The sequence below is a fragment of the Osmia bicornis genome, chromosome 7 (assembly GCF_907164935.1).
Source record: "Osmia bicornis bicornis chromosome 7, iOsmBic2.1, whole genome shotgun sequence".
Taxonomy (NCBI): Eukaryota; Metazoa; Arthropoda; class Insecta; order Hymenoptera; family Megachilidae; genus Osmia; species Osmia bicornis.
This window is the reverse complement of record NC_060222.1, coordinates 3,310,351-3,378,505: the sequence shown is the minus strand read 5'-3', so window position 1 is coordinate 3,378,505 and position 68,155 is coordinate 3,310,351. Positions and strand designations below refer to the sequence as shown.

General features: G+C 36.8%; 11 protein-coding genes and 2 long non-coding RNA genes across 30 annotated transcripts in view; 9 read left to right on the top strand and 4 right to left on the bottom strand.

The window, feature by feature from the left end:
- LOC114872947 (glycogen synthase kinase-3 beta-like) overlaps positions 1-19,678 on the top strand; it is a 37,206-nt gene extending 17,528 nt beyond the window's left edge. For 5 of the 10 annotated variants that reach the window (XM_029180768.2, XM_029180759.2, XM_029180777.2 and 2 more), the window contains exons 2-8: positions 10,291-10,481; positions 10,668-10,751; positions 11,001-11,039; positions 12,653-12,763; positions 13,158-13,395; positions 13,857-14,050; positions 15,649-19,678. In XM_029180768.2, coding sequence (XP_029036601.1) covers positions 10,291-10,481; positions 10,668-10,751; positions 11,001-11,039; positions 12,653-12,763; positions 13,158-13,395; positions 13,857-14,050; positions 15,649-16,017 — 1,226 coding nt within the window. In that variant the 3' untranslated portion in view covers positions 16,018-19,678. Of the gene's footprint in view, positions 1-4,669; positions 6,144-10,269; positions 10,482-10,667; positions 10,752-11,000; positions 11,040-12,652; positions 12,764-13,157; positions 13,396-13,856; positions 14,051-15,648 lie in introns of those variants that run through there. The other 5 variants (XM_029180735.2, XM_029180716.2, XM_029180751.2 and 2 more) reach the window with 5 other exon arrangements.
- Positions 19,679-24,340: 4,662 nt separating this feature from the next.
- Positions 24,341-28,316, bottom strand: LOC114872989 (leucine-rich repeat-containing protein 58). 2 transcript variants are annotated; one of them, XM_029180808.2, is made up of 6 exons: positions 28,042-28,316; positions 26,388-26,494; positions 25,777-26,258; positions 25,484-25,700; positions 25,161-25,350; positions 24,341-24,864 (listed from the first exon to the last, which is right to left on the bottom strand). In XM_029180808.2, exons 3-6 carry the CDS (start codon positions 26,247-26,249, stop codon positions 24,701-24,703), a joined length of 1,044 nt encoding a protein of 347 aa, XP_029036641.1. In that variant the 5' UTR covers positions 26,250-26,258; positions 26,388-26,494; positions 28,042-28,316; the 3' UTR covers positions 24,341-24,700. The 2 variants fall into 2 exon arrangements, with proteins under 2 accessions (XP_029036641.1, XP_029036632.1); XM_029180799.2 differs by lacking the exon at positions 26,388-26,494.
- On the top strand, positions 26,197-26,792 carry LOC114873024. The gene is made up of 2 exons (XR_003788847.2): positions 26,197-26,289; positions 26,420-26,792. It is a non-coding gene; the product is annotated as an uncharacterized LOC114873024 (long non-coding RNA).
- LOC114873029 lies at positions 27,523-28,040 on the top strand. The gene is made up of 2 exons (XR_003788848.2): positions 27,523-27,676; positions 27,828-28,040. It is a non-coding gene; the product is annotated as an uncharacterized LOC114873029 (long non-coding RNA).
- Positions 28,317-28,455: 139 nt separating the features above from the next.
- LOC114872935 (mitochondrial ribonuclease P catalytic subunit) lies at positions 28,456-30,768 on the top strand. Of its 2 annotated transcripts, none has more exons than XM_029180704.2 (4): positions 28,456-28,587; positions 29,795-30,023; positions 30,099-30,229; positions 30,306-30,768. In XM_029180704.2, the coding sequence occupies exons 1-4, from the start codon at positions 28,568-28,570 to the stop codon at positions 30,625-30,627; spliced, it is 702 nt and encodes a 233-aa protein (XP_029036537.1). In that variant the 5' UTR covers positions 28,456-28,567; the 3' UTR covers positions 30,628-30,768. The 2 variants fall into 2 exon arrangements, with proteins under 2 accessions (XP_029036537.1, XP_029036535.2); XM_029180702.2 differs by having other exon boundaries at positions 28,551-29,716.
- A 252-nt stretch (positions 30,769-31,020) lies between these two features.
- LOC114872905 (protein transport protein Sec23A) lies at positions 31,021-34,978 on the top strand. 3 transcript variants are annotated; one of them, XM_029180654.2, is made up of 11 exons: positions 31,021-31,202; positions 31,323-31,605; positions 31,688-31,774; positions 31,833-32,329; positions 32,400-33,050; positions 33,123-33,276; positions 33,344-33,495; positions 33,557-33,731; positions 33,797-34,018; positions 34,214-34,234; positions 34,732-34,978. In XM_029180654.2, the coding sequence occupies exons 2-11, from the start codon at positions 31,327-31,329 to the stop codon at positions 34,819-34,821; spliced, it is 2,328 nt and encodes a 775-aa protein (XP_029036487.1). In that variant the 5' UTR covers positions 31,021-31,202; positions 31,323-31,326; the 3' UTR covers positions 34,822-34,978. The 3 variants fall into 3 exon arrangements, with proteins under 3 accessions (XP_029036487.1, XP_029036494.1, XP_029036501.1); XM_029180661.2 differs by having other exon boundaries at positions 31,021-31,206; XM_029180668.2 differs by lacking the exon at positions 34,214-34,234.
- An 8-nt stretch (positions 34,979-34,986) lies between these two features.
- Positions 34,987-36,673, bottom strand: LOC114873002 (calcineurin B homologous protein 1-like). Of its 4 annotated transcripts, XR_003788844.1 has the most exons (6): positions 36,312-36,672; positions 35,902-36,165; positions 35,727-35,820; positions 35,519-35,650; positions 35,340-35,399; positions 34,987-35,219 (listed from the first exon to the last, which is right to left on the bottom strand). XR_003788844.1 is itself a non-coding variant. In XM_029180840.2 (5 exons), the coding sequence occupies exons 1-5, from the start codon at positions 36,376-36,378 to the stop codon at positions 35,396-35,398; spliced, it is 561 nt and encodes a 186-aa protein (XP_029036673.1). In that variant the 5' UTR covers positions 36,379-36,672; the 3' UTR covers positions 34,987-35,395. The 4 variants fall into 4 exon arrangements, 2 of the variants coding, with proteins under 2 accessions (XP_029036673.1, XP_029036655.1); XR_003788843.2 differs by having other exon boundaries at positions 35,340-35,650; positions 36,312-36,673; XM_029180840.2 differs by having other exon boundaries at positions 34,987-35,399.
- Positions 36,674-37,090: 417 nt separating this feature from the next.
- LOC114873015 (protein transport protein Sec61 subunit gamma) lies at positions 37,091-38,058 on the top strand. Its single transcript, XM_029180852.2, has 4 exons — positions 37,091-37,202; positions 37,529-37,635; positions 37,704-37,806; positions 37,883-38,058. The coding sequence occupies exons 2-4, from the start codon at positions 37,542-37,544 to the stop codon at positions 37,890-37,892; spliced, it is 207 nt and encodes a 68-aa protein (XP_029036685.1). The 5' UTR covers positions 37,091-37,202; positions 37,529-37,541; the 3' UTR covers positions 37,893-38,058.
- A 271-nt stretch (positions 38,059-38,329) lies between these two features.
- LOC114872898 (activating transcription factor 3) lies at positions 38,330-57,768 on the bottom strand. 2 transcript variants are annotated; one of them, XM_029180633.2, is made up of 4 exons: positions 57,672-57,768; positions 42,061-42,319; positions 41,255-41,391; positions 38,330-41,068 (listed from the first exon to the last, which is right to left on the bottom strand). In XM_029180633.2, exons 2-4 carry the CDS (start codon positions 42,296-42,298, stop codon positions 40,637-40,639), a joined length of 807 nt encoding a protein of 268 aa, XP_029036466.1. In that variant the 5' UTR covers positions 42,299-42,319; positions 57,672-57,768; the 3' UTR covers positions 38,330-40,636. The 2 variants fall into 2 exon arrangements, with proteins under 2 accessions (XP_029036466.1, XP_029036475.1); XM_029180642.2 differs by having other exon boundaries at positions 42,115-42,319.
- Positions 57,769-58,635: 867 nt separating this feature from the next.
- LOC114874262 (nucleic acid dioxygenase ALKBH1) lies at positions 58,636-60,093 on the top strand. Its single transcript, XM_029183394.2, has 3 exons — positions 58,636-59,076; positions 59,139-59,395; positions 59,463-60,093. Exons 1-3 carry the CDS (start codon positions 58,981-58,983, stop codon positions 60,037-60,039), a joined length of 930 nt encoding a protein of 309 aa, XP_029039227.2. The 5' UTR covers positions 58,636-58,980; the 3' UTR covers positions 60,040-60,093.
- A 1,007-nt stretch (positions 60,094-61,100) lies between these two features.
- LOC114874265 (V-type proton ATPase subunit D) lies at positions 61,101-62,809 on the top strand. Its single transcript, XM_029183410.2, has 4 exons — positions 61,101-61,212; positions 61,480-61,597; positions 61,687-62,172; positions 62,249-62,809. Exons 1-4 carry the CDS (start codon positions 61,172-61,174, stop codon positions 62,339-62,341), a joined length of 738 nt encoding a protein of 245 aa, XP_029039243.1. The 5' UTR covers positions 61,101-61,171; the 3' UTR covers positions 62,342-62,809.
- A 100-nt stretch (positions 62,810-62,909) lies between these two features.
- Positions 62,910-65,581, top strand: LOC114874267 (arylalkylamine N-acetyltransferase 1-like). The gene is made up of 3 exons (XM_029183425.2): positions 62,910-63,419; positions 63,578-63,847; positions 64,332-65,581. Exons 1-3 carry the CDS (start codon positions 63,207-63,209, stop codon positions 64,488-64,490), a joined length of 642 nt encoding a protein of 213 aa, XP_029039258.2. The 5' UTR covers positions 62,910-63,206; the 3' UTR covers positions 64,491-65,581.
- A 17-nt stretch (positions 65,582-65,598) lies between these two features.
- LOC114874247 (zinc finger protein 622-like) lies at positions 65,599-67,944 on the bottom strand. The gene is made up of 2 exons (XM_029183375.2): positions 66,249-67,944; positions 65,599-66,176 (listed from the first exon to the last, which is right to left on the bottom strand). The coding sequence occupies exons 1-2, from the start codon at positions 66,919-66,921 to the stop codon at positions 65,698-65,700; spliced, it is 1,152 nt and encodes a 383-aa protein (XP_029039208.1). The 5' UTR covers positions 66,922-67,944; the 3' UTR covers positions 65,599-65,697.
- Positions 67,945-68,155: the final 211 nt, after the last annotated feature.

The following is a 68,155-nucleotide window of genomic DNA, read 5'->3' as shown; positions in this document are numbered from 1 at the left end:
CTATTCCAAGTATACGAATGAGAGTTAAAGAAAGTCACGTAGACTGAATATCAGTCAGCTCGTGTTAGGTGCATCTTGCGTCAATGGTGACTTCCGTTGACGCGGGTTTCCTGCCGCGGTGCATCCGAAAACGTCGACGAATTTTAATGTGAAACGTTCCCTCGTCCCTGCGCAACAATGGACGCCCGATGTTTCTCCACTTTGTCCCCTTGTTGGACGGAAAGAATGCGGCAGAGATTGCATAAAACGGGGCCAAGAACGAGTCAGAGGCAGGGTACTCTTTCGTTTTCTATCCTCGTTCCTGCTCGATGACTTAGAATCTCGTTGACGTCAGAATGGTCATCGCGGTTGATCGAGACGAACTGTCGATTCCACCGAATATCGATCAAAGTATCACGCGATACCGCGTGATCGGATGTTTTCAACATCCGCTTAAAGCCACGTGTTGAAAGATCAACGAGACAGATCGGTCATAAAGCGAATTAAGACGTGCACTCGTGTAACCAGCTGAAAGATTCAATCTGTGCCTCGATCGCGAGGATCGGCTGTTCCCAAGATGGCTCGCAGATGCGTGTTTAATAATAGGTTATTACGGGTAAGAGTTAAGCGAAATTACGGTGTTTCCATGTAATCAATAACTCGGACTTGCTCAGGGTCATCGGCGAGCGTGTGCGATGCCACAACCACGGGCACCATTCGCTCCTCTCCTCTCGGTGTTGAAAGCAGATTGATATGACGTCGACGCGACTATGCAACCGGACTGATTGAAAAATATGAATAAATTATCTGTCGAGATTCGAAGCCAGAAACGTTCAACAGAATTATCGTTCGAATTTCGATTTCAATGGTAGCGATATTTCTGACGTTGACTATACCCATTAATTTATCACCCTACGTACGGCTCGATATCCCAGGTAAACTTTTACTAATCACCCACGCTAGCATCGTTCAGGCAGCCATTTCATAGAATTTACAAGCCGGTGCAAACAAATAATTCTCCCAGCGAGTGAAGAACAATTGCAACGATCGGTCGTAGATCAAAATGCAACAGTTAACGAACGATCCATAGAGTTCTACCGAATGATATACTGTAACGACGCGTAATATTTTCTGAAAGCATCGCGATTATGCTCGAGCTGGCTGGGAAATGGAGGGAAAAATATACAATAGATAAACGGGCGATCGTTAGACGGGGGTTTTGCGTCAAATCGGTTTTACGCGTTCGGTTCGGTCGAAGTGTATCACTCGTCAACGAGAATAACCCGTTCGATGTGCGGTAGTTTCTATTTATAATATGCAGTCGATCAGCTGCGATGCTTGCTCGTTATTCAACTGTGAGAGACTTGTACAGTTTGCTCGGTGGGTGTTTCACGTTTCTACCGACGGGGTGGTACAGTCTTGGTTGGAATATACCCTGCTTCTAAATGTCAACGATCTGCAAGCTTATACGCGTTTTGTAACACTGAAACACGTGTAGTTTACGTATTATGAAATTTACGAGCGTGCTATATTTCCGCCGAGGATGTACATTCCAATATCGAGGATGGCGAGGCCGGCAGTCGTTAATGCATAGAGTCATTAATTTTATGAAAATATGAAATTTTTCTTCTGAATTTTTTGAGAAACGGACCGGATTGAAATTTTTAAAAACACGAGGGCCAGACAGAAAATATTCTTATTGAAATCCTATTAGAATATTAATTTTCTAAATATAGTTCATATTGAAATTCATAATATCTATTAAAATTGTACCAAATCACAATAGAACAATAGAATAATCGTTGTGTGTTTGCAAATAAATTTTTGAAGATCCGGATTCTGTGTTAGAGTGTGCTCGTTTATTTCCAAGATTGTCTTAATTAAAAAAAGTAAAAAAATAAGTAATTAAAAAAAATTAGTGCCAAGTGTGTAAGACGATATCGCACACGTGATGACTCTGATATCTCGCTTATCATTATCACCTCTCAGCTTTCTTTCCGTAGTTAAAATAATGTGTTTCGAGTGTTTTCAATTAATTTTGCGCGATTCGTAACGAGCTCTTCTGTAATTATGTTCTTAGACTTTGAAACGGTTCGATGGGTGGCACTTAATAAATTAAACCCGATAAGAGGGTCCGACGTTATCAACATTGCCGCGTCTCTACCTTTGCAATTCTTTACCTCGAATATGATAAACTCTCGTCGTTAAATTATTAACGTGTTATTCCAGTTTCTTAGCTTGTTTCATCAAGCATCGTCATCGGTGTTTACCGAAACACAAGGTATGCACAGGTCTCGAGGCTGTTATCACCTCGTTACGGCTAAATATAGCGAGTGCTCTAACCACCGTTCAAACATCAGCGACATATCGATACTCTCGCGAGTTCTCGCAACCAAGATCTTTCGAAACGTTCCGAAATTATCGCGAGCCCGATTTCCACGGAACTCTTGTTTACGGGAAAATGACGCGACTACCACTTTGAATTTTGTCGAACACCGGTTTGTTTTTCCTTCGAGGAAATCTGCTCGAAGGTGGATCTTCTGAAATACGCTGGTAATCGTGGCTCAATGACTCGAGGTTAATTTTAGAGCTTTAATCCTTTCAATTTCAACGTTTAATTTCATAGATCTTAAACGAGTCTTCATAGATTTCAAAAATATCGACTAATTTAACTTGGATGATTCGGCGGACCAGGGAGAAAGACCCGATTTTTACTCAATTCTATATTACTTTCATTTTCCAAATTTTACAATGATTAATCGTTGAAAATTTATCATTTTTCTACTTGCCCGTGTAAAAATAATATTTACAAGATAATGCTACTTACGTTGAAAGGTGCAAGGTCAATTTTGACCCTGCATCATCGACGAATATCGAAGCATGCACGAGTCGGACGTAATCAGCGAGAGGTCGAGGAGCTATCATTATTTTGGAGCGTGCTGATCAACATTATCCGCGGTTTCACCTCGAGGAATCTTTTAATTCCTTGATCGTTCTATTAATAGAGATCACTGCTCCATTTAAATCCGTTTCGTATCGCGATCGGTGCAGCGAAAGTTCGTGTTTCCGCGCGGATGTTGCAAAACGCTTTTACGGAACGTATCTAACGCCTTGCATTTGCAACGATCATCCGGACACCGTGAAATGTGTCATTTATCAAATATAATGAATCAGAGATTTTATGTTGAAATTGTAAGTCGTAGTTTGCAGAGATGTTTGAGGCTGGTTCGGCGCGAAATTCTACTTGGCAAAAGTAGCACGTTCTACTTAATCCAACGTAACGTCCGTCATTGACGACACGATCTACTATAAATAGATTTTATCATGAATAATCCTCTCGTGTCGCGCAGGCTCGTGTCGTGTTTGTTACTGCATGCAAATGAAATATATACTCTTCCACCGTTCACCGGCAAATGCCTTTCAACGATCGAGTCCATTGCTTTCGATGATTCTAATGCTAACAGTCTTCTCAAATCAAATGTGCTTAAATAAATTATAAGAGATCCTAACGAGATCCTGATAAATTTAAACGACTCAGTCGATGGAAAATTAATAATTCTCTTCGAAGCGTGAATGAACACGAACCGATTTTCATTGATCCTTTTAGCAACTACGAAAGGTTTCTCCCAGTAATCGCGTCTGGCTTTGCAATTTCTCAACGAAATATGGGTCACGGTAGAATCCATGTAATTGAGATGTAAATAACGTTAATGAGAGGTTGTGGAGCTTTAATTGCAGCCAGATGGAGTAATCTCTGGTAATTAACAGCAATTCCGGTTACATGGAAACGTTTTGAACCGAGTAATCTCTAATCATCAAACTTTGATTACACGTCATCGTCGTCGGTTTTCGACCCATTACAGATTACAATTTTAATTGAGTGGTTCATTTGAACGCCTTAATGAACATTTCGTACGAAGTTGTTTATTTTACCATTTAAAGAAAAAAAATTAAGTTTATGTAAATTTTTAAAGGAAGATCGATTCTTATTTTATATTTCGAGATGTTATTCGAAAAACAAACACTTTACGAGATATTTCGATTTAGCAACACCAGTGTTGCGCATACAAAGTTGATTATTGCCACGAGTTCGCGAGGATGGACGAACTAAAGCTAAAAAAAAAAACTTCCAATGATAAGACCACTTCTTTGTAGTAGTGATAATAAAAACTGAACGATCAGAATTGTTGAATTTTCGCAACGCGTGTTAATTCCTCCTGTTCATTGAAGAGGTGTCTATGAATGGTTCCTCTTCGTCATTTAATTACATCGATAGGGGTTGTACACGAAGTGTTTGCAAATTGTACACATCAATATTTCAAAAAATATTTTTCTTTTCATGAACAATTGTCCAATGTAAAAGGGTGAAGACAACCCTTAAAGCTTTTTCTAAATATCTGGGAAACTATTTGTTATACAGAAAAAATTTTTATACACAATTCCTTTTATTTTAAATAAAAAATTCATCCATGTAAAGAGATTTTGAAAAAAATCATTTGTTTAAGAAATATTTGAATAAATTTTACAAATTTTTGCGGTTCTTCAAGTTCAACAAAGATCGATCTCAGCGTTCGTTGCTCGCTTTCGCGACTAAAAGTATCCGCGATAGATCCTCCTCCCTACTTCCACGCTCGCTTGCTCCCCTCTTGCGAGTGATTCTTCCGCGAGGATTGGCGGCGCGTTCAGTTTAGTCGCGTGCCGAGACGCCGTGGAACGAGAACGTTTCTGGCTAGGTGGCTGTGCTCCGTTCAACAGGAGGACACAATCGACCGAGATCTCGAAACGTGAACGGTTTCGTTCGCATCCTCCCACGAAACCATCAACCGTCCCTCACGGAACACTTTGTGTCATAATATTAAAAAAAGAAAACGGTGAAGTTGATAAACGTTGAAATCTTCAAAGTGCCAGAACAGAGTCTTCTGAATCTCTTATGGAACTTGAAAAAGTTTTGTGCCTTGTTTTTGTGATACTGGATGTGTACAAAGTTCTTTGATTATTATTATTATTATCGACTATAGTAACCTCGAGCAGGCAATAATAATTAGTACGATCCTGACGGTATTCAGTACTGTTTGCATTTCTTAGATTCTTAAGTGATTATTAAATCTTGTGATATTTTCTAATCAAGAAAATCGAGTGTACACCGGGGCTGTTTTATATGCGAGACATCTTAATCGAGAAGAGCTCCTCCCCTAGAGTGACTCTAAATCGTGCTTAAGCTCGTCGATCGAACAGGGAAACCTGGTTCGACCTTTCAAATAAAAACTCCACACCTCTAGATTGAAATTTCTTAATCGACCAGAAGAGCCTCTCTACTCCATTACCGTTCGCTCGAAATTCAACGAACTTGAACTTTTCAATCGACCAGGGACCATCCGATCGAAACTATTCTGCATTTCAGCCTCTGAACAGTGGACAGCAGCTCCGAAACATTCCTCGGTTGAAATTGATCATTTTTCTGTAAAAATCCTGGCACCTCCATAATACCAAATTGAAAGTGTATCGATCGGGTGATCTTGAATCATGTCACCAGGAATTCGACAGTGTTCCAGGGCGAGGGGTATCGAGAATGAGAGAGGAACAACGATCGCGTGATCGTCGAACGCAGCACGTAAGCTGCGGGATTCGCGGCGTGTCCGATGGCGGCAAAAGGTGATTAACGATTCGTGACACGTGGGAATTCGTGTACGACCGATGTTTGTCGGCCCGTGCGTCTCGACGAACGTGTCGTTTATGGAAAACGATCGTCCGGCACCATCTTGGGAGTTGTCGAAAAACTGACCGACCGAGCAGCGATTCTAAAGTAAACATTTCTCGTACAAGATCCTTGACACGGTGTTAATATTAGTTAGTTGGTGACCTTCCAAATAGCGACCGGGGTATTTGTAAACTGGCTAGGAAGATCGACTTCACGAACGATACACCGAGCCGATAGTTACCGGTAATTATCGAGTGATTTCGAACGATTTTAATCGTTGTCATGGCACCTGCCGTTACTCTGGACTGGTCAGAGCCACGCCAACACTGGCGTTACCCGAAATTCTGCCCGTCCGGGCAACAGAAACACGAGAGGGCCAAGAGCGCGATGGAATTGAGCAGCAAAGAGGCGAACACGGCGTACAAAAAATTTTGCAAGTTCCTGAGACGACTGAGCAGCAAGAAACGTAAGTTGCCACGGTTTCCAGCGACGAAAGATCATTTAGGGGAGATTTTGGATGAAACGCTTGTACAGCGTGTTGAGATGGTTCAGGAATAAAAATTAATTAAGAAAATCTCGAAGATCTCGTTTGGAAATGAATTATTAAGCTCAAAACCGATGACGCACCATATACGTCATACACTATTTCTTTAATTGATATGGATTTTTTAATTTTCTAAGTTTCTGATCATATGCTTCGTTCAGAAAAAGAAAATTCTAATTTAAATGCATTTGACAATGATTTATTAAATTTAAATCCAGCGACGCACCTTGTGCATCTTATGCTACTTTTCTGTTTCAAGTAAATTTCTCCGTTTATCAAATTTCTATTTTTTTAATACAGTTATGTACCCTGTGATTTATATTATAAAATTTAAATTTGTTTGTTTTTCGAGACTGGATCTCTGCGCGTTTTAATGAAACATTTATATGTTATGAGTTATCTGATGATCGAAAACAGCGATTCTGCTCGTTCTCCTTGAATCTCCCATTCATCATACACTACATTGATACTCGGTTTCAGGATGTTTTCGAGGCGAGCGCGAATAATGTATGCGACGTTTCCGTGCGAACTTTTAATAACTTTTAATTTCGTCCCGTGCGACAGGAATATTTTAAAGTCTAATGAACTCGGATGCTATCGACGAATTATTCAGTGGCGACGGTTTATTTTCAGTCTTGTTATCCAATATCTGAGCATACTTTTTGTCGCTTTTTCCGTTCGAATCAGCCGGCAAAAACAGGCTGTTTCTTTTTCTTTTTTTAGACAAGTTAAAAAAAAAAACATTCGAGCCAGCAATTTTTTACAAACCTACGATATTAACCCCTTACCCAAAATTTTACGTAACGCGAAATGAAAAATAAAATTTCGCGGAACGAAACGTTATATATTTTTGTAAGACGTAGAAATTTTACAAGAAAGACGCGTCGTTATAATTTCTCTAAAAATCGTAATAGATTCTGACATTTGGATTCAGAGAGGTACGATTGTTCCAAGAAAAACACCGTCCCGGTCTTGTGATTCGGAGATCCGTTAATTCGAATCGCGTCAATTTATGTACACGCCAATTTTCTCTATGTTTATCGAATGCTCCATTTTCTGCAAGATGCGCCATTTAACCGAGAAAGGTTAGAAACGCGAAACACACAAGAAAGAAGAATTGTTCAGCGAGAAGTAATACACCGACCCACTGACATTTATCCGTTGTTATTCATATTTATTTTTGTTATGTACATCTGCCCACGTGAATTTATTTTTTCATTCGTCAAGAACGAGCTACGTCAACTCCGACACGTAAAAAAGAAAGAAAGAAAGGGTAAAAACAGTGAAGAAGTTTAAATTCGCCCTCTTAGGTGTTCTCGATCAATCTTTATCCTCTTGGCACGTGTGCAGGGATTCTCAGTCTTTCTGACACGAATGTTTTTATCGTATGACATAGTTTCATTATCTCGAGTGAATCATCAAGGTGTTCTTCACTGATTAATTGTTCCCTAATGATACGTAATTCTTTTATTTTTTTCTTCTCTTTAGTTACACAGTTACTTTATCGATAAGAATAATCAGTTAGATTACTCAACTCTTCTCCAAAAAAGAGAAAAAAAAAGAAAAAATAATGTTTCGATGGAAAATTTGAATTTTCTTTCTACAAGGTTTACTCACATCCGGTGTTCCGATCACGCAGAACTTTCCGCGAAGATTACGCCATCGAAGTTCCTTGCAACTGTTCAAATATGCATGCCCGTTCGAAAGAGCGAGTTCTTCATGGTGCATACTCGACCCGTATAGCCACCGTAGCACGAGAACACCGGTTATTGCGAAAGTATTCTCGTAATGTCATTTAAATATTATACGGCTGCTAAGACGAAGAATGGAATTGGATGTGCCGAGGACGAAGATCAAGAATCGATGGAGCTCGTTTTTTACACGGATCGGGGTTAATCCGCGAAACGATTTGAAATACGTCAATGACACCTTTTCAAACTTTCCGCGATCAAGGCTGCCGAAAAGAGGCACTTGCATAACTAAAAATTAATTAATTTGGGTGGGAAATTTCAGAAAAATCAAAGACGACCCATAATGTTAATTTATAAAATTAATTTTCCTCAAGAAAATGTAAAAATATTCCACGCTTTTCTCATTTATTACGAGTTACATAATCCATACACTTTTTACAATTAACAGTAAATCGATGCTCATCGACGTGTATGTACGCCCATGTTATAGAGGCCATTATAAAAGCCGCGCGTCATCCAGTTGGCCGCAAAATGTCACACGGTTAACACGTCGTGTTGTGCAGGTAGAAAAAAGGTCGGGAATCCTCTGATGCGCGTGTAACGCGGCAAAAGGTAGCCGGTTAACGTGCATCCGGATCCTCGGTTCACCGCTGCGCTTTTTGTTGCACGCTGGATTTAGCCGGCGCCGATCCAAGCGAACTCGACGCTCTTGCCAGAGATCGCCGTCGTTTGACCCACTTCTCAACACTCGCGTACCTAAGGGCCTCCTATTAGACGTACGGCTAAATACAATCTTTATGTACCCTTTCTGGTCACGTACAGTCTCGTGCAATTAAGGTTTCTTCAGTTAAAAAGAAATTTAGGTGAACGATTATTCCATCAAATATTGTATTTTGCTGTATTTTTTAATTGTTGAGATATAGGAAGTTATGTATTGAGAAATTGAAGCTTTTTTGTAAAGGAAAAATACAGAGTAGAGAGTCTTTCATTATTTGGGAGATATGCCTTTGGTCTTGGGAGAATACTAGGGGAACTTAAAAAGAGCCTAGGGGAACTTAACTTAAGACCACCTGTCTAAAGAAGGTAGGAGGTAGTTAGGCAATTAGGATACAATGTAAGCTATTCGTTTTGGGAAGGGAAAATGTAGTATAAGGAATCTTCCATTATTTGGGAGATATGCCTTTGGTCTTGGGAGAATTCTAGGGGAACTTAACATAGGACCGCCTGTCTAAAGAAGGTAGGAGGTAGTTAGGCAATTAGGATACAATGTAAGCTATTCGTTTTGGGAAGGGAAAATGCAGAATAAGGAGTCTTCCATTATTTGGGAGATATGCCTTTGGTCTTGGGAGAATTCTAGGGGAACTTAAAAAGAGCCTAGGGGAACTTAACTTAGGACCTCTTACATAAAGAACATAATGAAACCCAGGAAAGCCTACATTGCATTTGGGTGTCTACTAATTATATAATTCTATAATTTTTGAAATTATAATCAACTATTTAAATTATTTTAACAAAAATCAACTATAGTATAGAATTATGGTGCTAACCGTATCGTACAAGACTCTAATTCTCTCGCGCTTCTCTCGTAAGAAAATTTGTTAAAATGAAACGCTATTAGACTATTGCTAGCCAACGTGCAAGGATAACCTTGATAAGATGCAACGTCGGATTAACAGGAGGTCCGTGTTTACACGGACCGGTTTTCTTCTCGTTGAACCGTGGCTGAAAATAGCCAGCCATCCTGAAGCATTTCGCAGCTTCGACTCGCGAGATCCATCGAGAACGAAAATTCGATGGATGACGTGTTAGGTTGGCGCGGAAAACAGGAAACTTGGTTCTCCATTTCTTCGATCATCTTTCAAACTCTCCTTAAGTTTTGAGCAATTCCAGATCATTGATAGCAACAAACTAATTAAGAGTTTCCGGAAAAGCTAGTGGATCTTCCATTTATAACAATTTTTCTTCCTAAAACCTTAATCCTTCTTAACAGTATTTTTTTTTTTTAAATATACAAGCTTCTTAGAATCTAAATTAATTAATTCTATCTTACTAATTTTACAATGTTTATAATATTATTAGGTGTAGAAATGAATTCGGTGCTTCTTCTTTATTTTAATTGAAGAAAAATATTGAAATGTAAAATAGTGATTAAAATGGAGTAATGCTAAAAGCACCGAATTAATTTCTACACCTAATATTATCTCTGGTTCCTAAGCATGATAGATATTCTTTTAAATTGATTGCTTCCAATAAAATTGAATAGCTGCATTTTTTTTTAAATCTTCTCTTTATTAGTACTCTTTATACTTCTTACTTTCATCGTACTTTACCATGATGGTTTTCGATTGTTTCTATGGGCGGTGTGATGTATAATGCAGATAGAGATGGCAACAAAGTCACGACAGTGGTGGCTACACCAGGTGGTGGTCCAGACCGCCCCCAGGAAATCTCCTACACAGACACTAAAGTGATCGGTAATGGAAGTTTTGGTGTCGTGTACCTAGCGAAACTTTGTGACGCGGAGGAACTGGTCGCCATCAAGAAGGTTCTCCAAGACAAACGATTTAAGGTACGAAAAAATAATCAATGAATTTTCTCAGACGGTTCGTTCGATAAATTTTATTATATCAATCCTATTTAATTTTTATCTTAAAAGATTATTGTATTTGACGAACGATGACCCAGAAACCTGAACCAAATACTAATCTCTTCGGACGATAATTTTTCAAACGGTGTCTTCGTTTTCTGTTTACAGAATAGAGAATTACAAATAATGCGACGTATCGAACACTGCAACATCGTGAAACTGAAATACTTCTTTTATTCCAGCGGTGATAAGGTAAATATTACAATTCCACCTGCAATGTTTGAAACTCGGCTCGAAATTTTTTCGCATACGACTATTCGTGCAACGTAATTGGTCGATGAAAACGTTTCACAATTAATTCAGGATTTATTTTCCTGTATACAAACGTTTACGAGTAGCAACAATCAGATGTTCCTTGATCAATGGTTGTTACACGTGTAAACGGACCAACTTTATTCGTTGTCAGTTTAATGCATGCTACGTTGTTGTGTTATTTTGTAGAACATCTTAAACGCGACTAATCCAGTTTTTCACGTGGACGTAAGTGAACAAGAAGCGAACCCAGTAGTTTGACGGAGAGTCCTTTTACCCTAAATACAAATTAGGCATTATCGCTTGCACATGGGACCGATGAACGACAAGAGACGTGTGATCTCTCGTTTTAACGTCCGAATCGTCGATGTACACGACCTGTAGAACACTATATCCGAGTCTACAAATTATAGACGTGGCCGAAGATTTTGATCGTTCGATGTCGCATTTCTCCCGGCAACTCTACCTTCCATCGTTACGACCGTGCTCACGTATCCTCTTAGTGCGTCAACCCTTTCGCGAACGAATTAATTCTGTTTTTTCTTAAGACTTTGTAGTTGATCTACTGGTCGTCAACTTTTCCCATATGTGCGGTAACTACGCAGCCTCCAACATTTATGGAAAGCATTGAAAAATACTACATGGAACCTGTTCAATAATGGATGACGAAAGAAAAATGTCCATCGACGTTTCTTGAAATCAAAAAAAAAAAAAAAAAAAAAAAAATATGGCTTCCTTTTATTCGGATGCGGATATCTTGACATTTTTCCCCCAAAAACGCATCGACGAGATATAATCTAAGTCACACACGTGCAAGTTTGAACATTACTGGACTTTAATTCATGCTTTAGGTGTTTATCGATGATCTTTGCGTTTATAGTCGTTCAGTCCGTTTCAGTTTTCAAGTTTAGATTGTTTGTAATTTTTATTTCTAGCGAATTATTCTCTTCGATTGACACGTTCAATGCCGGATGGATCGCTGGGTGGATTCTATGTTTTCAATTGAGGTGGTAGAATTTTCTCCATTCGTTCCATATGGCACTCAACGTGTCGATTAACCATAAATCCATTTAAAAGTGACATAAATATATTAATTTGAAAAGGCCCATAATGTTACTACTAAGTAATTAAGTACGAGAAATTGTACCCGACGTATGTGTCTTAATTACATTCTGGATGTTGTGAATGAGAGTAGCAGGTTTGGAACAAAACAAATTGTTGCATGAAATATTTTTATTAATTCCTGTAAATTGTATTGACAATTGGAGTTTGAAAAAGCAAAAAAAAAAAAATTGCACTATTACTATGACTTAAAGAAGTTGAACGTTCTATCAGAAAATAAAAGAATTGAATTTTCGTTGTTTCCATTGGTTGCCACGAAAGGGTTAATCAAAGGGATGAACAGCAGGATAATTTCTCAAAGGAAACAATTATCCAAATGATAAAGCGTTAAATTTCTGCGATTCAAATGATAGTGAGAAGCTGAAAGTAGTATAAGAAATATATGCAATTTGATTCTAAATTTTCTCTAGCCTGATTATAAAGTCAAAGTACTTGCTAAGTTCTAATATTGAGCCAAAATCTTCGGCCTCGACTATACTAGCTAAACGCAGCTTCGCTAGTTAATAGAAGATAATCCTGTGAAGTTGTGTGTTTGCGTTTCAAAGGTACCTCACACGTAAACTTATTGCATACGTAATTCGCGCTAAATCCACCGTACGCGTTAAACTAGAGGCATAATTTGCTTGTGGATCGTGCGCCTTTGAGGAACGCACACTTTGCACGAGGATCGAGCTGAACGCAACCTTTTATTAACGATCGTAATTGCAAATTTCTTTTAGAAGGACGAGGTTTATCTGAACCTAGTGTTGGAGTACATACCCGAGACCGTGTATAAAGTCGCTCGGCATTATAACAAAAGCAAGCAGACCATACCGATCAATTTCATCAAGGTGAGTCGAAAGATAATTTATTTCTTAAGCTGCTAAAAATAATGATTCTTGATCCTAAGATGACACATAACCGTCTGATCCGCAGAAGTGATTTTATCAAATTCTCACGTGTTAGACACACACGTTTTTCTTTATTGAACTCGTTGATACTGTTATTTAACTTTGTTTCGTACCATCTGCTGTTTGATTCGTTACGTAAGTTCTGGGTACACTGAAACTGGTTAAATTGCTTTTATAAACAGTAAAAAGTATTTGTTGCGTGAAAAAGTAAACGGTACCAATGTGCGAAGTCATCGAAACGTCTCTGTCATAGTGTTCTTTCATCAGAATCGTTACTTTTCATGATATTATTGTTCGAACTTGATGTTAATACGTTTCTTTTATTTTCCTCCAGTTGTACATGTACCAACTGTTCCGTTCTCTGGCGTACATCCACTCGTTGGGTATCTGCCACAGGGACATCAAGCCACAGAACCTACTGTTGGACCCAGAATCCGGTGTCCTGAAGCTCTGTGATTTCGGTTCGGCCAAACACCTGGTCAAAGGCGAGCCCAATGTGTCTTACATTTGCAGTCGTTACTATCGCGCGCCTGAGCTCATCTTTGGTGCCATCGATTACACCACAAAAATTGGTAAGGCTTCGGATAAGTGGTGAGACCACTGACGGACTCGACACAAAGTTATCCTGCTATTCTTCCTCTTTTCCACTTCCCTAAATTCTAATATATTGGATGAGAGAATGTAAGTGGATAGAGTTACTTGATCGCATTGCTAACTCATTCTAATTCTACCTTTAAGTCTAAGTTACATGGATAGAACATTCTAGTGTTAATACCTTGAAGAAGGCAAGTAGTAGAATTACTCTACTCACTCTAACTCAACAGCTAGCTGTAAGGTTAACTTAACATTGATAGAGCAACTGATAGAGTACACTAGTAGTAGATCAGAGTGGTAGAAGGCCAGGGATGATGTTACTCTATCACAGTGCTGTCCCACTCTGCTCTACCAACGATTAGTTTCAATACTCTACCCAACCACTTACTCTATCAATGTAAACTAGGTTTAACGAAGAGATACTACTTTGTGTTCGCAGACGTATGGAGCGCAGGTTGCGTGGTGGCAGAGCTACTGCTCGGTCAACCGATTTTCCCTGGTGACAGCGGAGTCGATCAACTGGTGGAGATCATCAAGGTCCTCGGCACACCGACCCGCGACCAGATACGCGAGATGAACCCCAACTACACGGAATTCAAGTTCCCACAAATCAAGGCACATCCGTGGCAAAAGGTAGCCGATAGTACTCTGTGTACACAAAGTTAGACTATATGAACTTCTAATCTGTAACTACGTACACGTCCTTCGTGGTATATATTCCGTCGTTTTCGTGACTAACGGAGGGAGGCTAACGCGTGGGGCAATGCGCGTTGATCTGAATTTCTACATCGCAGATGGATTTTAGTGAAAAAAAAGATATTAATAAATTTGCGAATGACGGTCAGATCAGAGCGCATACCCTTGTAAAAAACAAGGACCTAAGAATGCAAAGAGAAATGATAAGGCAACTGGTAACGGTATCACGGGGAAATAGAAGGAAATCTATGAGTGGTAAGGTTCTGTGCAATCTCGTTCCTTCAAACTGAACGGATTTGCTACACCAATCGACTATGGTCACATTCATCAACACATGTACTCGTGGTTACAGTTTATGCTTCAGCGAATGAGTGGACTAAAGTGTCCCACGGTGCACCAAAAGATTAGAGTAAGTGGTCCCTGTTGAAACACAATGTTTACTACATCACTTCCTTTTCTTCTTCTTTTTTTTTTCATTTTCTTTCTCTTTGTCCCATGATGATCACTAACCAATGTAACCAAAGTTTCAGCATCTGAACAGGATTATAACGTGCAATTATGGCTAAGAAGAACGACAATCTCTGAACAAAAAGGAAACTTCGTCAAGCGTATTCCTGGTTCCATAAATCCATTCTGTCTCTAGCATCAACCACCATCATCTTCATTCCTCATCCTAATTTTTATTAACCAACACGCAAAATCTGTTGTGATTACTCAAACTCTCAATGTATCACTTACTCTAATGTTCTGGCGATGATTCATTTGTTGATTCAATGTTTTTTTTTTTTTATACAAAAGGGGTTAGAAACTGTGACTATCTCTGTTAGACCTAAGTTTATTTTTCCTTAGTCGTTTATGTTTTTTATCTGAACACCAAGTATCCCAGTTACTCTTTTTATTGATGGTGTTATGTCAAAGATGAACTCCTCATCTGGGATTCTATTCTCTAAGTAAGATATGATTATTATTAAAGGAAAGCGTCAGACACGATCGATGATCAACTATGCACCGGAATAAGTTTCAGAACCGAGCATCTCATATTACTAATACTACAGTAATACATCTAATGCATTTCTCTTGTATGAACTAGAACGATACTATGCGGAACGTGTTGCTGTCACTTTATCGCTTTCTCATAGGATTTCACACAGTCTCTGTGTCGCAGTGCGAGTTCCTGTAGCCGCGACAAAGGATTTTGACTACCCAAGGTCGTTTCATCGCAAATCGATCATAGTCTAACACAGTGATGGGCAAACTTTTTTAGGAATGGGCCAAAGGACAAAAGAAAAAGTTTTATCTGGCCAATATAATTTATTAAAAACCGTAATAAGCGCAATAATTTTAAAATCTGCGATGGGCCGTAGTTTGTCCATCACTGATTTAACACATAAGATTCATCTTCTCAATAGCCAAAATCGGTTGTCCCTGCTATAATCTTTTTGTACGAGAAGAACATCAATCTTGAGACACAAATCTAAACTAAGGATGGTTGTTTTGCGAGGAATATGACTAAAGTAGGATCGTGATGATTTCAGGTGTTCAGGGCACGCACGCCACCAGAAGCGATGGAACTAGTCGCTGGCCTGTTGGAGTACACACCGTCCGGACGGATCACACCGTTGGAAGCGTGTGCCCATCCATTCTTCGACGAGTTACGAGAACAGGGCACCCGGTTGCCGAACGGCCGAGAGCTTCCTCCGTTATTTAACTTTACAGAGTACGAGCTGCGAATTCAGCCGTCGTTGAACTCGATCCTAAAGCCGAAGTACATGCAGACTTCGGAGAATCCTGGAGGCCAGTCGGAACCGGTCGCGGGGTGTAGCGGTAACACTAGTGATAACGTGAGCACCAACACGCTACCGACCTCAAAGAACACAGACCCTAGCCAGTCGAACATGGCTTAAGCTGCTTTCTATTTTTACCATTATTCAGAAAATACACACACACAAGAGAGAGAGAGAGAAAAAATAAGAAAACCGAGAATTCACGTGTTAGATACTAGCCTTAAAAAGTACGGTAGAGAGCGAGAACCAAGAAGAGGGAAACTGATCTTCTGAGGAGGATGTCCCCGCGTACACACTTATATACATACATACATTCACACAGAAATACACACATTTAACAAATATTACAGACATACAAGTAATCCCAGATTGTAAATTGAACTCGATGCAAATGGCGATACCGTGTGGTCTTTCAGCTTTCTTCGCTTGATACACGAATGACGAATGGTGGTCCCCTTTTGTAACGGGTTCGCCGTGGAAACACGACTCTCACAGTGGCGTACGAACGCTTGATTGCCACCTTATTGCCAAAAAAAAAAAAAAATTCAATTCAGTGTGTATATAATATTATAGGAACTGGCCCGTAACTTCTTTAAACGATAATTGCTATATATAAATATATATATATATAAAGAAACAAACAAAAAAAATTATATGCGAAGTTTTTTCTAGTTGAGAAGATGTGTAATCTGCACTGTGTATATAGTATACGGTGTAGACCGCGTCAACGCCGCTTGCGTCGTCATTCTCATCAATTGAATACCACACACCGCGCGAGATCGAAAGAGATGAAGCCAGCTTGACACGGGTGACTAAACCGAGAATTAATCAGAGTACAGAAATCGGCTCGCAGGAACGTTTCGTTTGGCCAGTTAGAGAAACTCGTTTTCTAATGGGGTGTACGAAAAGAATTCGTGCAGGTGTTTCGTTTCGAGGGGTGCTCGAAAACACTGCAGACAGATATTTTATATTGTGTTCAAGATTCTACCGTGCAGAGAAGGAGAGGGTTGAAATAGGCACGCACGTTACGTTTCACGCGGAGAATCTCAATCGAACGGTACATAAACGCGCGTACACAGCGAGAAACACACATTAGTATTTGCGTGCACAATCTCTATTTATCGTAAGGCGAATTATCGCGGCTGTTGTACGGACATACACACACACACACACACACATATACACCAACTGTCGAGCGAAAGAGACCCGTGGAAAAAGGGAGAACCACGCGGACACGCGTTCTTCGTGCCTGGATCAGTCATGCCTGGACGATTCGGATCCGCTATCCTCTGTACCTACCGATACTATTGCTGCTAGTAATACTCTATTCGTACGGATACCGTTACACGATCAATTCTCTGTATCTGAAACTTGCCACACGTATACACGAAACCACCTCCGTCGAGGAGGACAGGGATTTATTTTCGAATATCGTCGATCGTTCCGCTGGAAGAGCACGTTTCCAACGTCGCGTCAGCGTGAACGACGACGAGCAGGGGGGAAAATTGATTTGCAAACGGACAGGATAAATATTGTATGCCAGGGAGAGAAAACGGTCGTACAGAGTACCTCAGATATTTGACTGGCAAATGTTGGTAGAAAAAGGGAAACGATTTTTGTCCTTGGGAAATGTTGTGTAACTGAACGATATGTATAATGTACGAGGAGATTTGTACATTTGTAAACTGACGAAACAGTCTCTAAAACCTGTGCAGCTGGACCTTCGATGCATGTCGCGTGAATTAGCCGCCATTTTACCATTTCTACATATCATTGCGTCGCAAGAAAGTATAAGAAAGAGAGGCAGCCTGCCGATGGAACACGAGAGTCTGAACACGATTTGTTTCGGTTCCATTCTTTTCTTCTCTTCTTCTGTTTTTTTTTTTTTTTTTTTTTTTTAACGAAAGGACGAACGTTGACAGGGAAAGAAACAAGAAAAGAGAAATGATAGACCAGAAAGAGAGAATGGTGAAGAGAGTGCGAGTGTGGAAGAGAGTGAGTGAAAGAAGTAAGTTAAAAAGCCTTGACATTCGTTTCAGAATTTTATGAATGTTGATAACGATGTAAATTAAGTTTTTAATCGATTAACTAATACCATTTAATTTTTTTTTTTCTGGTAAATGTACTTCGTTACTAGACGAAAGTTAGATAAATTCTTGATTTCCTTTTTTCCCTCTAGTCCGTCGAAGAACACTGAAAGAAAACGCGTTTCGTATTTGATATAAAGAGGATAATCGTGCTCTGAAGACAAGAGAACTTGTCCTCTTCTTCTTTTTTTATATATACATAAGTTATATTTTAATTGAAAGACAAACTGAAATTATTGTTAATCGTGGAATTATTTTTTTTTTTTTTCGGACGGTGTTAATTTTCTCGCCTGAGAATCTGAAGAAATTGTTTGTTACGTTCTTACAGGAAATAATGGTCGTTCCTTTGAAACTTCTAATTTACTTTAGAGATAAATTTCAATTTTCTTAAAAAACGATCAGTCGACAGGCCATTATTGAACCTGCTTAAACGTACAATTTTCCACTTGCGAAAATAATTATTTAACGTAATCGTCGATCGACAGGGGAACACGGGTGATCGAACAGAGATCGAAAAAACTTGCGTGGCGCTGCTTTTTCGATATTTCAGACCGACGGAAACGATGAATTCAATGGTAGTGAACCGGATGTTCCCGATCTAGCCGTCGAAGAGAACGAGCTTTCGAGCGCATGAACGATAAACGTGAAGCGATAATGCACGGCTTGAAATATAGATTGTTGGTTATTTGTCGTAATTATTCTATTAATAAAGAAATTCATCGATTTGATTTGATTCTAAATGTTTCTCATCTTATCTCGCGGCAATTGTGTGTCGCTTGTGCTGGTTACCCGTGTGCTTTTTCAGCTGATCGAGACGCAGCTGAGATAAAGAAAGTGATCGAAAGAAGAAAGATAAATGATGCGTTATTGAAGTGAAGATGATCAATGATCGAGCAAGTCGCCGATGCATTGATTTCATTATTAGTTTCGCTTTTAAGGCTTCGTCGAGCACGATACAACAGGGTGTTTCATAATATGTGGGATCCATTTTAATGTTAATGACAAAATCATTTTAACACTTTGACAATTTCATGTTTCGTTTAAATTTTGACCTCCATGATTTTATGTATCTTTTCTTTTATAAAATCTTCGATCTTCAACTTAAACTTCTGCTAGGCAAATTGAGAATCTTTGTTCAAGTGTCTACTCTATGTAGGCTCTCCCAAAGCTCTCACTGGGTTCTCCTGAAACCAAAGACAAGTGGAGAGAGATTCCTTCCTTTGCACTCACCCTTAGCTAAGAAACACCTATGTTGCACCCTCGTGTGCATAATACAGCAAAACATATTTTGAAACACCCTGGATAATTGAAGGAGAAACGATGGTGGCGAGGCCGTGTAAAATACTGAAAATTTATATATATATGTATAAATAATTTCGTGTGTATGTGTATATATATATACCAATAGATATATACATACATATAATAAAATTGCGTACGTATAAATATATATATAAATGTGCAGATGAATTTTTATCGTGATTGTAAAGAAAGAGGAGGGATAAGGAAAAATGATTGTCTTGAACTATAAACTCGTCATCGTTTCGCTATTACCACTGCAAGAACCATCTCATCATCTTTTTTTTTTTTTTTTATTTCTTCTTAACCGCGTCATGTCGCGCCGTTTCGAATCATCTAGTAAATAAATTGTAATAATTGTGTAAAGAAAGATTAATAAAGTAATTTAATATGTATATATATGCATATATGTATGCGTGTGTGGTGTGCATATGTATATATAACGTGAAACTCGGGCGGAAGAGCGACGTTGCAACCGATCCGGAAGGGTTCCGACACCACGGATCGGTTTTAAATGAAAATCGCGAATATTTCTTATTCGAGGATCTTTCCTTTTTTTCTTTTTTTTTGGAAGTCGATTTTGAATAACTGCTTCTCGAACATGGAGTACAGAGCACGACGCTCTGATAGATAAATACTTGTTCTTAGCAAAAGAAAAATGCTACTTCTATGATGGACCACTAACTGTTTGTACTATTTACGAGATAAACTCGACAATTCTTCCGTTCAGATTGCACGTTGAACGATTGTGACAGAATAAAGTAAGCAAACAAAGGGAAAAGAAGAAATAGTATAAGCGATGTATGTTCGTTGTTGTATGCTTGAGAAAGAAACAGCTCGAATCCACGATAATTATATAGTTTATCGTTACGACAATTTTTCATTTTGTATATCATGTTTGGTTCTTCGTATCGTAGAACTGTTAGCGGCGAATAATTTAGGTGATAAATAATAATAATAATAAGAATAATAATATACGTTCGTATGTATACATCATTTTTTTTCTTTGCGGAACATTTTGCGATCATTTCTGTGGCGCATAATTTAAATGATAAGAGTGATTCATTTAATACGAAATTTGTCGATGAAGGGAAAAAGAATATGAATAAAAGTTGCTTGATTCGTTCGAGCAATCGTAGAGAAGAAAATGTGTTTGTTTCATTTTTGTATCTTTTTTTTTTGCTTATCTTGTAAATCGTTCCAATGAATATTTTAAAGAAAGTATGTAAAGAAAGAAAGCGGACGATGCAATAAAATTTCGTATTAAACTTCACGGTGTTGCACAGGCTCAATGTATTAATGTCGTTTGTACTCTTCAACAATTGATCTCGTTTTGTAACATCCCCTGTGTTCGTCTTTTCGTTGTAATTAATTCAAGATCGTAACGATGTAAACTTTAATCCTCGAACGACGGATATTTAAGTCCATATTGTTTTCATATTCTGTGTCTTAAATTATTTTTAAGACTTCGAAAAAATTTGATCCTTTACCATGTTCGTTTAGTTAATTAGAGGTGAAAATTGACCCAACTCCGTCGTTCGAGGGTTAATTAACGATCTCGCCAATAGGTGCGACACTCGTACGATCGAGGACCTTTTACCGATTTGTAAATAAGGAAATCAGTATCGAACGGTTTCCAGAACGAGGAAAAGAACTTGCCGGACGTGTTTTCCAATTCTTTTTCCTCGTTTACCGATACGGGTCAATTCAAAGTGTCGCTTTTTTGATACGTACGCGGTTAATCTAAAAATCGGTTAAAAAAGAGCTCCTCGATCTTTGTTACACCTGACTTCTTTCCATCTTGAATCGTTCGACAACCATTTTGAAAAAGCTGCACCCTTCTTCTGGTCCATCTTTCAAGGCTCGATCCTTTGCGCTCTATAATTTATTTCAAATTTAATTGAAAAAATTCCATTGAGAAATTGTTTTGAAATTGGAGCGCAAAGGGTTGAGACACCCCCTTTCACGATCTTCACGAAATAGTACATGTATAAATGTATGTATATGAGGAAGAAAAATGAAGAAAGGATGAAGAGATAGTCTGTTTCTATGCCGTTTAACGTTTCTTCGATCACAATCGAGCGAATTTAAGGGAAACTGTCGGGGATTTTTAGAAATGAATTTTAGCGACAGATATCACGACACACGGTCGAATTTTGATAAGCTTTTTACTTTTGCACCACTAGCTATTCTGTCCGTAACCGTTTCCTCACGTTTACACGTAATTTACCTCCGCATAAAGGTAAGAAATCGTAAGCGACGACAGGTCGATGGGTAACGAGCGATAATTAAGAGAATTTTACTGTTCCCTCGCGGTTTAGACCAGCTCGATTTCGACAAAAAATAATAAAATAGGTAAGGAAATAGGCACGTAATGTTTCTTGCGAACGAAATATAGTGGCAATACAAGCGGTTCGGCCAATAAAAATGATGGCAAGCCCTGAAAGATATAAACAAAAGCGATCTGTAACCGGTGAAAATTTATTTTTTATCAACGGCGATAACTGTACACGGTCGTCTATTCGCTTCGCTGTAGAAACTGAAAATTCTAGAGTGAACTATTAGTGAAATTTTCATATATTACAATCGAGTATAGTGATTTTGTACAGGTCTTCGTTTCACCTCTGTATTAGACCCTAGAAAGACAAAGATTCAAATTTGTTCCGGATGCTTTTCTTTCGATCCCGAGGACACGAATAATCATTTCGAAAATCTTCAAAGAATCCTCGTCTTTCTAGGGTTTATTTAACGAAGTTACTAGTAGAACAACCAAACTCGGGACATCCTCTTCAAAAGCGTTCTTCGCCAACTTGTCCGACAGAGTCATTACTTTTTCATATTTCATAAAAGAGAATAAAACACGCTGTTCACGTTGATACTCACGTTGTCCCTGGGGGAGGGACATCCGTTATTCGATTTTACGAATAGAGTGTAAAAAATGTCGCGTGCTGTTCAGACGGGTAAACGAATTTCATCAGGAGATCTATGCTCTCTGTTAGACAATTTCCTGTTCTCGAACTGTGACGTAACGAAGAGAAGGATGAAGAGGACGAAAAGGGACAAGTGAATGCTTAAGAGAGACTATACACAGCCACTTAAGCGCGATAATTAAATAGCAATTTAATAAAACATCGATTTCTCGTTACATCGAGAAACGGCACTATCATCTTATAGAACGAGTGTTTGTTCCTTCCGGTATGGCCATGGACTATAGTCGTTTGCTTGGCTCTACGAACCGAGTATAGTCGAATCGAAGTGACAGATCGGCTAGAATTAACGCTTGGCAGAGACTACACCGCGTGTCGGCTATAGTCATTTAGATAAGACTATAGTTAACGGGTCAACCAACTTTGTAACTGACTATAATTCACCGTAAATCGTTGCAAGTTCCAATTACAAAGAGTGGATTGATTATAGTCACTCGATAGTCACTTATTACTGACTATAACTTCCTACACTAACTGGATGACTATACTCTGGACGTTATTGCGGTCATTCGTGTCCAATTATAGTCACTCATCTGTGACTATAATCAGTTACCTCTATGAAGAATATAATTAAGAACTCCTTCAGTTTATCTGTTAACTATAGTCATCGTCGTTGGACTGTTTTCAGGGACTGTAACTCGACTATAGTCGATCACTACTATCCGCTTAGTTAAGCCAGCAGTTGAGGATAGTCAACGATAAATACATATAGAGAAGGACTCGTTGACTATAATCAATCGTGTCTCTATGCTTTACTTAAGCTCGCGTGCCGACTATAATTAGCAAAGCAGCGCACTTTGTCCGCTTACCGGCTATAGTCGATGGCTTCAATCCGATCACCATCGACGCGTACACCTGTTTAGTGAGTTGATGATATAAAAATTAAAAAAAAAAGCAAAAACAAAATAATGAAACTATCGGTAATTCTAATGAGTTGTAACAGCCTCTCGTTTTTACTTGTACATGTTATTTAATGTAAAGTAAAGTGAAGAATGAAAACGTCCATAATCCACGATTTAATCATCGTCAGTACTATACACCATGAAAAAAAAATTAAAAAAAAAAAATAATTAAAAAACTGTACGCCATACCGTGACAGGGCTACCGTTACTCACAACTATATTATATTAGGGAAAAAGAAATTGTGTTTATATATACATATTACTTATATACATAGGTACTATCGCGGATAAGCAGTTGGACAATGACTTAAAATCGAACACGAACGAGGATTAGCGTAATTGAAGACGACACGGTGAATCGAGGTGAAAGGAAGAAATAAAAAAAAAAAAATGAAAAGAAAGGATTAATTCCGTGTGGCTGTGCGAGAGATAAAATGGAGTGCCTGATGCGTGCGAGATTAAAAAAAAAGACAGTACTTGTACGTGATTGCCGGGTAATGAAAAGACGAAGAGTTTTAGTGGTTGGTAGGTATTAAGGGTGGGGTTTAAGAGAATCCGAAGCATGTACATACATATATATGTATGTAATGTATATATACAGAGCGCATATATATGGATATGCATATGTATGTATAGGTAATTAACGCGGCGACACTATATGCGTTATGCAACAAAGTAAAGAAAACAACAAAAAAAAAAATTAATAATAATAACAAAAAATAGCTCTTGCTACGATTGCTATATTCACGAGATTGTCACCTGACCTCTTCGAGTTATTAAAAAAAATAAATAAATAAATAAATAAAACGATGTTCTATGCAATCTTAAAATGACAACCGACGAACAAGACGAGCAACATCGTTCGCTTCGCTATCGTTCAATTGTCGGATGTGTTTTCAGTTTTACACGGTTCGCATTGAGAACCAGCCAGATATCGGTAACTGTAGAAATATCAATGGATGTGTTTTATGCGAGGATCGAATACCTCCGTTTGTACGGGGGTCCTTTATGATATTATTATTATTATTATGATTCTTATTATTATTATTAATTATTATTATTATTGTAGATTTTGTGGTTTATTTAAGAAATAAAACGATAACGTTAACAGACTAAGATTTCATTAGAAGAGAATTGGAGGGAAGGAAAGTGTCGAGCAACACACGAATCAACTCAACAACAAGTTTATTTTTGTAAAATACAAATGGTAAATATTGGAGATAAATGGAGAGATTTCTTTCAGATGGAGGCAATCCTTGGGAAAAGTTCAAGTTCCAAACGCGACGTCTGGATGATTGAATCCAACAAGAATAGTCGTTGGGATTCAGGAAACGATTGTCTAATTCCATTAGTATAACTGGTGTAATTAGTTTCCGATGCGACTGTCGACGACGGCGTTTGTCAAATGTCGAATTTGAAGAAAAGAGAATTGAGACCTAACTCGAACATCCAACACTGATCCTTTCCCATCGTTTTTCAAACGCATGATCATATCTTTAAGATGAAAGGAACTATAGCGACTTATTCGTCAACCGAGGAGAACTTTCCTTATCATGGCGCCGCTGACCACTTCGTCGCCATCACGCGACTCCACGCACTTCCTGCTGCAAAGGTACTGCAACAATGGCAGACGATATTTGCCACAGAAATCGACGAATTTCACGTGTTCCACTCTGTTATAGAAGAATACACCTAGAACAGAAAGATCAACAGATTGAAATCATCAAACGACATACCCTGTACGAATGATAACTATTAACGCAGCTCCACAGTGATTCAGAAAACAACAATCAACGTGACAGTCTTCGAGTATTATCGCATGATTTGTGAACTTCTTTTTTATCATCGTCTCGCATACTTAAAAGAATCGGGTTCGATACAATGGTGGTGGTCGAACGATGATGCACGCGATGGTAATAGAGTAGAATCACTGTCGCTGCGATTGTTACCGATAGACCTTTGAACTTTGAACACAACTAGCCGCTGACCTTTACACTTCGGATTGACGCAACGATGACCGCTGTTTAGATACTCCACTAGGTTTTTCGGTAAACTCTCCTCGTCGTACCGAATGTCGGCAGTCTTGATCACTCTGGCAGCCAGTTCCAGAAGGGATGGAGGATTGTGCGTCATGTCCGATACGAATCTTACTACCAGTGGATTATCTCTCAACGATAACTAGATGAACACAAGATAAACGAATCGTTAGTTTAATATTCGAGTTCCTTCAGTAATGACGCACCGGGTGTGTCATACGCTGTTCATACAACAGAACGCACCAGGTGCGTCCTATGTCTAAATAAAGTGCTACCTCGGTTAAACACTTCAAAGTAATAATTTCAGTCGGCAGTGTTCTAAGTCTGTTTTTATGAAGCAACAACGATTTCAGGTTCGTCAGCTTCGCTATGGAGCTAGGTAAATTCTCCAGCATGTTATCGCATAGTACCAACGCCTGGAGACACTTGAGCTCGCCTAACGTGGATGGAACCTCCGTTAGCCTGTTGCCTCCCATCGATAACACTTGCAATCTGAAAAAATACCACGAACCCTTTGTCCCGGGAATACCGAGTCGGCTATTCAACGTTAAGTAAGATCGTTTCGAACCTTTGCAATTTCCAAACATCCTTGCTAACGTCACTGATGTAATTTCCACCCAGGTAGAGGTACTTCAGCTCGGCGATTTCGAGAATTTGATCCGGGAATTCCGTCAGTCTATTCCCACTGAGATTCAACTCCCTGAGACCCGACAGATTCTCGAAGCATTTCGGCAGAGAATCGTTTGTCAGGTTGTTGTGTTTCGCTACCAGACAGGACAACGGGCAGTCCCCAAGGAAATCCGGCAGCTCGTTCAAGCCGCAGTTCGATATGTCCAAGGAATTTAAGTTCGTGAATCTGACGATGTTCTGCGGAATGTTGGCCAGCCGGTTCTGGTGGAGCAACAGCGTGTCCACTTGCTGAGGACACTTGGCGTTCACGAAATGGTCGTTCAACACCTGGGTGTCCAGCATCAAGTAGGACAGATCCAGCGTCTTCGCGCTGGAATCCGAATCGCTCGAGTCTGACGTGTAATTCTCCATGAATGGCGGCTGGAAATTTGTGAAAACAATGTTAGAAAAGGTATTTCTTTATAACACTGTTTCAAACCTCCAGGTGTAACTTATATCCGTTACACTTTATTATTTTAATAATTTATTAACGATGCTCAAATGGTTTACCTATACTACTGAAATTTATTTAATTTTCTCAGCGAAGTAAAATTTGTACTCTTCCCCTTGCCACGGACAGAAGCACAAGGAAGTCGAACGTTCCAGGAAGAAGAAGTCTAAAGAAGTGAACTCGGTTGAAAAAGCAAGTAACCGTACGATATTTGCTCGATTAAACAAAGAATTTTTGTTCAATTCAATTTCTTCGTTCGTCGGCTTATCACTTGTACACGCAAACACTGTGTGTGCAAACAGTAATCACGACGAATTTTTATATAGAATCCGATGCCAGTTCCCCACCGATATTTAAGTCACATTTTACCGATCTATCAATCGGATATCTTCTCTCGTGTGCATTGCATTGGAGATAAGTGAAATTGGAAACGTTCGAAATGATAAAAAAAAATGATATTTCAACGATGCTTATTTATTATTCATTGATTTTTAAACGGCACCGTTCGATAGATATATTTAGATAAATTATCACTGCTAGCAAAGCATGACTAAACAAATAGGCAGGCAACAACTTTCATTAACTTATTTATCAACGAAGACGCTTTGCATTTCGTTAGAAATAAAAAAAAGAAAAATAAATGATAAGCATATTTATCGGCAATGACTGGCGTTATGTCGATAAATATGATAGATCCTTCAATTCCAAGAAATCATTATCATAGTCGTTTGATATTCTAAAAAATTTTATTGGTCAGGTAGCATCATTTTCCTTGTATTGTTTCATGATATACAAAATTTGTTTATCTTTATTGCTTTTATATCTAATGTTACATAAATGCATGTATCTTAACGATGCCGATAACAACGATGAAATTAATACTAATTTCATGATCGTCAATCGAAGTTGATTCGCAAAAATGGCACACAGTTCAAAGGTGGTCTAATCTTGAACTATCTGAACTCGCTCGTATTTAATGTAATTGTAAAAAGATTTCAAGATCATTCCGTTTCGTTGTTCAGTATATGTTTTTAATATTGCAGCTGCGTTTATGGTATCGCGATAAGTCATTCACGTGTACATTACACTGTGTATAATTAAACACAGCAGTTCCATACGAATCGTGCAAATGATCAGACATTAAAGGATTTACCATATTGAAATTGTATTGATAAAACACTTTTTTGTTTCAGATAAAGTGTCAATGCTTAACGTCATTAAACATGCTATAATGAAATAATGAAAAATCTTTCTACATTGAAATAGCATGGATAAAACTCTTTGTTGAAAGTTTAATTTTGTTTTGAAATCAATCGAGACCGTCGTTAGAATCGTTGGTCAAATCAAGGTAAACGATAATCGATTCGTGCTATATATATTTTTTCAAATTATGACTTTAATTGCAACGAAGTGTTCTGTTCTTAACGAGCCACTGTATATGTAAACATTTTTCCGATAACGGCAATAATTCAGACAGATAATTCTTCTACGCTCTGCAGAGGCTACCGTGTTATCAAGGACAAATTTACACGCACAAAAAGAGTTCGTGTCGGAGGATCTTGAACCTAAGTGTTCTCACGTGACTTCCGCTAATATCAAGAGGGAATCATCAAAACGGGCTTATGATATGATTAAAAGCGACTGTCAGCGTTATTTCCTGCGATTTTACTTTAAATAATTTCTATAGTGTGGGATAACCCGATGCGACCTTACCTAGATGTTATTACACTTTTCCTTGATCGTTACAAAACGTTTCCCCCCTTTTTATTCTTTGAAAAATCGTTCAGAATTTCGCGGTACACTCGCTCACTGATCACGAGAAAACTGGGGCGCACGATCAGCTCGAAATGATGCATGAACGAGCGCGAGATCGGAGACTGAACTACATCTTCTGCTATCAGTTCCCTTTATAAGTTGCTTCAGAAACACTTGTCATCGCGAACGAAATCACACAGTGCTGTTATAATAAAGCGAGAGACGCCGTTGCAGAAAATTTGGATTATTAGTCGGGAGAATGTTTATATTGTATGGAGTATTCGGAAACTCAACCTAACCTGAATTTACTGAAGCAACTTTTTATACCGCAGTTCACCAGAGTCCATAACTGCGAAAGACCAATTTTCGTTCTTTGCGCAGCTCCAGTACGCATCTTCGTCCTGATTGGCGATACTCCCAAATGAAGTGCGTTCCCCCACCATCTTCCAACTTGCGCGTCACATAGTCGCAGTGTGTCGCAGTTATGGACTCTGGTGAACTGAGGTATATATGTATTTTGTGTGGACGGGTAACTTCGTGTTTGCCTATAAAAAAAAGTATTATGATAGAACGAACAGCAATACTTAAGAACGATTGTCTTAAAAATATGTGAATAAATATATTTCCGTTGAATAAGGATTAGTTTTTGCTCTCTAAGGGTTGTATATAGATTGAAATTTGAGGGTTATATTTATACCAGAATGATCACGTGTGCTTTCTAACCTATATTATACTGATACAGTAAATGGTGAAATTTCGCGTTTTTAATGTTTTTAATTACCTTGAGATTTATTTAAATGGCGATTTTCAACAAGGTCTTATGTTTACGTCAATTACAATATTTATACATAAATGTTAGAAGGTTGTCTAACTACAACAAACAAGCCAATTATCGATTGTATGATGATTTGAAAGCCAAATTTTCAGATATACTAATAAAACCCAATAATATATCAAATGAAACCTGGGAAAGTATAAGAAAATATGGAGTGGAATTAACTAGTCGTAATGCAGAGATTGTTGATTCTATGATTTTACAAATATTTATAACAGAAAAATGTCCAGACGCAGGATTGAATTATTATAAATTTCTAAAAACCAATAATTATAATTGTTCTACTACTGTTGTGAAACATTATTTGTTATTATATCAATTAAAGGAAACACTTACAGATGCAGAGAAAGCACATATTTTAAACCTTTGCAAGGAAATTAAAGAGCAGCATAAACATCTACCTTCATTTATAGCTGAAATTATTACTCAAAGCTTATGTCAAATAGACAAATGGGAGGAAGCCATTGAAACTATAGAACAATTTGAAAAACATGATTCAACATTAATGAAATCTGCGTATCATACAGTGATTGAATATTTATTAAAAAATAATAAACCAAAGCTAGGATGCAAATATATGTTTATTTATTTACAAAAAGGCGTGCGCTTTGATGATAATGTATACAGTCTTTATTTAAAATATTGTTTACAAGAAAAAGATACATTTAATAACAGAATTGAGAAATTATTTTCATACTGGAGGAAATATGGTGCTATACCAACTAAAGAAACTATAGATGAATGCATAAAAGCTTGTAATGAAGCTGGTTGGTCAGCACAAATAGTAACTGTATCAAAGTAAAAAATTCTTTCTGAGTATTTGCACAGGCACTTTTAAAAGTTGTATATTTTATTTAACTTTTATTTTTCATTTAGCTTACAATGTAGTGCATGTCATGAGATGCTAGAGGAAACACAGTTGTCTGAAAATGAGATCAAACGTTTGTTTGAAGCAGTAAAAAGTAATGTAATTACTGATAATGCATTTAAGGTATCTGACCCACAAGAATTGAAAAAGTTTGAAGAATTTATGATGCATAACAAACCATATGACTTTGTTATTGATGGATTAAATTCTGTGAAAATTATCAATAGTACGAACGACGTAAGAACTAAATTTATTCATAGCAATAATGTATTTTACTATAATATAAATTAATTGATTATCTATATATTTCAGTTCGAGAGAATGATTAGAAAGTTAAAAAATAAGGGCAAGAGAATTCTTGTCATTGGAAGATATCATCTAAAGAGATCAAGAAAAATAGTAAATATGAAAAATGATGCAGATTTTTTCTTTGTGAATGACATGTAAGCGTTATAATAATACATACTATACTAATGTTTGACACAAATAGACAGCAATTATCATATTTTAATCTTCCAGGTCAAAGGATGATGCATTTATATTATATGCAGCACTTTTAAGTGGAAAGACTAATGTTATCTCTAAGGATTTGATGCATCAACATAAATTTACCTTTCATAACATTGAATTAACCATTCTGTTTAAAAGGTGGCAATTGAGACATCAGTACTTTCTTGATGTAAAATCAAAAAATTTAATGCAACTAAGATTAATACATCCTATGAGCGAATTTGCTCTAAAGATAAACAATTGTTGGCATATTCCATATAGTAATTATTCACCTCATTATTTAACCAAATATTGCACAGTTGATTGGGCTTGTTTTAAAATGCCCACTTAGTACGAGTTTGTATTTTTATAATTCTTATAAATAAATTTATTATTAAATGACTTATGACTTGAAAACGATCACAGGGAAAGCAGAAATTCTTACCATCTTAATTTTGACGATATTAATAATAAAACTGACTTAGAAAAAGAAGTTACATAATTTTCAATGATTAAATGTTACAAAACTTGGCATATTTTGCATATACCTCCTGACGTACCTCCTTGCTCTTCCTTTTTTCAATTATCAGTGCGCGTGTGGTAAAAGAGGGACTGGTAAAACAGACAAGATATTATACCGACTGTGCTCTGTACATGCAGATCTAACTTCACCTGGGGGTGTTCGGGAACCCCTTAAAATTATGACCCCCCGAGAACAAAGTCATGTCCAGTCTTTCTGTATCTGTAGTCACTGTTCCAAGTGACGTGGCCTCAATGACGGCACAAGTCGTGTTCGTACGGTGAAATTTAGTACCTTTAATTAAATTATAAAACAATGCTGTAATTATGAGAACTTGATACCGAAGTTTGCTCAAAAACATTTTCAACTCGTTAATGAGAGTTTACAACAATCATACGTTAATTTACGTAAGTAAGTTTAACCTAATATCCTCAGTCATGCCTACATACTTGTCACATATTTAAAAATTGTATATTTCAATTACATATGATTCAACCTTAACATCGTATCATTCTTTGGGATTGCAGCAACATGACTACTTATGAGGAGTTCATTCAGCAAAATGAAGACCGCGATGGAGTACGTTTTACTTGGAATGTTTGGCCCTCATCCCGAATTGATGCCACAAGACTTGTAGTACCACTGGGAACTCTTTACCAACCGATCAAAGAAAGACCAGATCTTCCACCAATACAGTATGATCCAGTTCTCTGCACAAGATCTACTTGCAGAGCAATTTTGAATCCATTGTGTCAAGTTGATTACCGTGCTAAGCTATGGGTGTGCAATCTTTGCTTTCAGAGGAATCCTGTAAGGCTCAAGCTGCTTTGATCACAAATCTAATTTTGCTGATTTTAATTCAGTAAACTGACACTTTAATTAACATTTTTAGTTTCCTCCACAATATGCAGCCATCTCGGAACAACATCAACCAGCTGAACTAATCCCAATGTTCTCAACAATTGAATATACTATAATGGTGAATACCCATGTTTCTAACAATTTGCTCTGTTTTAATTCCTGTTATTTTTATGCAGAGGGCACAATGTTTACCACCAATTTTTTTACTGGTTGTGGATACATGTCTGGATGAAGAAGAATTGGGTTCTCTTAAAGATTCATTACAAATGTCACTCTCCCTGCTTCCACCTAATGCGCTAATTGGCCTTATTACATTTGGAAGAATGGTTCATGTTCATGAATTGGGTTGTGAAGGATGCAGTACGAGTTATGTTTTCCGAGGTACCAAGGACTTGCAACCGAAACAAGTCCAGGATATGTTAGGTATTGGTCGACCTATGCCTGGACAAAACCCGAATCAACAAAGAGGACCCGGCGGACAACCGTTACCGCCCGCTAATAGATTCTTACAGCCGGTCCATAAGTGTGATATGAGTCTAACAGATCTTCTAGGTGAACTGCAATGTGATCCTTGGCCTGTAGGTCCAGGAAAACGTCCGTTGCGATCTACCGGTGTAGCGCTGGCTGTTGCTACTGGTCTATTAGAAGCTAGTTATGCTAATACAGGAGCAAGGTATCATCAGTCATAGATCACAGTATCATAATTAAATTTGAGCACTTTAAAAGAATTCTAATATTTCTAGGATAATGCTGTTCGTCGGTGGACCTTGTTCTCAAGGGCCTGGTCAGGTTGTAACGGATGATTTGAGGCAACCAATCAGGTCACATCACGACATCCAAAAAGATAATGCCAAGCATATGAAAAAAGCAACTAAACACTATGATTCTCTCGCATCAAGAGCTGCAACGAACGGGCACATAATTGATATTTATTCGTGTGCTCTTGATCAAACTGGTTTGCTAGAAATGAGGCAATGTTGCAATTCAACCGGTGGTCACATGGTCATGGGAGATTCCTTTAATTCCTCATTATTTAAACAAACGTTCCAGCGAGTATTTGCTAAAGACAATAAGGGTGATTTAAAAATGGCATTTAACGCAACGTTGGAAGTTAAGACGTCCCGAGAAATTAAAGTTTCCGGAGCGATTGGTCCTTGTGTCTCTCTGGGGGTGAAAGGATCAAGCGTTGGAGAACAGGAAGTAGGATTAGGTGGCACTTGCCAATGGAAATTCTGTTCTCTCACGCCGTCCACGACTACGGCGTTGTTCTTCGAAGTCGTGAATCAACACACCGCGCCAATTCCACAAGGTGGAAGGGGTTGCATTCAGTTTATCACACAGTATCAACATAGTAGTGGTCAGAGAAGAATTAGGGTTACTACAATTGCAAGAAAGTATGCAACTGCTGTATTCAAATTAATGAACATTATTATTGAACTTGAAACTTATGGTATTTCTAATTATAGTTGGGCAGACGCATCGGCGTCGTTGCATCATATAAGCGCTGGGTTTGACCAGGAAGCAGCTGCTGTTCTTATGTCACGTCTAGCAGTGTTTAAAGCGGAAGGCGATGATGGTCCAGATGTTTTAAGATGGGTTGATCGTATGCTCATTAGACTGGTCAGTATTCGTAATTAAATCCATAATTTAGAGCTGACGCTAATAACTTAATTTACATTCGTTACAGTGTCAAAAGTTTGGAGAGTATGCAAAGGACGATCCAAACAGTTTTAGACTTGCCGAGAACTTTTCATTATATCCACAATTTATGTATCATTTGCGTAGATCGCAATTCCTTCAAGTATTCAATAATTCTCCTGATGAAACTAGTTTTTATAGGTAAGCTATTCTATAGTAATTCGATGTGTATGTTATTGTTAATCAAATTGTCCATTTACAGACACATGCTCATGCGTGAAGATTTAACAAATTCATTGATAATGGTACAACCAATCTTGTATAGTTATGGATTCAGTGGTCCACCAGAACCAGTTTTATTAGATACCTCGTCTATTCAACCTGATAGAATTTTATTGATGGATACTTTCTTCCAAATACTCATATTCCACGGAGAGGTAATTTTGTTATCATTATATAAATAATAGATGATATGATAGCAACGTTTGTTTATGGATTACAGACAATTGCGCAGTGGCGTCAATTGAAGTATCAGGATTTACCCGAATATGAGAACTTCCGGCAGTTATTGGCAGCACCCGTTGACGATGCTGCTGAAATACTGGCTGGAAGGTTTCCTGCACCTCGGTACATCGATACCGAACAAGGTGGTTCACAAGCGAGGTTTTTGCTAAGTAAAGTGAATCCAAGTCAAACTCATAATAATATGTATGCCTATGGAGCGGTAAGTAAATTTTTCTTTAGTTATCGTTCTTTAATAAGGTACATTTCATATATAACTATTCATAATTATCGACAATTCAAGTCCTTTTATATCGAACTTTATTTAATATTCATTTCCGACGACATATAAATATCAATTACAAATCAATCATATGTAACTAATATTTTTTTATGTCACCCGTGAACCTGCAACCAGGGGATGCCGATACCCAGTGGGGTGTGTTTTCCATTCATTTGATAATTTTTTCTTTATATGTACGCTTTCATTGCTTTAATAATTTAAATATGTGGGGTAATGGGGTAAAGTTACAGTTGATATCTAACGTTACAGTAAAATATTTATTAGTGTATCTGATAACAGTATTAAAATATCTAACAGATATTGACTGTTACTCGGCAAATTTACAGGAATATAGGTACTGGGACATCTTAATCTCTATCTTATATTATTTAACACACCTTCACGTTATTACCATGCAAGCGTCAAATTACTCTACACGTTTTAACAATTTTTGTACGATTCTATCGTCACAATTCACTGGTGGTTGGCATCGAGGCAATTTTTTTTATTTTTTTATTCATAAAATATGCTTTTACAGACTATGATTAAATCTTTTATCTTTCGCCGGTTTTGGGATAAAATTTCTCAGCTTATGTCTTTGTTTCATTTCGATTATCGATTATAATATCTAATCAATACCTGCTTCAATTTAGGAGAGCGGAGCGCCTGTCTTAACTGATGATGTCAGTCTACAAGTATTCATGGAGCATTTGAAGAAATTGGCTGTATCGTCCACAGCCTAAATTGCAACCCTCATCGTTTTGTATATGCAAAATTTAGTACTAAAGGATGAGGAGTTAGTTGCAAGTACAAGGATAAAGTAGATACAGCGCGAATTTATACATATATATAAAAATAATTACGCTATAATAATGAAAATATATAATTAATTAAACATAATTCCTTAATTATTTTTTCGAAGTCCAAGTATAATTCGTGTACAAAACAAAATACATGTTAACAACGTAATACATATTTTAGATGTATTCCAATTTTTTAAAGTGCGTCATCGGTAGTATAACTTATTTTTCAACGGTATTATAAGTAGACCTCGTCACTTTTTTTCGAAGATTGTAAACAGTGTAATAAGTCGTGTAACGAATTAGACATTGTAAAGAGTAGGTTGTCAAAATCTGTAATTCTATGAAATTTATACATTATTAAACATAGAAGTGGTATATAAGTGTACAAGTTTTTTAATAATTAAAATTATTGATGATTTTCGTAAGATTTTTAAGAGGAATAAAATTCAATGATTCACCTTTCAAATACATTGATAAACGTTTCGATTTTCCGTCCTATGTAAAATAAATCAGATTATCTGTGAAAAAATTAATTATTACGTTTAATGCAATCAATTACAATTAGGTTTAATACATTCAACTCATCAGCAAATTGTGCATTATTAAAGGAAACAATCAAATAAATTAGCTGAGAAACCTTATAGACATTTTTTGCTCAACATCTGTTCTTTCCAGAGTTTTGCAAAATTCATCAAATGATATCATTCCATCACCATTCTCATCAGCTTCCATTATGGTCCGTTCTGCAATACTAGTTAACTGTTCTTCACTAAAATAAATATGTACAATTATAGTTTACCTACACATCATGAGTCACTTTAATTTATGATAGATAATTCCCTCACCTAATATTTGCCCCAACCATCATGTGTAAAATAGCTAGAAGCTCGTCTTTTGATATCAAATCATCGTTATCCAAATCATACATTTTGAAAGCAACTAAAAATAGTAAACATATGATACATCATTTTACAATACAATTTGGAATTAAATGCTAATATTACAGTACTATTAACTTACATTTTAGTTTCTCTTGCCTAGAATTTAGCCTATTTGGACTATTTTTCTTAATTGGTCTAAAGTGAGCCAGCACTTGCATAAATTGTAGAAAATTCACCCTATCATTACCGCTTTCTTCAAAGAAAGCATTTACAATTCTATCACCCAGAGGATTAATTGCCAATTCTGGAATTCGAAGAAAGTCTTCTCTACTCAGTGTTCCACAATCTCCGCGATCGAGACTTGTAAAACGACTGTATAAGCGTTCAATTTGATTTGGAGTAACTGTAATTCCATTAGAATATTAATTTAATTACCACATGTATATTAAAGAAGCATTTATAATCATAGTTTTTCATTAAAATAGAAATCGATCTTTCACCATAGTAACTACAAGTACTATTTCGAAATAATACTTCAATAAAACTTACATCCAGTGGCTTCCTGGATTTGCGCTATTTCTTCTTCGCGCAAAAGTAAGCTAGATCTATTACCCATGTTGTCTTAATACGACAATTGACAAATTTCACCTTATCACAACTGAATACTTAATAACTTTAACCTAACTGTATGTTTCCTAATTCATATTTGCTATTTTCGGTCAAAGTACATTTTGTACATACACCAAGTAGAAATGGATGACAGGTGACAGGCTAATCAAATGTCAAGGTAACTGATAAAACTGATAAAATATTAAGGCCGATATACAACGTATTATCAAAGACTTCCAAGAGATTAATTCAACAAACATAAATGAAATATTATAAATTATTGTTAAAAAGATATATGCACAAGTTCTTGGTAACTAATTCTATCCGCCAATTATTAACGTCGTGCTGGAAAAAGTAGATACTCTAGGAACTCTTTGATTATAAGGTTTCTACTATTGCATTCCCTATCACTTTATTTATTAATTTAAAAAAACATTATATAAACTAATACACTTATATACCACACATTGTAATTGAAAAAGAAATGCTATTCAATGATTTTATTACACGCTTCAAACTTTCTTTATTAGTAGCTTGAGTAATGAACTCGTATGCAACTCTTTTATTTGTTTATTGTAGAATTACAAATATTATATAAAACTTCGAGTTGGATTTACGTGTATATTGAAGTAAATAATTTATATAAAGTTTCTTTTCTTTTCTTCGTTTAAATGGCTTGGAATTCGCGCTGCTGGGATCCGATTCCAACGTCAGTAGTAGGAAGTGACGTATTTACAGCACAGTGTCCACGTAGCGCCTTCAACTTCTGACGAGCGCAGTTTTTCGTACGTCAAACAACACTTTGTAAAACGTTCTCCGATCGTAAGCAACGTAAGTATCGTGCTTTTGTGTATTATCTCTCCAATTTACATCAGTGTAATTAGAAAAAGCAGTATTAATGAAATAATTTACATTTGTTATAACCTACAACATACATTCTGTTCTCAATGAGTTAGAAATTAAATGCATATCTAGGTTATTGGATATGAAACATATAATTTGTATACGATATTTTAAGTATGAAAACATATGTAATTTTGCGCACTGCCCGTGTAAACTTTTTGACATAGATTCAATTCAAACGTTCTAATTTTAGGAAACGTTATAGATACGTCTGGATTATCATAAAATTCATTGTAAGGGCGTTTTATTTTCAGTTTCACGGGCACAATGGACCAAGTGAAAAAGCTAACAGAACCCGGACGTCAGTTCGCAAAAGACAGTATTCGTCTTATCAAAAGATGTACAAAACCTGACAGGAAAGGTAACATTCAAATGAATTTACGTAGCATGTAAATTTTACATCTTTAACTCATTACGTGTGTTACTTAGAATTTCAGAAAATTGCCATTGCCACAGCTATCGGTTTCTGTATAATGGGTTTCATAGGATTCTTTGTTAAATTAATTCATATTCCAATTAATAACATCATTGTGTAAGTAGACTGAATCTTTGTGGATATCTTTTCCTTTGGAATATTTTTATTTATGTAACTGTTTGTATTTTTTCAGGGGTTCATAAGATCATGTTATATAGGTACAATTGAAATTTAATAAGGTTATTCATCTTGTTCTTTATCAATGCATCTTTATTTATAAGATAAAATTATGTATTTTATTTTGAATTGATTGTGATTGAGGTATGTGAATGTGTGTGCATAATATAAATAATGAATTTTATAATAAAATGTGTGTCTAATACTTATTTTTTATGTCTTTTATATTATAATCTTCATTATTTTTAATCAAGAACAACACGTATACCGTAATTCACCAGTGTCCATAACTGCGAAAAGACCAGTTTTCGTTCTTCGCGCATCTCTAGTACGCAACTTCGCCCTGATTGGCGATACTCCCAAACGAAGTGGAAAGCGATTAGCAGAGAGCTCGTTGCGTTCCCCCACCATCTTTCAACCTGCGCGTCGCAGTTATGGACTCTGGTGAACTGCGGTATAAATATTAGTATTGAAGGCACTTTTATTTAAAGAATAAAATTTTCCCTTAGGTTACAATGATAAAATTTTGTCAGCCATTTCTCTAGTTTTAATATTCAATGCATTTCTCCTAGGGAAAAATAGCTGTCGCATGGAAATCCATGGCCAGGTACTCAGTAATTAAAGACAATAGTACGATTTTGTTACAACAAATAAAATCTTATATACTGTTTGCTGTTATTAAAGTTATTTTGCACTTATTCTCTAGAAAGACTTTTTAATACATTTTACTAACAAGATAATGAACCTAGAAGTCAGATACTATAAATGACTGTATCTGGGATTTTAATAATGGCAGTATATATTGGATAGCAAACGTAATTATATCAAACTACACTCTACATTTAAAAAAAAAAAGAAACAATTTTGTTCATAATTTTAAACAAATATGTGATTTTCGAAACATGATCGCAATTTAAAAAAAATGCAATACTTTCAAACAGTCTGCAAATCATCCATAGATAAAGAAAGATCAAACAGTGATTGCTTAATATAACTGCGTGTGATAAATCCAATACTTAAAGATTGTTTAGTACGTCGATAATATTATTAATAATTTCACCGCATTCGGATGTTTTCTCTCAATATGTCAACAATAGAAAAAGATTCGTATATAAATATAAACTCTCGATATGTCTGGATACTTTCAGAACTTTGCATTAGTAAATAGACATCGATAATATATATATATACGCTTAACATGGGTATTAAACTATTTAAATACTCTCTTCAGGCAACTTAATAAAATTTATATAAAAAGCAAATATATATATATAATATATATAGCACCACACGTGTGTAATTGCTACGTGTTGACATTCGTCTTACGAATTTTAAAAAACATCCCTATTAATGTTCGTAGACGATAATTAATCTCGTGAAGAATAAGAGGAAGACTTTGTCTCACTTCGTGTGACAGGAAGTGTAAGAAAAATCTTCTTCTTCGTTAGATCAACTGGCGGTAACATTCCGAAGATGAAGAAAAGCATTTTTTTTTTTTTTTATTCCATGGACTTGAAGGCGTGTCGCTATTATAATTGTATCGCGTTTGGCTAAGTATTAAACTAGCTTCCATAAATTGCAAAAAACGCTTAAGCGTAGCCCAAGGTGCGTTTGCTAAATTCTTTTTGATTGATATAAAACTGTAATTTGAATTGATCGACTAATGGCTCTGGCGATTCTTTGGCATATCAAATGTATAAAAATTGTTCAAATTACATGATCAGAATAATAAATATTCAATTTGAAAATAATCTCTCTTTACAAACGCACCGAGGGAGGGTAACTACCCACAAAATTGAGGTATGTCGTTAGATTCTTGTCATTAATCGTCATGTACTTGTAACGTCTTCATTAACTGTTAATGACCCGTGTCTTGTGTGTCTGTATGTGCGTGTCTGCGCGTGTAAATACATAACATACGTATAAAATATGCACATTTATAATATTAAATATCGTTCGATTATTCGTATAATTATAAGTATCCTTTGAACGCGGTTTCATAATCGCGCGTCACAATACACGTAAATAATCGTGATCAATATCAGAAGACTTACGCTGAGTTATACTTGGTTTCTCACTGGTGAATCGAGAAGCGGTCGCGTGTGAAAAATAATTAACAGCATTAACGCAGTCTGCAATTTGCAAAATACCCGCCCGATTCTCGCTTAAAATAAACGAAACATCTTTGCGATGCTCTTCATTATCGACCGATGATTGTACCAATTACAAGAATATAATTCCCAATATCCCGAGCATCGCAAAAATGATTCACAGTACCTTAAATTTATCAATTACATTAATTATACCTTAGAATGTCACAGTACTTATGTTCAAGGAATTGGTTACTTATTTTCAAGAGGGTTACTTTCAAGGAATGTCTTCAGGCGTTCAACGACGAACGTTTCGAGTATAAAGGATCGTGTTAAAAAAAGAAAGAAGAAGAATAAGGACAAAGAGAGAACAGGAGCGCTATAATAATGACCTTACGAGCTATAAGACTTGCGATTAATAAAAAAAGAGGGAGATCCAGGAAGCCCGGTTTACCGGAAATGATAAAGGAAGCCAACAGGTAAAGGATCACATTTTCACAAAACGAAATCCTCTGCGTGTCACCTAGATGTTATCATTTTTCTCGTGTCTTCTTGGAATGCATACAACCGTTCGTTCACCGAGGACCATCTTCAGCTTCTCTCCATCCGGTAAACCGGATCTCCTCAAAGGTATCTCCACAGAATCGCGTGGCAGACGTTCCTTGCAATAGATAAAGCTATTAAACCGTGCAACCGGTATCCGTGGTCGGCACGTACGGGCTCTCCTGTCGGTAAAATTCACCCTCGTACTCCTCCACCTTCACCGGATAATCCGTCACACAGTTCTGAGGTTGATTTAACGCTGGCGGAGGTTGTACGAAATTTTCCTGGTAACTCGGCAACTGCAACGGTTCTGCATACTGCTGATACGACGTGTCGTTGCTTTGTTTCAGACACGTCGGCCTGTGGAAACTCAGCATGTCCACCAGCCTACGCCTCTGGGTCTCCAGCTCCTGGATCTGCGACTTAAGGTCGTGGTTCTGCGTCTCGAGGATCTCGGACTCCTTCACCAGGATCACCGTCTTCTCGCGTTTCTTTAAACGACACTTTGTCGCTGCGATTTTGTTCCTCTCTCGTCTCCTCCGACGCCTCTCCTCGTCTTCCGGCGTCAGCTAAAATGTAATCGTGAATTTTTTAGAGATGTTTTTGGTATTTCATAATTAATGCTATGGAATGATATTTGTCTAATCCAATTTCAGGCGAATGGGTACCGGAAGCGCGACTTACAGCGCGGATCGACCAAAATCACAACCGCTTTATTATTTATAACGAGAAGAGTATGCGAGAGGATTTCTTACTCCACTGCGGCCGTTGTTGTTTCCCCCTTCGTCCTCTTCCTCGTCGTCCGCGCTGCCATCTTCCTTCTTCGTCCTCTTCTTGGTGTCATCTCCGCTTCCATTAGCTCGCCTCTTCGTTTGTAACGTCAACTTCAACCCTGTAATATGTTATTCGTAATTAATTTGGATTCGTTTGAAAAGAAAAGAAAATTACAAAATGTAGCATCGCTCAATGTTACAGAAACTTGAAGAAAATTGAAACTAAAGACTTGGACGTTCTAAAGGAAGACAGACGAAAATAAAAGGAGTCGTCTAGCGAAAAGGTGCAGCTTCAAAGAGCAGTTATATAATAGTTATGGCAGTAACATTGCAAAATTGTACCATCACTCGTTTCTGTCTCGGCTCGTTTATATATCTCGTCCTAGTTACGTGAGACGTGTTTTACTTCCTTCGTATCATTTGTTCGCCTTCTGACATCTTCAATAATAAATATCAGGTTTTAGTAGGCGCGAAGACTATGATCCTTTTTTATTCTGTCTTCAAAATTCATCGAAATGAAAATTTATTCTACAGGATGGAACCGGTGATTATTTTTCAAATGATATTCAAATTAATTTCATTTTGCGATAATTGTTTATTGAAAGTTTTGATAAAATGCTTGAAGGAACTATGGTTGAAAGCGAATAGTCAGGCGAAGGCGATGCTTAGGAGAGCTCGAGAAGGGCCAGAAACGTCCTTGGTGCCGCGAGATTCGACAAAAGAAACTAAGAAGACGAGAGAAGAGGACCCGGTAGGATTATCAAGGTCACCACCGGATGGATGGGTACCTTCTTTAATGAGCTGACTACAGGTGTGCTGAACACTCGGTGGGCTCGGCTCACCGCTGCTAGTCGAGTCCGTACGATCCCTGCTTCTCTCGTTCGTGTAACCCTCGAAGGGATTGGTCATGGCGATTAGGGAGTTTACGATTTCCGGTGTCCTTGGAGTGACCTCGGCCGCCGCGACACCGAGAAGACCCGCGGCAGCCGTCGGACTAGGATTCACGTTCACATTCAGGTTGTACATGGTCGGTTATTACCATTTAACCTGGAACAAGAACAGAAGAGACCGAGGTGAGATTAGGCGGATATGGAGGTAACCAGATTGGAGATGAACGACGTGTACGGACTATTACATCTTCTGACTATTACATGGTTACAAAGTTTTCTCCCTTCTCTAGTAGGCATACTGGTGCCAATTTGTACCAACTGGATTTGTTTAATTAAAAATTATGAAACATGTGAAATTTTAACATGAGGATGTATTATTTATTTAAAAAAAAATATATAAGACATTAGAAATTGAAAATTCTAATTTCCACCAGGTACCAATTTGTACCATGTGGATTTGTTTAATTAAAAATTATGAAACATGTGAAATTTTAACATGAGGATGTATTATTTATTTAAAAAAAAATATATATAAGATATTAGAAATTGAAAATTCTAATTTGCACCAGTGTGCCTACAATGGGTGCTGAAATGGGTGCCCTCCACTTTCATTGCCAAAATAGTTACACGAACGGCTGGCACTGGGTCTTTTAGACCCACGTATTATAACTTTACACATGTTATGTTATATTCTACAGCATCTTATTTTATTTTCAGCTTCGTCATCATGGGGGTCATCCGCAATCACGAAGACTCCATCCATCGCTAACAACTCTGCTTCGTTAAACAATTATTTCCACGTGGAACAAAAGAGAGCCGCGTAAAAACTTTTTCTCAGGCTCATTAAAATCTCAACGTTAATCAAGAGTTTTTTTTTTCTTTCATTTTACTGCTCGTTTTCCGTTCTAGCTTTTATCTTCCATCGAATATATCTCGACGTGTTTATGATTTCTGATACACTTTTGAATTATCTTCGAGCCGATTCTCATAACAAATAAAACTCGAACGAAGTGCGAAACTCTTTCGAATTTTTCTTTTGTAAATATCAAACTTTTTTAACGCTACGAGGAACAATCACTTTTCTCTAGATCCTCCAATATTTCAATCTTTATAATTTATTGTAAACTCGGTCTGGAAATAAAAATGAAATGATATTTCTTCAGGAAAATATCCAATAATTTTGGAAGAACAAAGCTTCTTTAAATTTAATTTTGACACACTTTTTGTTTTAACGATATTTCCAATTTATCGTAATTTCTTCTACGCTTATTAAATCCAATTAAATTTCAATTCAAATACCAGCTTCGAATTGTATCCATCTAAACAATGGCCCGCGGCTGGTCGCAGCGCGCTAAGAAATTAGCAAAATTTTTCTACACAGTTAACGATGACACATCAATTTGGACGATCCGTTTCCTCCAACCGAACAAAGTCTAAAGTTCGGTTAACATTTCGTCGAAACGGTCCGCGAAGAATTAACAGATTTCTTCTCAAACAAAGTACCAATGGTACCGGCGTTTAAATGGAACTCAACGACAAATATTTCCTGCCTCGTAGCGAAGCGTTAGCCTCGTTTCGTTCTCCCGATTGTGCATTCTTCTTTCCGGGGAATGAGAAGAATATTGATACAGCCTTGGACGAGCGGCTATTGAGCTCGAATCAATGCGAGAACAAAGAGGAATTCAGGCTGAATCGCGGTAACAACGATAAACCGAACCGGAAGCTGAAGATCGTTATCGATGCCGCCAACTGTAACTAGCTTTCGACGATTATCAAAAGTTGCAACTCGTTCAATAACGTTTGCTGATACTCGAAACGAGCCAGCGGTTAAAGCTGACAAGTCGTTTGATAACAGTTATCGGTAACGAAAAAGACTCGGCAAAAGTTTCTGTCACTCGATCGTGTTTCAAATATTACTTTTCTTATTATTTTTAATATAATTTTGGAAGAAGAAATCTTATTAGTTTTTAAAGGATTTTGTATTCTACTTTGAAAATTAGATTCTTGATTATATTCTGTGAAATATCTTCCAGTTCGTTATAGTTATTCTAAAAATAACTGTGGATATTAATTTAACAAAAAAAAAATTATTGCTAATTAGCTAACTATCTTTGTTTCAGGTGCACCATCGAGAGCCCAAAAGCATCCCGGAACGTTCCCATCGAGCACACAGACGACCACCTTCCGGTAACCTTTCCGGCAGAAGGCTTACGTAACCCGCGATCGTTGAATGAAGATCGCAAAAATAACGTACGATCTATCCAGGACGCGCAAAAATCCATCAGACGAGGCGGTACCCGCGGTAGAAAGAGGGAAGGGGAACGCTAAAAGCTTGTCAATTCTCGTCAAAAATACATTTTTGACGGGTGTACGCGAGCGTTCGAGCACGTTCCAAGACGTGTCCTCTAAAAAAGAAACGGCTACGTTCTCCAGGCTAGAATCGGGGCCCGGTTTGTTTTCAGCCGTCGAATTCTTCCGTAGCTCGGTTTCGAATTGCCCAATCTCCTCTCGACAAAGAAATCACTTCAACTGTCTGATTTTTATCGTAACTAGCTTTAGTAAAATGATAATTACATAGATTTTTAATAATACTAAAAAGTTACTAGACATTATTCTTAAGTTAGGTCTGATTTAAGTTTCACTAGATGAGTATCTAGTTACCCCTATAATTAGGGATAGTTATTTTCTCTTATACCTTCAAAATTAATACTTTCCGATTTTTAATAATATTCAAAAGTTATTAGACATTATTCTAAGATAAAATCTGTTTTAAGTTTCACTAGATGAGTATCTGGTTACCCCTATAATTAAGGATAGTTATTTTCTCTTATACCTTCAAAATTAATACTTTCCGATTTTTAATAATATTCAAAAGTTATTAGACATTATTCTAAGATAAAATCTGTTTTAAGTTTCACCAGATGAGTATCTGGTTACCCCTAGAATTAGGGATAGTTATTTTCACTTATGCCTTCAAAATTAATACTTTCCGATATTTAATAATATTCAAAAGTTACTAGACATTATTCTAAGATGAGATCTGTTTTAAGTTTCACCAGATGAGTATCTAGTTACCCCTAGATTTAGGGATAGTTACTTTCACTTATGCCTTCAAGACGAATACCAAAGAATTGATTTTACTTTAGCAAAGATATTATTTAAAAAAAAAGAAAGGAGAGTGTTAGAAATGAATTGCTACGTCTTTCTAGGGTTAATATTTATTTCGAAAGTTGAAGATACAGTTCTTATTTATCAAATAACAGTGTATTTGGGCTCTCTTTCTTGTCGGAGGACCTCTTCTTTCTTTTTGTAAGAGTGCCAACTCGATGCAGGAGAGTGTGCGTGCGAGAGAGCCGAGTTTCGTAAGAATTTTATCGTTCCGTATTCGGAGCCTAATGCCCTTGCAACTCCTCCTTCGTAGCCTTCTATGGTTCCTCCTTCTCTCGGTGTTTCTCACTGTGTGTGACTCCTCCGCCATTTCTTTCGACTGTTTCTCGCGCACTTCTTCGACCGGGCATAAAATCAACTTCCTCGGACCGGATCTCTCTGGATGTGTGTTTGGGCCGGAGACGACCCAGGGTCTCATCCGCCACAGGCATACCCACTGACCTATATGCCATGGAGGAAGATGACTCGCAGGCGCTGACTTTGTAGCGACAGATTCGAGGCAATCTCAAATTTGAACAAATTTCAATTTAGATTTAACTTTAATTCTACTTAATCTCCCTTTCGATAAACGAAGTTTAAACGTTTATCAATCTATAGGAGGATCAATGATCGACGTTATGGGGTGCAATAAAAGTGTAATCTAACATTCTAATTCTGTCGATTTCGTATCAACGTGATCGTGATAAGAAGGTAACAATTTATCTTGTTATCGATATTAAAAGAATCTAGATATTTTAACAACGAAGAAATCGAATTACTTCTGTACACGTTGGAAACGAAGTTTGTTGATGGGGAAAGGGGAATTCTCGCCGTTTTCTGATGTGTTTAGTCGCGCTGATTAAACGGGGAGGATAAAGAATCGAGGCCACGAAGCGGAAGGAAGAAGACTACTCTTAGATTTGAAAATTTCTGCGTCAAAAATAACCTGATAAACAATGCTGCAGATTAAAATAACCTCTGGAGCAAAAACTAACTAAATTTTAGTCACTTCCTTCTGCAAGTAAATTTCTACAAAATCACCATCGATGTACGTGCGAACTTATTTTTAAAAAATGACAGTTCTATTGTTTTGTTAGCAGAATTCATCCTCGACGATTTATCGCAAATGTGAGTCGTTCTTTTAAAATAATCGCGGGTTAAACGGGACGCGGTAATATCTGCTAGAGAACAAGGAAAAACCTGAAGTTTATCTTGAATGCCAATAAAAAAATAAGTTTATGATTCGAAAAAATTTCTTCTAAAATTTCAATAAAGAAAATGAATCAATCGATTATGCGGTAGGGTATACGGATCTTTGCTCTCATAATCGACGTCTGATGGGAAGCTGCTGTACGATGCAACAGATTGAAATAATAATCGACGAATCGAGTTTGTTTGAATGGGAACAGGTGTCCGATCGAAGCCGTCGCCTCTGCACGTTGTTAAACGTATAAATAGAAACCGTTTGATTTTGATGTATGCCACGAACGCTTTGGTATTCGGCTGATCTTTCGTTGAAAGATTCACGAAACAAAAGTTTTTTTGTCGCGCTATTTTTTGGGGGAAAAAAAATCAATTCAGATCCGAGTATCCCGTTGGTCATTAAACTTGATCCAAAAATTAAAAGAGCAAAGGACCTTAAAGGAAAAGGGGAAGAATGCAAAAGGATTTCATTCAATATTTTTTGATAATATTAAATGGGGCCCCATGATCGATAACCGTGTAATCTTTGGTCCAAAAATCACAGCGTCCCTTGTTTGCTGTTTGGTTACCTTAAACGCGAACGCGAGTTCTCCGGAAGGAAACAAAGGTTTCTCTGTGGCCAACTACACAGCTGAACGTTCCTTTCATCCGGCGATAAAGTCGATAAAGTTTCCGCTAACATTACAGAGCTTTTGTTATTAGAAAAAGAAGGTAGAACCTTTATTTTTCATCGAATATAAATCGTCGATAAACCGCGGTCGTCACTCTCGAAGGTGATTCATTTATTCTTTCTTTTCAACGATTTTCAAAAAAATAAAGCGAAACGATCCTAGGTTGAAATATAAATCGTCGAGAGATTAACGGAAACGCGGGGTTAAAAAAGATGGTTTTTTCGAGTGCGAGAAAAATGAATATTCGTTGGGGAACACGATGATAAAAAAAAATATTCGTGAAAGCGTTGAAGAAATATTCACATAAACCACGTATGCAAATGTTGCACCGGTTTCGATCCATGTTGCATCTCTCTTTCTCCTTTGGATTATTCCATATTTGTATATTATCTTATAATTATCGACAAGTCTCGAGAGAAAAACAGTGGAACCAGATTTTCTTTTTTCTTTTTAATAATGAAGTAAAAAGATACACTTTCTGTCGAATGAAATTAATGATTCCACGTGCAAAGTTTCTCTTTTCATTTTCTTTCTTGTTACCATTTGAATTTCTGTGCGATCTCGTCTTGTTTTAATCGAACTGGTTTCTTTCGTCTTACCAATTGATTTCTTTTTTATGTTCTCATTTTTGGAGACTTCGAAAATGATGTAAAATACTTTGGAAGTGTTTTAAATTAATTTGAGTCAGTTCAAAATGTTCTGAAATATTTTAAATACATTTCAGGGGAATTTGAAGTAATTTGGAGTATTTAAAAATATTTGAGATAGTTCAAGATACTCCCAAACGATTCAAGACGTCTCAGAATAATTCCAAACCCCTCAAAATTCTTTGAGACCCATATGAATACTTTCAAATTCCATGAGGCTATCTCCAAAAAATTCGAAATACTTTGGAGCTCCCTCAAATTGCTCCGAAATACTTTGAGATACTTTAGAATTCTGTGAGGGTTTCGCGAATACCTCAAAATTCTTTGAGACCCATATGAATACTTTCAAATACCATGAGGCTATCTCCAAAAAATTCGAAATACTTTAGATATCCCTCAAATTGCTCCGAAATACTTTGAGGTGCTTTAGAATTCTGTGAGGATTTCACAAATACTTTGAAATACTTTGAGGCACCTCAAAACACTCTCAAACCATTCAAATACTTCACAAATACTTTGAAACATACCACCTGAAAATGCTCCAAAATAATTTGAGAGGTCCCGGAATACCTAGAAATACCTCAAAGTTCCTTGAAATACTTCCAAATCCTCCGAAACCTCTCAAGTCGCTCCTAGAATGAAAATAGTTGCGGATGCGTCAAGTGACAACAATGTAGGAGAAGAATTTTCCGTGTACACGAGATCCTTCGTGCGAACGATGCATCGGAGCGTTGCTCGTAAAACGCAGCGTGCGTCAAGCACGGGTCATAAATACACCCAGGGCAACGATATATCGAAGGTGGCCCCCTTTCCGCAAAAGCTACGGAGACGCGTCGAAAATCCCGGCTACGCTTTTCGTCATTCGCGCGCGGACCAGCTGGTAATTAATCTATCCTGAAGATCCTCGAGCCGTGCCTCGTTTCCCTGGAACCATGTGCCATGGTTCTCACCCTAAATCCCATCACCCGTGACGGGAACCGTTCACGGGGGAAATGGGAGGGAAAAAAGCCGAGCAACGATTCGGAGGATGTCAGCCAAGGACGATAAGGGATCTCCATGGAATCTCATGGATTTTCAAGACGCCTTCGTGTCCGTACACGACCCACGATTACTTTCGACCCTTTGAAGTATTTTTAGGAGCTTTGAGGTACTTTAGAAACGCGTTGGAACAGTTTGACACCTTTTGAATTTCAGATGCTTTGAAATTGTTTAGAAAATGCTTTGAAGTACTTCGAGGCGCATTTTGAAAATTTGTGAAACGGATTCCTTGGAATTGTTTCAAATTATAACGAAATCGGTGAGTTGAAATTTCGTATAGGTATTTGAATTCCTGAAAAGATGTACAAATTTTTCTTGATGATCAATGCGTCTTGCAATATTACATAATTATCCCGCGTTCCTCGGCCCGATGTTACGACCGACATAAAAGAAGTCTTATGGTGGTATATACAAGGAGAGTTTCACAAGGAAGAACGTGTATGTAGAGGAGAAAGAGAGAAAGACGAGATTGGTTGTACCGAGAGAGCAAGGAAGCTTGCGCAACCGGTGCCCATCTGGCCAGAAAGCTTTTATCGTGCTTTTTCGGTACGGTCGTCGACATAAGCGTGGGCGGCCTAATTCCTACGGCTGTCGTTTCTGCAACGTACGCGTCCGATCGGCAATAGAAAGAACAGACCGGTACTACTTCTTCCCTGTGGATCGAAATCCCATATGAACACTCCTACGAAACTCGCGACCAGTCCACGATTTTACGACTCTCGATTCGCTGGAACCGGGTTGGGGGGATCGAAGTGAAACTCGAACAGGGACGAAGAATCGAGGATCAGCGATACCGAAAGATTATGAAACTGATTGGAAGATATCGGAGTTACCGATATTGAAAACTGGGACTAAAAGTTGGGAATTTAGTGAATTTTGAAATTTGCAATTTAGGAAACTAATGGAGTACCTAAATTAAGAAATTTATGAACCGAGAGTCTATAAGTAATCTAGTCTGATAATCTGGAGATACAGAGAATTAAGGTCTAGGATTGATAGAGTTCACAGAAACTCGAGAATTTAATTCCGTTCTTATGTCTGGTAGGATTTAATTGAAACAACACGGTGGAATGGGTATCTAATCGTCTACTTAGCATACTTAGATAGGTATTTAACATTCAGATTTTCAAACATTTGCACATTTATCGATGCAAATTAAATGCAGAAACGGAGGAGTTTATTTACAATGTTGCTGAGGATATGATCAAGTTTCGGAGATTTTCAGAAACGATTAAGAGTTCGTAAAAGTAAAGCACCGGGTAGCTGTCGGTAGCCGTCATGCTCCAGGGCATCGGTAAAGTAATTTGCCGTAATTAAAGTCGTATAATTGGGACGGATAGCACGGTAATACTGGTCTCTTGCTACCTTGTTCCTCTTTCGTTTCTGCCACATTTTGTGTTTCGTTCGATGGAGGGTTCTTGAGTTAAGTAAATTTTTATGGCGCGTTTCTATAATAATAAGTAGACTAATTTCTGAATTAAAAATCGGCGCGTTTTTATACCGGAAATAGGCAAATTTCCAAGTTAAAAATCGGCGCGTTTCTATACCGAAAATAGGCAAATTTCTAAATTAAAAATCGGCGCGTTTCAATACCGAAAATAGGCAAATTTCTAAATTAAAAATCGGCGCATTTCAATACCGGAAATAGGCAAATTTCTAAATTAAAAATCGGCGCGTTTCAATATCGAAAATAGGCAAATTTCTAAATGAAAAATCGTCGCATTTCCCATACTAAAAACAGAGGAATTTTAATAGCGAGCAACGAAAGGGTTAACAGGAGTCGCGCGAAAGGCGATCGGCGATCAAATGGCGTTCATTACCGAAAAGTCCTGGCGTTTCCTACGCACACATTCGTCCCCGCACTATGTTTGGTGTTCGCTAACGAAATTTATGCTTCCTGCCCGCTCGTAACGCGACCACACGCTCGTCGACGCTCATGTAATTTACATACGAACCCGGCATGTGTGAGCTTTGCCTATGAGTCTGCCTCGAGCAACGAAAGAAGAAATCACCGTAACGAGTTTACGTTTCGTAGTCACGCGTACGACTGCGTATACACAAACTCGTAAATATTCGATCGAGTGGGTACATTATGCCATTAAATGATAGGGATCGATTGAAAAATTATCATAAAACTCCATTCAGTATACACTCGAGGAGCCCGAGTGTTCCACGTCGTTTGATGATAGATATTTCATTAGAAATCTTAATTGACCTACTGTAAAAATTTTCTTTTTAACAATTTTTAACATTCTGGATGTGCAAACTGCTCGAGAAACTCTTAGAGTTACCACTATGTCTGTTTCAACTGTGATCTTTCGAAGAAACAGTTACGAGGGGAACAATTAATGGAGATTGATGTCTTCTGTACCCGCATGGTGTTCTCCCTTCTTGGGGAATCGTGCTCTTGGTATACGGGCGCGAATTTGTATCCTGAGAAACCATGGAACGACTGAAATACCGAGTAGAAAAGAGATTTCAAAACTCGCTTGAATATTGAATATCGTTGAAAACGAAGTTTTCGAATAGTGTAATTTAGAATAATTTTCGAGCATGGGTTTGAAAGTTTCTTTGGTGCCCCTCAGTAATTTGCTTCGAGATACTTGAAGAGGATTCCTGAAGAACTCTCGAGTTCTTCCACTGATGAATATCGGAATTTGAAGTTTCTCAAGAGGCTAGTATATCATACGATCTGCTATGAACACTGTGGAGGTCTCGCGTTACTCAGAACCGAGAGTTATTAATGTTTATTCTGCCTCAGTTCACTATTCATGATTAATTTTATCTTAAAGGCATCGCTTTATAGTTGGAAGCTATCGAGAAGGGAATTATCATAGTTGGGAGCTAGCAATTTCAAAATTATCATAGTTGGAAGCTAACAATTCCCAAGTTACCATAATTGGAATCTAGAAATTCCTAAGCTACCATAGTTGAAAGCCGGCAATTCCCAAATTACCACAGTTGAAAGCTAGCAATTCCCAAATTGTCATAGTTGAAAGCCGGCAATTCCCAAATTATCACAGTTGAAAGCTAGCAATTCCCAAATTGTCATAGTTGAAAGCTCGCAATTCCCAAATTATCATAGTTGAAAGCTCGCAATTCCCAAGTTACCATAATTGGGAGCTGGCAATTCCAAAATTATCATAGTTAAAGGCCAGCAATTCCCAGATGACCACAGTTGAAAGCTCGCAATTTCCAAATTATCATAGTTGAAAGCTCGCAATTCCCAAGTTACCATAATTGGGAGCTGGCAATTCCAAAATTATCATAGTTAAAGGCCAGCAATTCCCAGATGACCACAGTTGAAAGCTAGCAATTCCCAAATTATCATAGTTGAAAGCTAGCAATTCGAAATTATCATAATTGGAACCCACCAATTCCAAACTTATCATAGTCGAAAGCTATCAATTGAAAAACCATCATATTTAAAGCATCCATTAGAAAATGTCCCTAATAGCACAAATTCCAAGAGTGACTAGAATCGAGGTAAGGATAACGATGCACGATATTATGCTGGTAATTTATAGCGAACGAGCAGCAGCAACAAATCTGTGTCACTTTAGAGATCAAAGCGAAGTCGAAGTCTACTACGAGTGGATTGCTTCTTTAAATTGCTTCTGCAATGCTGACAGAATGGCACGACAGTTGTAAATAATGCTCGCTATATAACGCTAATAACAATTCTAGCCTGAATTACTTGATCTCTCATGAAATGGAGAAATTTGTAGGTGTTTGGTATGTTGCTCGACTTTCTCATTGAGGAATCAATGATATAGCATGTCTCATTAGCTATGAGTTAAAAAATATGACGAAGGCAATTCATTAAAAAAAGTACGAAGTTTAAAAAAAAAATATTAAATTGACAAGAAATAGAAATGATTATCTGACTCTTAAGAAATTCATAAATTAATTCATTAATTATAACTCACGATTCATTCTCAGAGTAAATAGCTGTGTATTGCATATCAATCTTCCAAGCAAATACCAAATAATTGCACACTCTGTGCTGAATATTAATCATGTCAGGAACGGTTATAATAAATAAAAAAGAAATTGATACATACAATCTACAAAGTATCGGTAATAACTACCTTCACAAACATTGAGAAGAAAAATACTGAACTTATGGTAGAATAGTTTTGAAATTATTTTATTTGAAGAGGAAATCAATTTCCATTAATAATTTAAGTGGTAATGAAATAATTTTCAATATCTTAAGAGAAAGTAATAGAAATATGAACTGGGAAAACCACAAGAACCTTGTTGGCAATGAATTATAACTGCAAGGAGGAACGCAACGTTTGATTAATAGCACGGAATAAATCGGTGGCTAATTTATGTAAATCCCGACTAAGAAAATTAGTAGAGTCCCAATCTGAACATTATAATTATCGAAGATGAAATTGTACTCAGCAGACTTGTGATTACGTGTTCAATTAATCCAACGACATCGTTGATCAAAGGTATACATTTGCAGTGAAAGTGGTAAAAAATAGTGGTGAAAAAAGAAGTGGTAATAAAAGACGAGGGCAAACATAATCGTACGTGTTTAATGAACATTGAGGAATATATCAAGCGTTAATTTATGCGAATCCTTGCATTAAAAAACCATCGTTATGCTAATTGAACAGCACAATTATTAAATGAGAAAATGCTACCCCCCAGTTGACACGAATTCCTATTTAAAAAGAAAAAAAACGCAACAATTACTTTTTGTGGCGAGAAACCTTTTAAATCGCCATAATAATTTCATTTCCATACTTTTAACATATCGTTAAACGTTGCCAGATATTTCATATTTGGCCTTGTGCTGTCACGATACCGGTGGAAATTGTGTTCAAAAACCTTCGTCAACAAACGTGGGGAAGTACTGCAATTCTTAATTTTATAATGTTTTATTATTACTGAAATTTGTGCTTTGAGGACTGAATTTTAATTTGAGGGAAACTTGAAAATTGGGGAAATTGGAAACTAGGAAATATGGGAATTGAGAATTTGGGATTTGCGAAACCGGTGAAATTCGAAGTTTGGGGATATGGAAATTGGGGAAATTGGAAGCTGGGAAATTTGGGAAATTGTAAATATGGGAATTGAAAATTTTGGATTTGGGAAACCGGGAAAATTGAAAACTTGGAATTTGGGAAATCAGGGAAATTCGAAAATTGGGAAATGGGAAACTTAGAAAAATTGAAAAATTTTTAATTTCGAAATTTGGAAACTTAGATGCTTGAAAACCTAATTGGAAAAATGAACGAATGGAACGAAAAGAAATTTAACGAGATAAACTGATCCCACTTGAAATCGTAACTGTTATTCGCGCGCAAATCCATCCTATCACCATTTCTCTACGATGCAGATTAGCATTTTAAATTCAATCGGTACATTGACGCCCTTGAACAATAATGGCCTCCCCCACCATTTCTTTTTTCCCGTCCGCCTCTCACTCTTTCACCGTGACAACTTGCAAATCCAGTTATATCATCTCTCGACTTTGTAATCAGCTGTGAGCAAGAAGGTGCTCTCCTCTTTCCCTATCCATAAGTACATAAACTACTCCTTTCGAGCTTCAGCTCACCGATAAATCAATCGAAATCGAGCTTTTATCCGCGCCACTATTTTCCCTCGATCGCAGTAAATTCAATTAACACGTTGACTGACACGGGCCTCATTGCTAATGAATATCATAAGAAGTTCTATATAATTAAAACGAGATGTAAAAATGAAATCTATGAATAGTAATGCCATTGTACCCATAACGTGGAATAGAAAACTGAATAATTAAATGATCGTATCTTTAATAAGTGCGTTGACTATCAAAGGGGTAAGCAGTGATTGGTATCAAAAGAAATTTATGGAATAATTAAAATTTCAAGTTTTAAGCTTTGAATATTTGATACTTGGAATTTGCAATTTAGAATATTTGAAATTCTGAACTTGAATTCGTGAATATTTAAAATTTAGGACTTGAAATCGTAAATATTTGAAACTTGGAATTTGCAATTTAGAATGTTTCAAATTTCAGACTTGCAGTTGCGAATATTTGAAACTTAGAATTTGCAATTTAGAACTTAAAATTCCAAATATATGCAATATGAAATATACATAACTTAGCATCTGAAATTTCGAAATACGAAATTTGCAATTCTACACATTTGGATGGAGTCTTAGAAAGGGGTCAAGAAAATATATATAGACGAGTAACTCTTCGTAAATTCTACCAAGGAAGGTGAAAATGAAAGAAGAAAGATTCGATGAAAGCGGGATAAAGAAGCAAAAGTATTCATTCGACTAGTTGCAATATTTGACGGCCTTCGGCATTATGGAAATGCGCACGCTATCTGACACGCGTGCAGATCCTGTATGGGCGAGTTTCGAAGCCGTAGACGATCTAAGAAATTAAATGTCAGTAAGGTCACGGTCGCGAAGGAGCGAGGAATCTTTGCCGACCTATCGGAGATAATTACTGGAAACTGTCGCGATAATGCGTTCGAATCTCTCTGAAGATTTCTTCCTTTTGCTAATTCCTTGTTCACCATGGAATTGGATTTTCTCGGCGTACACTTAATGCCATCAATTTCGAAGCGGGAGATTTTGAAAGTAGCGTGGGTGGATAATCCTGAAAGTGATTAAATTAAATTACGTTCGTTATGAATATCTTGAAAGGCAACGATGGAAATCTAAATCCGAAAGAAAAAATGTCAACGATAAAAAACTATTGAAAATAGAAAGAAAAAAAAGAAAAGATATCAATGTACGAAAAGGTATGCCGATGTTACGTTGTCCAACCTTGCAACTAATTATCACACCCAGCGGGACTGCACCTTGAGAAGATTGGCACGTTTGCATAGCGAATGCAAAGATAAGATTATTATTGTATAATGGTTATCAGCCGCGGAGGAAGTTTATAAATGAAAGTAAACATTTAAGCTTCATGATCTCGCGAATCTCTTTCTCTCTCACTCTGTATATTCAATTTTCGACGATGAAATTTGTTTCGAAAATTATTTGCATAATTCTCCTTCGCTTCTTATTCAATTACTTTCGAACTAAAGTACAGTGGCGAATGATGAAGAATTTTAAATAAGCACTTATCCCTGATGCACTCTTGCAATTGTTTTTTTAATAATAATAAATATGAGGCGTTTGAAAATCGAATAAAATAAAATTCCAATAATTTAATTAGGAAATCAATTTTCAGTTGAACAAAATTTTAATTAAACGCCAAATGTTTGTGCAGCGTTTATTTTTAACCAATTATGTATATTGATTATTGCATCCCAACGCAAACATATAATTGTTGTCGCAACGATAACGTAGCTACATAGGTAACAAGGAATCGTTGGTAACTATTTATCGACATACGAATCGGGAATTGACAAGGAAGACATGTTTTCAAAATCAATTCATATTCATATTCAGCCGCGAACTATAGAATCGATAGATCGTATCGTAAACCCCGGGACCAATGTTCACTTCGAGATTTACCATCGTCGATAAACAACGTCGGTAATATTTTTTTTATCACTACGAGGAAGGAAATGAATTTCCAAAAAAGTTCAATCGAACACTATTACGTTCCCACGCGAATAGTTTATTTTTCCACCGCATTTCTAGTAAACATTAAGTCGTTCGTAATAAACATACTCCACGTTTAAACCACCGTAATATGAGGTTTTATGATTACGGTTATTTGTGATCCTACTTAACTCCACTTTACATGCCAATATAAACATTATACTTTCGTTCGTATACACATACGCAGAATTAACCTTACACGTTGCATTGTACTCGAAAGAGTTTACAAGGATAAAATGCATGTAAAGAACACGAGTGTTTAGTTTTAAATGTTCAGCATTGTGCAATCAACAACATTGGTACCGTGTGAGGATGCTATATAGTCTTTTACTAGATCCGTGACAATGTTGCCAATGTTCTGTTTCGCTATATTTAAGGTTCCCCACTTGCAACCGAATGTTCTTTGTGACATCCTCAGGTGTCATGAACCATTCGAGGAGCAACTACTATTTTACATAGCAGCAAATTGGTAAAAAGGGAAATGATTTTTCGTGAATTTTTATTTCGACAACTTTGCTGCACTTCTTATCGCGTGAACGCGGTAACCAATGCTCGATCCTATAGCTAACTTCATATTTAAGAAAACACATTCGATACACGAACGATAGCGGGATTTTTCACGCTACGTTAAATCGAATGCGAGATAAATAGAAAAAATCAAATATAACTGTTCTGTCGATGGACAAAGAAAAAATGATAAAAATGTAACAAAAATCGAGAGACAAGTGTCGTTTTATCGGACAATGTACACATTTAGTGAAGTAACGGCGCATTTAACATATTCTTCTCTCGATTCTTGCCGTAATAATGCAACATATTCGTAATAAAGCTCCACTCGGTTGGTCGCATGACCTTGAATAACCGCGAACTCGATTTTCGAGATATTCGATTGTACAAACTATTATCGATACTTTTGACATCTGTATTAATCGATAATCTATCAAAAGTAATTGTATTCGTGAAAGTAATTAATATAAAAATGATACAAACGACCGCATTACCAAAAATCAATAAAGAAGTGTCACAAAGTTCGTAATCTAAACTAGTATTTGTCTGAAGGTACTTGACAATTTAATCTACGAAAGGGTTCTAATGAAATTCCTGTTATAACCTCGATACCCTTTAATACACCCTCGAACTATATTACAAGAATAGCGACTCGACCTACAAAGAGCTTTATCACGTGCAGAGAAGACGGTTGTTTTAGGTGCGTGTACGGGGGTCCTACCTTTTTAGTTGCGAACAACAACACAGCGTCCCGATACGCCCTACACCGTCCACCTCCGTCGGCTGCCGGCGCACGACTGTGGATAATTCGCGGTTGCGACCGGCCTAGATATATACGGGCTATTTTTAGCAACTGTCGTCACTGGGAACGGATGCGATTGGCTGACAGTGGCGTGGCAGTGATCCATGATTGGTCTATCTCGCGAATACGCCGCGAGTACTGGTGCAGGCCTGGCTTACGACTGGGCGCGACTCGCGGGCACGACATTTGTTGACATGAAACTGTCAGAGAATACGCGCTCCCTTAATGTGCCGGCATTTGAGTAGTGTTAGAGTACCTATGTCCATACTTTCCATCCCTTTCCCTCGTTTTCGGTATTGCTCACATGTAAAAGATACTGCCATATTGACTATTCCCTTTCGCGTTAATTTTCACCCAATTTTCAATTAAAAAATGTCTTTTTTTTATGTATAAAAGAAACAGTCAATTGAATATAAATTAAGATTTCAACTTACTAATTGGAGCAAGGTTCGTTCTTATGGACACAAACGAACAATCGTTCGCAACCAGGGTGGGTGGGTGGAATTTATGGAGAATAGAAGCGATGGTAATGAACGATTATTAACGCGGTGCGCGCTATTAATTTGCTCGAAGCTTTCGAAAAACCTTGAAGGCGGGTGGCGTGCCTCTCTTCGGCTCTATGAAATCATAGATTTCCCGGCAATGTTATTATGCGAAAATTACGCTCTAAAATTAGTCACAGTCCATTACCGTGTGCGTACGGTACCGGTACAAAGAGAGAGAAAAAAACGTTTCGAACTGTGACTTTTTCGATACGTATCTAGCTATTAGCGTTTGCGATGATGATATTATGCAAATTGTAAGTGAATTGAATAATCGTAATGCACAATGCGCTGTTTACGTGTCCACTCATCGATTGCTTTTACGGCGTAAAATCGTAGATTGTACACTCTTAGTCACATGTCACATCATAGATTCATCTCTGATCAATTTACCTTTGTGTTAGTTAAGATGCGTCGTAGAAACATTTTTTTATGAGAAATTCAGGAAAAATTCGAGGCCAACAATTAACGACGATACCGTCTATACTTTCGATTGTCATACACGGTGAACCGGGTCAAAATGACATTCTTATTCAAACATGTGAAGCATTTAATCGTATCTTGCATAGAAATCTGCGTTAAAATCTACTTTCAAATTGCATGGATTCAACCAATGGGTATAGTAGCGACGTCTATTGATTTGCGCGCGCATTATTATCGATAATGGCGACGTTCATGATTCGAAAATGATGTTCAAAAATAGTTTTAAATATTACAAAAGTCGTAAGCCATTTCCCGATTTGAAAGATGTAATCGATTTAAACAATCCAAAATGTAGCAGAGTATGTAATCAATTGCAGAATTTATACGTATTTCATAAATGAAACGTTTCGATGCTTTCTAGGTTATCGGTTTTAGAGGGAAATTGTTGAACACAGAAACTGAACATCAAGTAGGATTAAAACCAGTTAGAGATTGGAAAGTTTTTGAATTTGTAGATATTCCGGGACTTATCATTATAAAAAATCCATTTAACAGTCGCGCACAACGGTATTGGATTATTCAGGCTTTAAAATATTACTCAAGAAAACCATCCAAATTAAATTTGGATGCGCATGATCTTTTAAAAGAGGATGAACTTTGGTGGGATGTATGTTTTGGGTAAGATACGGATGTATCCATATAAATCATAGTATTGGTGATCTATAAATTTATCATATTATTGCAGACAATCTAAAAGAGCTAAACAATTAATACCAAAATTAAGATGGGCAACATTGGGATATCATCACAATTGGGAAACAAAATTATATTCTGAAACAAATAAAACAGAAATGCCTGCTAATTTGTCATTATTGGCTTCAGTTTTGGCACAAAGCTTAGGATATACAAATTTTAAAGCTGAAGCAGCAATAGTTAATTATTATAGAATGAACTCTACCTTAGGTGGTCATGTTGATCAGTCTGAAATTGATACAGATGCACCTTTGATCTCTATAAGTTTTGGTCAGACTGCAATATTTTTAATTGGAGGACTTACACAAGATGAAGAAGCTGATGCTATGTATTTGCAAAGTGGAGATGTACTAATAATGTCTGGAAGCTCACGTTTAAGGTACCATGGAGTACCAAAAATTTTACCAGTTAACAATGCACCATGGGATGATGAAGAAGCAAATGATAACAATCAATATTGTAAATGGGATCAAGAGGACTGGAACAAAGCAAAGACTTATATTTCAGAAGCTAGAGTGAATATGACTGTGAGACAAGTATTAAAACCTGGACAGTTAACTGTATCATAAAATATTGTACAAAGTTTCCTTGTATAGTTTTATTAAAAATACTTATATCAATTACATTGGTATAATATACTCGTGTTTTTCTTAAATTAGCTGTCAATTCACATTGGCCATAGAAGCTGCAGTATAAGATATATAAAATATTTTTATCTTATTGAATGGTTTCTGTTTAATACCAAGTAACCCATTTGCTAATACTAGTTAATAAGAAACTTAAATTTCATTATCCAGCATGTCTTCTTCTATAATTTGGTTTGCAAGATTATTTTGAAACATGGTTAAAATATTTAAAAAGTCCCATGCAATTGCTGCCATTTTTAGTATGAAATCTTGTGAATGTGACATGCATTTTTCTTTAATTTGATTGATTACTTCACATTTATTGTCATAGCTATTTGGAGTTGTACAAGATTCTGGTACTATCAGGGGCTTGTATGGTCTAAGTAGAATATTTGTGGCATCATGAACTGCCTTATTTAAAATAAAATTTTTGGAGATGTCTGTTGTGTTAATCATGTTTTTAATAAATTAATGGCAACGTATTAAAAGAGAAATATATGAATCTGTAACAATTTTTATTTATTTAGTGTTAATATTATATATAATTTAAACATACACAAACCTATTTTTAAAAACAGCTAATATTCATTCGCTTCACGACGTCTTCATAAGCTTTTCTTATTATTCCAGGCTGCCAGCAACTTCCACAAGGGCTATGCGGATTGACAGCGGACACTTCTATTCTGAACGTGTTCTTTGACTCGTTATCAGTAATGCAAAAACAACGGCCTTCTTTTATTAATCGTTGTGTAAAACAAGTTTTCATTTCTTCAAAGGAGGAGGATGCTTTATTCTTTTCTGCCATGGAGTATTACTAAAATTTTATATTTAATTTCTGTTACTTCATTTTACTAGTGTGTTGAATTTATAATCATAATTTTTTGAATTTAATAATCGGGTGTTGCGTATGGAATAAGTAGTGTTAATATTGGTACATTTGGTTCAATTGTTCTATATACCTGGCGTATTTTTAAAATCCCGCGCTCTGTTACGTACTGCGCAAGTTATCTTAAAACTTCCGGTCCCGCGAGTCAGCTGATCAATCTCATTCTTGTCTGCTTGATAGATCGTAGCTATGTCTGGGAAAGATAAACTTGCAATTTTCCCCTCTCGGGGGTGAGTATTTCATCCATAAATTGTTCGGACCCGTTTCACTTGTTATTAGACTTTGTTCTTCATTTATTTTATAAAAATTATAAGTTTCACCAGGCTATTCGGAGTTTCCATCAAATGGGTGTAACCCCTTAATTTGTTTTCCACCAATTAAACTATGATACTCTTTATTCGTTTTATTAAATTAATTCTTTGTGATAATTGTGTATAATTAAGTACTTAAGTGGTTTCAAAATAATGTGAAACTAACATATATATATCTTTTTCCAGAGCACAAATGTTAATGAAGTCTCGTTTACAAGGAGCACAAAAAGGTCATGGTTTGTTAAAAAAGAAAGCAGATGCATTGCAAATGCGGTTTAGGATGATTTTGGGTAAAATCATTGAGGTATAAATATTGATTGTATATTTATAAACTATATACCTTGTTATATACCTTGGTGCCATAATGTTTCTATATATTTCCTTCATGATTAGACGAAGACCTTGATGGGAGAAGTAATGAAAGAGGCAGCATTTTCATTAGCCGAAGCAAAATTTGCAACTGGAGACTTTAATCAAGTAGTTCTGCAGGATGTGACAAAAGCACAGATTAAAATTCGTTCCAAGAAAGATAATGTAGCTGGTGTTAATCTTCCAGTATTTGAATCGTATCAGGATGGCACGGATACTTACGAATTAGCAGGTTTGGCAAGAGGTGGTCAACAATTGTCAAAATTGAAGAAGAATTATCAGAAAGCAGTCAAGCTTTTAGTAGAATTAGCATCTCTACAGACAAGTTTTGTAACTTTGGATGAAGTTATTAAAATCACGAATCGTCGTGTGAATGCTATTGAACATGTTATCATTCCAAGAATTGAAAGAACTCTTGCTTATATAATATCAGAACTGGATGAATTGGAAAGAGAAGAATTCTATCGGTTAAAGAAGATTCAAGATAAAAAGAAAATAGCTAAAGCTAAGGTAGAATTTGAAATTTAACAGGTGGTATATTTATTGTATAATCCAAATTTTTAACAATGTTTTACTTACTTTTCAGCTTGAGGCAATTAGAGCTGAAATGAAAGCTGCAGACCGAGATTCGGAATATGCCAATATGCTTGACGAAGGTGACGATGATCTTTTATTCTAAATACTGTAAATAATTTGTTTCCACACTCTGAAGTATTAAAAAAGTATGTTTTGATTCTGAACGAATGTGTAAAGCGCGAATCTAATGAAGTATGATAAAAATGTTCAATCCTTTCATGAAATTCGTCAGACAATATATATATTATGTTACCAACACATGGTTGTTACGACGTTGCTAATATTTTTTAATTATATTACTTATGCAACACGTCATATAAAAATTAGTGCTATATAGTGATCGAAAGATGTTAATAATACATTCTGTTAGACACACACCAGTGCAGTGATTTGAAATTTGCTGAAACTGTATTGTGTATAAATGCACTCAAAGTACTTGTATTATTACTCTGTGAATAAGGGTACCCTTCAACGCGAATAATTTGCGGTAAATGTAACGTCATGGGAGATTATAGAATCAAATATTTAGCAAAAATTAACAAATAATAAACATGTACATACATATATTTAATCTAATGCTTATATTCTTCTGGAACCAACAATATTACATTCCTTTATTTTCATTATAAAACATCTATTTATTACATGATGTTCATACATCATTACTCTCCATCAAAGAATAAATTTATGCTCATTTTTTAACGATGCATTTCATCTTCGATACACCCACACGTTCATGAGTTTTCATGTCTCTGGTGATAGCTACAGATACCATTAGGGCATGTATCGCGTATCCTGCGATGGGAATAATTAAGAAGAACACATAATTGTAGCTAGTAAATTTCTTGAACTGGGTCAATCAATATGTGGAACTTTTCCCATATGAGCCAACTCTCCCTACTAAGGGTGGTGCGCGCGTGGAAAATCCTTTCAGTGCGCGGAAAATTCGTGCCGTGACCATCCCAAAGATGTCGTCTGATCATTTAACAGTTGTGAAAGTTCCAGAAAATCGCTTCGAGGAAGCGATACATCATTTGAAATGGAATTTCTTTTCTGATGAACCATTGAATCACGCGGTAGGACTATGCGATAAAGGGGAGAGCCAGTTCGAGCTGGAAAGACACTGCCAGCTGACTTTGAATCAGGGATACTCGAGGATGCTGGTGGATCAAAATGGGACGGTAGGTTGATTCGAAGAAAATCAAAATTATTTTATTTTTTCTCTTCAAGAAATTTATCTTGTATACTGTTAACTCTTCATCGACGAGCGATTATTTTTTTATGATTTATGGACCTTGAAGATTAAGTTCATTGTCGATCATAAGAACTGTCCCACCAGATAGCTGGTATGGCTTTGAATGGTATCCTGAAGAAAGGAGAACGAGAAGAGGCTGAACGTCGACTCGCCGAATTGAACGACGAGAAATTCAAAACAATTTTCGGTCTTCTTTACAAAGTTAACGAGAAAATTGATCTCTTTTCCAAATACAATGTCGAAGAGCTGTTCGAGTGTCGAATCCTCAGCGTGGACGAGAACTTCCGTGGGAGGGGTTTGGCGAACGTTCTAATGGCAGATAGTATAGAAATAGCAAGAAATGCCGGCTTTAAGGTAACCTGATCGTAATCATGATATTTTAAAAAAATATTTAACGATTCATTCTATATTATAAATGTTGAAGCATGCATAAGATATTTCTATCGTTCATCATCCCTTTTAAGCTTATTTTAATTGTGCAGCACATTTTGAAATTTCAATTATAATTTGCAAACATATATGTGTATTCAAAATAATATTTTACATATAATATTACAAAATAAATTATTTCTTTGACAGCATACCATTCTATGTGTAGCACGATATGTTGGAATAAATGTGACCACTCGAAGTTCACATTTTGTTTTTGTTTCAGCATGTTCTTCGATTAATATGCATGGGATGATTTTCGTTTATCAAGGTGTAATTTCAATGCACTCGTTACTTTCTCGAGAGGTATTTTTGCACGCAGTGTACTTCGTACGAACTGTATGTAAACGTTTGGATGTAAAGCCAATTATCCCTGAACGATTTATTTAAATGATTAATGTATTTACAGGTGTTCAAGGCCGACGCAACGGGAATGTATTCGCAGAAAGTTTGCTTGAAACATGGTTTTCAGGTGGAGGCTGAAATTTTGTACTCAGATCTCGATGAATCGATCAGACCGGCTCCACCCCATCAAGCTCTAAAGCTGATGGTAAAAGTATTGAATTAAATTACAGAACAAAACGAAATTTAACGTTATAAATCTTCGGTAAACAAAAGAATTTTACGAATGAAGAGTAGTGTATACTATGTGTATCGTTGTGTGACAATAACAGGTCTCTAATGTGTATGTTTCTCTTAAAGATGCATTTACAAAGTACTTGTATCTATAGAGGGTGGGCCGCGTGTTTCTCTTAGAAAGTATTACAAATTCGAAACATCGGTCACCGCCCATTATCTGTGTTCCAAATAACGTATCTTTATTAAAACATTCGAGTCGACAAATGCAAGAACATTTGTTCTGCAATTTGTTGATTCAAAATGAATTATCGAAGTCAGTTGCTCTGGTTAACGTGATACAAAAAAAAAAAAAGAAAATTATGTCTTCGTGTATGTCATAAGGGAATAACAGCGTATATCGTTCGACAATAGAAATGTGATGGAAAATAAATATCCTGTGTCAAATGTTATACATTGACATTTGTTGATTCTTATATAGATTCTACAGTTTGCTGGTGGTAAATTGAAAGTATATCGTATACACGCATGGTACACAATTTTTGACGTTTTCGATTGTGTACAATGTTTTTTTATAGCCGTCAGAAAAGCGCAGTAACACGGATCGTTTCTTACCCCGTGTATAACGATTTATCGAAAACGATGAATTAGCTTATGGCTACAGGAATTACTCGGTGATGGGTCCATATGAGTATAACGTAAAAGTTACAAGAAATATTATTTTTGTTGGTGTCACATATTATGAAAATATATTACAACTTATTTTGTAAAACTATCCATCAAATAAATATTACAATTTATAATGACTAAAGCCTCATAACATATGTCCTTCTAACAGATTTCAAATTTAAATCATATTAAACGTGGATTCTTAAATAAGTACAATTTTATTTGAACAATAAATGTATAAATATGCGATACAATAAGCATATCTAACAATTAATTTCTCATAAAGATTTAAGAAGGAATGCAGTCTTACAACAATATTTATACCGCAGTTTACCGGAGTCCATAACTGCGACGCGCATGTTGGAAGATGGTGGGGGAACGCAGCGAGCTCTCTGCCAATCGCTTTCCACTTCGTTTGGGAGTATCGCCAATCAGGGCGAAGATGCGCACTAGAGATGCGCGAAGAACGAAAACTAGTCTTTTCGCAGTTATGGACTCTGGTGAACTACGGTATATACACATAATAATATCTAGAAATTAACTTGAGGTCTAAAGTGTTTCTGTAATTTATTTGCTTTGAACTGCAATTGCGTAGAGTACTTGGCCTGTATCCTCTGCATATATCTGATATCTCTGACTTTCTTTATAACAACTTCTTTCTGTGTTTCTGTCCATCCAAGAGCTTTATATTGTGATAATACTTTGTGTAATTTTTTACTCTTTGAGATTGCAAGTGCTCTGTTTGGATTCAAGTTCTGCTTATAATATCTTAGTAAAGATCTATGACCAATAACATTTCCTGATGGTAACACAAGTTGGAAATCATTATCATCTAATTCTGGTATTTCAACTTCTGCATTTGGATCAGCAGTTTCTGCATCAGGATAGCTTGAAGAATAATCATAAAATTCGGCATATTCTACAAGTGCATCTCCTTCATGTAACATCTTACAATGACCTTTGTCAATCATGTGTGCTCTAGCAGCTACAGCACTTTGAAAGTTTCTTCCTGTTAATTCATGAAATACATGTGATTTATTTGCTAATTGTCATGTAAGCATAAAATAATAAATGTGCTTACCTGTATCATTACACCAAATGCACATGTATCCTGCAAAAATCTTTTCTCCAAGATATATAAGTAATCCTTTAATATCAGTGCAATACTCAGGATCTGGCACAAAAAATGAATGTGCAATGGTCATATGTCTCAGATTCCGGATCAAAGATCTACTATGATGATTGCAAAACAAGCAATTATTATTTGCTACTGGATTCTCAGTGTCTTCAACCCATTCATCAGAATCTACAGACTCAATATCAGAATCTTCTTCCATATCTTTAACTGATTGTTTACTGGTGCTGCTAGAACTTTCTTCATTTGTATCTTTGTTAATCACAGAATTAGGTGGAAGACTAGCATCTGTTTCATTCGCATTTTCAGAAGACATATTCTGCTTTGCACATTTTTCCTTGTGCTTCTTTGAGAGTAAATGATTTTCATATTGGTTTTTTGTATTGAACATTTTTTTTCTGCATATCTTACAGCTTGTTGTTCCTTCTTCTTTTTGCTGATCATCTTTAGCCCTCTGTGCAATCACTCTTTTCTGAAATTCTTCTACAGTAACAGGAGGTATGTCAGCTACTTTTCTTTTCAGATTATATCTGTGCCAGTCGGATTTATAATGCTGCCTTTGAATTTCTAAATCTTTAAACGCGACACGGCATGTGATACAAGTGAATGGAGAAGTCATTTTCAAATTATATTTCTATCATGAATATTGCTATTTATATTTAATATAAGAAATATATACATATGACGGAAACTGTAGCACGATCTCACGTGTGGAACAGTGTGGAACTACTTTTAAACACTAAGGTTATGTTCGGATCATTGCATTGCACTGACTGGAAGGTTAGGTTACCAGTTACACAATTGTCGCAATACTAGTGTTAATCATCATTACTGTTAATATTGCGCCAGAATGTGTAAAAGGAAAAATGTATATATATCTTCGAGTTAATTCATTTTTATATTGCACAGTATTTTACCTTGGCAACGTTTTATTTAATCATAAACTATAAATCTATGATTAGATAAGACAACTATGCTACGTTTTTTTTTTTTTAGACAAACTAAAAGTAACGAACACGTAAATTTTTCTCAATTGCCATTTTATTCTGTATAAATTTGTACACGCTTACAGTTGCAAGATAATATTTCAGTGACAAGTATTAATAAAATTCTTATCGCAGTAACGAATCGCAAAAATTACATTGCATAATCGTCAGTGATATCGTCGAGTCACGTGACGATTTAGCAAAAAAAGACCACTCTAAAAAGATAGGGGCGTCGCTATCATCGCAGGGAGTCGCAAGTCATGTTTACGACCCTGGTTTCTTCGAGCATATGCAGTTGTATTCAGGCAGTAGCCGTCTCAGAAGCCGGAACGTTTCGTGTGCACGTCGCAAGCTGAAAACGTTACGTACAGCACGTAAAGCGAGAGAATTTTGAAGAAAATAGTAATTCGACGACAGGGATACTTGTCATCGAGCTGAAGAATCAGTAAGGAAGCTGAAGCATCGGCACGGTGTCACGTCGACGCGATCAACCGATTTCTCGACCGACGTTTGTAGGACGACATCGTAGAAAGACGTAAAACGAGACACTGGGGTGCACCCGACAGGGCGATCCATCTGTCTCGATACACCCACGAACACCCGTTCAATTTTCACGCTAGAAGGCGGCCGTCCAGCAGGGCGATACCATTTTATATGACTTTTCTTCGACGTCAAGGTGAGTGGAACCAGGGCATGGTAGCGACGGCGACGTCCTATCTGGTATCATTTGGTTGCTTCCGACGCTAATTTTAGCGACCAGCCATTTTGGACACGAGAACATACACGATCCACGAGCGGCTCATTTCTATGGAAATGAACATTTTCTTCATCTTTTCACGCATTTACGTTCTTTCATTGGTATGTTAC

Coding starts and splice junctions, on each gene's coding strand:
- LOC114872989 (XM_029180808.2), bottom strand. CDS start 26,249: ATGGAGAATTACACGTCAGACTCGAGCGATTCGGATTCCAGCGCGAAG. Junction 25,351..25,483: donor CTTTGAAGTGTTTAACCGAG/GTAGCACTTTAT, acceptor GTGTTCATCTAG/TTATCGTTGAGAGATAATCC. Junction 24,865..25,160: donor CGTCAATCCGAAGTGTAAAG/GTCAGCGGCTAG, acceptor TTTCTGTTCTAG/GTGTATTCTTCTATAACAGA.
- LOC114872935 (XM_029180702.2), top strand. CDS start 28,881: ATGGCGATTTTCAACAAGGTCTTATGTTTACGTCAATTACAATATTTA. Junction 30,024..30,098: donor TTATCAATAGTACGAACGAC/GTAAGAACTAAA, acceptor TATATATTTCAG/TTCGAGAGAATGATTAGAAA. Junction 30,230..30,305: donor TTTTTCTTTGTGAATGACAT/GTAAGCGTTATA, acceptor TTAATCTTCCAG/GTCAAAGGATGATGCATTTA.
- LOC114872905 (XM_029180654.2), top strand. CDS start 31,327: ATGACTACTTATGAGGAGTTCATTCAGCAAAATGAAGACCGCGATGGA. Junction 31,775..31,832: donor CAATTGAATATACTATAATG/GTGAATACCCAT, acceptor ATTTTTATGCAG/AGGGCACAATGTTTACCACC. Junction 33,496..33,556: donor GATGAAACTAGTTTTTATAG/GTAAGCTATTCT, acceptor GTCCATTTACAG/ACACATGCTCATGCGTGAAG.
- LOC114873002 (XM_029180822.2), bottom strand. CDS start 36,378: ATGGGTAATAGATCTAGCTTACTTTTGCGCGAAGAAGAAATAGCGCAA. Junction 36,166..36,311: donor AATCCAGGAAGCCACTGGAT/GTAAGTTTTATT, acceptor ATGGAATTACAG/TTACTCCAAATCAAATTGAA. Junction 35,821..35,901: donor TAGGCAAGAGAAACTAAAAT/GTAAGTTAATAG, acceptor TACTATTTTTAG/TTGCTTTCAAAATGTATGAT.
- LOC114873015 (XM_029180852.2), top strand. CDS start 37,542: ATGGACCAAGTGAAAAAGCTAACAGAACCCGGACGTCAGTTCGCAAAA. Junction 37,636..37,703: donor TACAAAACCTGACAGGAAAG/GTAACATTCAAA, acceptor TGTGTTACTTAG/AATTTCAGAAAATTGCCATT.
- LOC114872898 (XM_029180633.2), bottom strand. CDS start 42,298: ATGTACAACCTGAATGTGAACGTGAATCCTAGTCCGACGGCTGCCGCG. Junction 41,392..42,060: donor TAGTCAGCTCATTAAAGAAG/GTACCCATCCAT, acceptor AACATATTACAG/GGTTGAAGTTGACGTTACAA. Junction 41,069..41,254: donor ACAACAACGGCCGCAGTGGA/GTAAGAAATCCT, acceptor ATTACATTTTAG/CTGACGCCGGAAGACGAGGA.
- LOC114874262 (XM_029183394.2), top strand. CDS start 58,981: ATGATGTTCAAAAATAGTTTTAAATATTACAAAAGTCGTAAGCCATTT. Junction 59,077..59,138: donor ACAATCCAAAATGTAGCAGA/GTATGTAATCAA, acceptor GATGCTTTCTAG/GTTATCGGTTTTAGAGGGAA. Junction 59,396..59,462: donor TGGTGGGATGTATGTTTTGG/GTAAGATACGGA, acceptor ATATTATTGCAG/ACAATCTAAAAGAGCTAAAC.
- LOC114874265 (XM_029183410.2), top strand. CDS start 61,172: ATGTCTGGGAAAGATAAACTTGCAATTTTCCCCTCTCGGGG. Junction 61,213..61,479: donor GCAATTTTCCCCTCTCGGGG/GTGAGTATTTCA, acceptor ATCTTTTTCCAG/AGCACAAATGTTAATGAAGT. Junction 61,598..61,686: donor TTTTGGGTAAAATCATTGAG/GTATAAATATTG, acceptor CTTCATGATTAG/ACGAAGACCTTGATGGGAGA.
- LOC114874267 (XM_029183425.2), top strand. CDS start 63,207: ATGTCGTCTGATCATTTAACAGTTGTGAAAGTTCCAGAAAATCGCTTC. Junction 63,420..63,577: donor TGGTGGATCAAAATGGGACG/GTAGGTTGATTC, acceptor CTGTCCCACCAG/ATAGCTGGTATGGCTTTGAA. Junction 63,848..64,331: donor CAAGAAATGCCGGCTTTAAG/GTAACCTGATCG, acceptor ATGTATTTACAG/GTGTTCAAGGCCGACGCAAC.
- LOC114874247 (XM_029183375.2), bottom strand. CDS start 66,921: ATGACTTCTCCATTCACTTGTATCACATGCCGTGTCGCGTTTAAAGAT. Junction 66,177..66,248: donor CATTTGGTGTAATGATACAG/GTAAGCACATTT, acceptor ATGAATTAACAG/GAAGAAACTTTCAAAGTGCT.